Source organism: Felis catus, chromosome A2 (genome assembly GCF_018350175.1).
Source record: "Felis catus isolate Fca126 chromosome A2, F.catus_Fca126_mat1.0, whole genome shotgun sequence".
Classification (NCBI taxonomy): Eukaryota; Metazoa; Chordata; class Mammalia; order Carnivora; family Felidae; genus Felis; species Felis catus.
The window spans coordinates 95,225,253-95,297,341 of NC_058369.1; the positions used below are offsets into that span (position 1 = coordinate 95,225,253).

Sequence of the window (72,089 nt, forward strand, 5' to 3'; positions counted from 1 at the left end):
TGATTTCAAGCTACCAATGAGACTTAATGTGGAGTTAGGAAGAGATGCTAATAATTAGTTTTTATGAGCTAGTATGACCTGGCTATAGCACACAACTGAATCAAAAATACAAATTCCATTTCAAATTCATAAAGTTTGATGCACATACAAGACAGAAGACGAATGATAATAGATAAAATGAGGTGGATCAACTTCACATTCTATTGCAAGACATTAAAAAGAAACAACTTTAAGCAGGAGAGAGAGGAGAAGGAAGTTTAGAAAGAAGCGATATTAGGGGTGCCTGGCTGCCTCAGTCAGTAGAGCATGCAACTCTTTTTTTTTTTTTTTAATGTTTTTATTTTTACTTTTGAGACAGAGAGAGACAGAGCATGAGCAGGGGAGGGGCAGACACAGAATCTGAAGCAGGCTCCAGGCTCTGAGCTGTCAGCACAGAGCCCGACACAGGGCTTGAACTCATGGAGTGTGAGATCATGACCTGAGCTGAAGTCAGACACTTAACCGACTGAGCCACCCAGGTGCCCTGGGAGCATGCAACTCTTGATCTTGGGATTGTGAGTTCAAGCCTCATGTTTGATGTAGAGATTACTTAAAGATAAAATCTTTCAAAAAAGGAAAGAAGTGATATTCTTTTTATTCTCCCCAGCTTTACTGAGATATAATTGACATATAGCATTGTTTAAGGTGTACAATATGATTAAGTCTAAGGTATCCATTGTGGTTTAGACTTGAATTTCCTGATGTTTAGTGTTGATGAGCATCTTCTCATGTACCTGCTGGCCATTTGTATATCTTCTTTAGAAAAATATCTACTCAGGTTCTTTGCCCATTTTTTTAATTGGATTGTTTGAGGTTTTTTGTTTGTTTTTTGTTTGTTTGTTTGGTTTTGCTATTGAGTTGCATGAACTCTTTACACATTTCAGATATTAATCCCTTACCAGATACATGTTTTGCAAATATTTTCTTCCATTCTGTAGGCTGTCTTTTCATTTTGTTAATTGTTTCTTTTGCTGTTGTTTCTTTTTTTTATTGAAGCTTTTTAGTTTGATGTAGTTCCCCTTTTTAAATTTTACTTTTGTTGCTTGTGCTTTTGGTATCACATCCAAAAAAATCATTGTCAAGATGAATGTCAAAATTTTCCCTATGTTTTCTTCTAGGACTTTTATGGTTTCAGGTCTTACATTTAAGTCTTTAATCCATTTTGAGTTAATTTTTGTGAGTGGTGTAAGAGAGTGCTCTGATTTCATTCTTTTGCATGTAGATACCCAGTTTTTCCAATATCATTTATTGAAGAGACTATCTTTTCCCTGTTGAGTATTCTTGGCTTCCATGTCAAATATTTGTTGACTGTATATGTGAGAGTTTATTTTTGGGCTCTCAATTCTGCTCCATTGGTCTATGTGTCTGTTTTTTTGCTAGTACTGTACTGTTTTGATTACTGTAGGTTTGTAATACAGTTTGAAATCAGGAAGTGTGATGCCTCCAGCTTGCTCCTTCTTTCTCAGGATTGCTGTGACTATTTGGGATCTTTTTTGGTTCCAAATGAATTTCAGGATAGTTTTTTCTGTTTCTGTGAATAAATGCCATTGACATTTTGATAGAGCTTGCATTGAATCTATAGATGACTTTGAGTTGTATAGTCGTTTTAACAAAATTCATCCAGTCAATGAACATGGGATGTCTTTCCATTTATTTGTGTCATCTTAAGTTGCTTTCACCAAAATCTTATTATTTTCACTGTATAGATCTTTCACCTCATTGGTCAATTTATTCCTAAGTATATTATTATTTTGATGCTATTGAAAGTGGGATTGTTTTCTTTATTTTTTCTTAGATAGTTCATTGTTAGTGTGTAAAAGCACAACTGATATTTGTGTGTTGATTTAGAATCTTGCAACTTGACTAAATTCATTTAGTAGTTCTAACAGTTTTTGGGTGGACTCTAGGATTATCTATATTTAAGATCATATCATCTGCAAAGAGACAACTTCTTCCATTTTGATTCCTTTTATTTTTCTTGCCTAATTGCTCTGTCTAGTATTTCCACTAATATGTTGAGTAGGAGTGGTGAGAATCTTGTCTTTTTCCTGATCTTAGAGGAAAAGCTTTCACCTTTCACCAATGAGTGTGATGTTAGCTCTTATCATAAAGGGCCTTTATTATGTCGAGGCATGTTCTTTCTGTACCCAATTTGTTTAGAGTGTTCATCATGACAGGGTGTTGTATTTTATTGAATGCTTTCTGCATTTGTTGAGTAGATCATATGATTTTAATCTTTCATTTTATTAGTGTGGTGTATCACATTTATTGATTTGCATATGTTGAATTCTCCTTGTGTCCCAGAAATACATTTTTTCCTTTTTGATTGATTGATTGATTTTTACATTACTTTCCAAGCCAGAGATAAATACTATTTGATCATGTTTATGATCCTTTTAATGTGCTGCTGAATTCAGTTTTCTAGTATTATGGTGAGAACTTTTATATCTATATTCATCAGCTAATTGGCCTGTAGTTTTTATTTTCTTGTATTGTCTTTATCTGGGTTTGGTATCAGAGTAATGCTAGCTTCTTAAAATGAGTTTGGGACTATTCCTTTCTTTTCAGTTTTTGAAAGAATTTAAGAAATATTGGTATTGGGGTATGTAGGTGGCTCAGTTGGTTAAGTGTCCAACTCTTGATTTGGGCTTTGGTCATGATCTCACGGTTTCTGGGTTCAAGCCCCGTATGAGACTCTGTGCTGACAGTGTGGCGCATGCTTTGTATTCTCTCTCTCCTCTGTACCTCCCCAACTTGTGTTCTCTTTCTCAAAATAAGTAAACTTAAAAAAGAAAGGAAGGAAGGAAGGAAGGAAGGAAGGAAGGAAGGAAGGAAGGAAGGAAGGAAGATTGGTATTAGTTCTTTAAATGTTTGGTAGAATTAATCAGTGGAGCCATTTGGTCCTGGGCTTTTATTTGTTGTGAAATTTTTCACTACTGATTCAATCTCTTTACTCATTATTGGTCTGTTCAGATTTTCTGTTTCTTCATGGTAAATTCTTAGTAAGTTGTATGTTTCTTGCAATTCATCCATTTCTTTTAGATTATCCAGTTTGGGGGGATATGATTGTTCATAGTGATCTCTTAAGATGCTTTGTATTTCTGTGGTATCAATTATGAGATCTACTCTTTCATTTTAAACATTATTTATTTGAGTCTTTTGTTCTTAGTCTGGTAAAGACTATGGTTTTTCTGATCTCTGTTTCATTTACTTCCTAACTTTTTAATTTTTTTCCTTCTGCTAACTTTGGACTTGATTTGTTCTTCTTTTCCTAGTTCCTGCAGGTATAAGGTTAGGTTGTTTATTTGAGATCTTTCTTCTTTCTTAATGCAGGACTTTATCACGATAATCATTCTATTTAGAACCACTTTTGCTGTATCCCCTAAGTTTTGGTATGTTATGTTTCCATATGTGTTTGTTTCATGATATTGTTTTATTTCCATTTTGATTTCTTCTTTGACCCATTGTTGAGGAGTGTGTTGTTTAATTTCCACATATTGTGATTTTTCCCACTTTCCTCCTATTACTTATTTCTAATCTCATACCATTTTTGTCAGAAAAGATACTTGGTATGATTTCAGTCGTTTTAATTTACAAAGGCTTTTGTGGCCTAATAACATTAACCTGAAGAGTGTGCCATGTGCACTTGAGAAGAATAACTATTTTGCTACTCTTGGATGGAATGTTCTGTATTTGTCTATGAGGTACATTTGGTCTAAAGTATATTTCAAATACCATATTTTCTTAATATTCTGTCTAAATGATAAGGCCACTTGCTTATTTGAAAGTAGGGCATTGAAGTTCCCCACTATTGTTGCATTGTTGTCTCTTTCTCTCTTCAGATCTGTTAGTATTTACTTAATATATTTAGGTGCTTCAGTGTTAGGCACCTATATATTGTTATCTCCTTGATGAATTTAGCTCTTTCTCATTTTATAGTGATTTTCTTTGTTTCTCATTACAGCTTTTGACTTAAAGTCTTGTCTGATAGTAGTTTGGCAATTCCTGCTCTCTTTTGGTTTCCATTTAAATTAAATATCTTTTTCCAATCTTTCACTTTTAACCTATGTATGTCCTTAAAGCTGAAGTGAGTCTCTTGTAGGTAGTATATAGTTGGATTTTGTTTTTATATCCATTCAGTCACCCTATGTCTTTTAATTGGAGAATTTAATTTATTTACATTCAAATTAATTATTGATAGGTAAGGACTTACTAATGCCATCTTATTAATTGTTTTCTGCCTGTTTTATAGTTCCCTGTTTCATTTTTCCTTTTTTGCTATCTTCAGCTGTCTTCATTGTGAATTAATTGATGATTTTCCATAGTGATAAGCTTTGATTCCCTTTTCTTTATCTTTGTGTATCTACTGTTTGAGGTTACCATGAGGCTTACATAAAACATCTTTTAGATATAATTGAGTTTTTAAAGCTGCTATCAGCATTTTAAACTGATAGCAAGTTAACTTTGATCAAATATAAAAACTCTACCCTCTTACTCCCACCTCTGCAAGAGAAAAATGATATTCTTTAGCAATATGTTAGTATCAATCTAGAAAAGTAGAGTGAGATGATAGATGAAAGTGGAGGATGCTAGAGTAGATAAAACCTGTGCCCCTACCAGGGATAGGAAACTAATCAAAGCAACGTTTTCTCCAAGAGTGAGTAAGTGCACTGGTCCAGGGATACCTGGAACTCTGGGGGTGGGCAGAAGAACTCTGGGGTTGTCACTGTTCTTGGCATGTGGGCAGAAGAACTGGAGACAATAGCTATGAAGCACATTAGAGCAGAGTGCTACTGACAACCCAGAGTCTTTCCCAAAGGCTCATAAAGTGATGCCCTTCCCTTTGTTCTTGATCTTCCCTGAGCCCACAAGAAGGATAGGGAAGAACTGGGTGGGGGTGAAAATATGAAGATCTTGAAGGTTAGGATGAGAAGGCTAAAGAGGGCACAACTGTATAGATCTAGAAGTGTTTCCTAGATTACAGACATCATTCATATACATATTCTCTCTCTCTCTCTCTCTCTCTCTCTCTCTCTCTCTCTCTCTCTCTCTCTCTCACACACACACACACACACACACACACACACACACACACACACACACAAATGAGGGACAAAAGAACAGAGCAAAAGAGACCCAGGTACCATAGATGAGTTCCATCTGGAGCAGGAGGCCTGCAGAGATGGAGACTGCAGAGGCTAAAATCAGCCACTTCTTGTCCCAAATTCTCTTCATGGCAGTTGCCCATGCCCCTGGGAGGTTAGAATTAGCCCTAGGAATGAGGAGAGTGAAAGAACCTTGAGAGGGTGAAAACTCCTCAATAGACTGTGCTTTAAACTTATAACTAAAATTTCTCAGTAGAGTAAGGAAATCTAAGATTCAGTTTTCTGCTCTCAATTGGCAATGAGGGCTTTGAATTTAAAATCCAAAAGTTAAATTGAGTGAGATGGGGTGACCTATCTCAATTTTCTCTAGGATGTGGGATTTTCACTGCCAAAACCTGGTAAATCTTGGGCAAACCAGGATGATTGGTCCTCCTAGTTGTAGATAGAAGAAAAGTGACATTTTTCCATGCCCAATTTTGTGACTGAAATTCATACCCACTTAATTTAAAAAGGCCAATCTTGAACTTTCCAACATGGAGGGATTCCCACATAACACCCTGGAATGGACACTGATGTAGCTATACAGATCCCTCTTTAAGAAAGGCCTTACTGGAGCACCTGGGTGGCTCAGTGGGTTACGTATCCAACTTCAGCTCAGGTCATGATCTCACGGTTTGTGGATTCGAACACCGCATTGGGCTCTGTGCTGACAGCTCAGAGCCTGGAGCCTGCTTCAGATTCTGTCTCCCTCTCTCTCTATGCCCCTCCCTGTTCACTTGCTCTCTCTCTCTCTCTCAAAAATAAATAAACATTAACAAAAATTTTTTAAAAGAAATAAAGGCTTATTGCCCCAGCATCTAGGAGTGCTGTTGGTGGACAGCATAGCTGTATTGCTCTGTAGGGTTTGCCTTAGCTCTGAAGTCACAACCTCTCCCAAGGTCAGATAGTTTTTTGTGGCTGCCCCCATCCAGCAGCTGATCATGCATAAGTATAAAGGCTAGCCATCTTCTCCCAGCTCAAGACAAAACTGAATGGCCATTATAGCACTATAGCATCCCCATGAGGTAGGCTAAGGCTATTGTTAGGCCTGCATTGCAGCCTCTGCTTAATCCTGTTTCATTACCCTCCTTTCCACAAGTGTTAATGCCAAGGGCACTCCCTAATAAACATCCAGCATACTAAGCTCTATTTCAGAGTCTGCTTTCTGGAGAACCAAACTTCAACCCAAATCAATGCCCTCCTTTCAATTTGCTGTCAGTCTGTTGCCTGAAACCACTTCACAAGGACATATAAGTTATGGGAGACTCACTAGCTAAGCCTGAGGAAAACCAGTTTGCCCTAAGGGGCTAAGTAACTGTCTTCTTTTATTCTGCCAAGTTTTCAGGACAAGAAGGTGCAACTCCCAGTAAGAACACTATAAATTTATTGAATGAATGACCAGGGCAGGGTCAGCTTCATGGATAGATGGTCTGTACACAGGCCCCCATCTTTCACAGAAGGACATCACATTTGGCTTAATGCTCTGCTGTCAAGGTCTTAAAAATTTTAATTTTTGAACAAGAGTTCCCACAGTTTCATTTTGCACTGGGTCCTGCAAATCATGGAGCTAGTTCTAGACCTGGGTCTCCCCAAGAACTAGCTTATCCTCATCTCCCCAGGACTCTACCTCCCTATAAGGGAGTGGCAGGAAAGCAGAAAGGATCTGCCAATGCCAGCCCTTGCTCTTTACAAATCTTCCTTCTATTTCTTTCTTTCAAAAAAGGACTTGCTCTGGTTTCTGCTGGAGAGCTTCCTATCTCTGCTTGGCATAATGCTTTAATAATACTACCCTTAAACTTTAATCTAGAAAGTAGTCAGGAATTTTTAAAAAATCAGAAAGGAAAATCAAACCTCTGTAATTGAAAGAGATAAGGTTAGGGGCAGAAGAAATAACAAGAAGATACCTAGCTGAAGTGGTGGCATTTAATCAGGCATTAGGCAGTAAGTGGGTAAGGCACTTGCAGAATGATAAGAACCAGCCTGGACCCTCTAATGGAACTTTTGTCAAGGCTTTCAATGTTACAGTGCCCTTTAAAAACCATTTACTCCTCTGCCCTTATGTTTTTGTCCAGGCCTTCAGGTGAAAATGAAAAAATGGAAAGATGCTAGCTCTATTGACTTTTTTTTTTCCAAAGAAAAAACAGACCACAGGCTTCATATGAAATCCTTTTCCAGAGTGAATGGCCCTCAGAAACAGGACTGCCTCCATAATTTTCAGGGGATAGTGCAAAATGAAAATGTGGCATCCCTTGTTCAAATTATTTAAAATTTCAAGATAACAGAAGAGCACAAAACCAGATTGAGGACACTTCTGAGCCCAGGGGCCCTGTGTGACTACACAGGTCACATGCCCATGAAGCTGGACCTGGTTAGGAGTCTCTGAAGATTTGTACTCTTCTCATTATCTAACTTAATAATGCTTCTTCTTCCATTTTCAAAGCACCAGGGATATGATAATTGTGTGTGTGTGTGTGTGTGTACGTGCACACATGCTCATGTGTTAATTTAAGCTACACTCTAGGGACAGTTAGTTGTCCTAATTCAGAAATTAACCTTCTAGGGTATTTGTATAACACTATATCAGAAAATCTACACTCCAGATGTCACTACTTTAAGTATTTAGTCATTATTATTTCTCACCAAATCTTTGGCTAACTGGCATAATTAATGTTATAAATGTGCTTTCATTGGTGAAATTAATAGAAATAGATGAAATCACTGAAAATAAAGATAGGCTGTGGTTCAGATGTTCGGGAGACACTATCTAGACTTTCAAAACCAGAATATAATAATCTAGTATCTATTGTGGCCTATATTCTTGTGACAACGGCCTGAGTCTTGATACCCTAATGTGTTGCATTCAACCATTGGTTTTAAGGATTCTTTTTCTTAATTAATTAATTAATTTTTAAATTCCATACAGTTTGATATTAGTTTCAAGTGTACAATAGTAATTCTATACATTACTCTGTGTTCATCAGGATAAGTGTACTATTAATCCTCTTCACCCATTTCACCAAACCCCCTACCCACCATCCCTTTGGTTTGTTTCTCTATAGTTAAGACTCTGTTTTTTTGGTTTGTTTCTTTTCTTCTTTGTTTTGTTTCTTAGATTTTACATATGAGTGAAATAATATGGTATTTCTTGCTCTGGCTGACTTATTTCACTTAGCTTTATATCTTCTAGATCCATCCATGTTGTTGTAAATGGCAAGATTTCTGTCTTTTTTATGGCTAATATTGCATTATATGTGTGTATATGTGTGTGTGTGTGTGTGTGTGTGTGTACATACACATATATATGTGTGTATGCATATATACCACATCTTCTTTATTCATCCATCTTTTGTTAAATATGTGTATTGCTTCCATATTTCGGCTATTGTAAATAATGCTGCAATAAACATAAGGGTGCATATATCTTTTCAAATTAGTATTTTTTTTGTATTCTTTGGGTAAATAGTAGTAGAATTACTAAATCACATGGTAATTCTGTTTTTAATTTTTTGAGGAGTCCCTGTGCTGTTTTACACAGTGGCTGCGCCAGTTTGCATTCCCACCAAAAGTGCATGAGTGTTCCCTTTCCCCACATCATGGCCAACACTTATTGTTTCTTGCATTTCTTATTGTAGCCATTCTGACAGGTGTGAGGTAATATCTCATTGTGGTTTTGATTTGCATTTCCTTGATGATGAGAAATGTTGAGCATCATTTCATGTGTCTGTTTTCCACCTGAATATCTTCTTTGGAAAAATGTCTGTTCATGTCTTCTGCCTATTTTTAATTGGATTATTTGGGGGGGGGGGGTGTTGAGTTGTAGAAGTTCTTTATATATTTTGTGTACTAACCCCTTATTGGATATATCATTTACAAATATCTTCTTCTATTCAGTAGGTTGTCTTTTTTGTTGATTGTCTTTTTTGTTTTGTTTTGTTTTGTTTTTGCGATACAGAAGCTTTTTATTTTGATGCAGTCCCAATACTTTATTTTTGTTTTGGTTTCCCTTGCCTCAGAAGACATATCTAGAAGAATGTTGCTATGGCCAATATCAGAGAAATTACTGATGATGCTCTCTTCTAGGATTTCTATGGCTTCAGGTCTCACATGTAGGCTTTTAATCTGTTTTGAGTTTATGTACAATGTAAAAAAGGGGTCCAGTTGGTCCAGTTTCATTCTTTTGCAGATAGCTGTCCAGTTTTCCCAGCGCCATTTGTTAAAAAGATCATCTGTTCCCTGTTGTATATTTTTTCCTGCTTTGTCATATATCAGTTGACGATATAATCATGGGTTTATTTCTGGGCTTTCTATTCTGTTCCATTGATTTTATGTATTTTATGTATGATTTTCTGTTTTTGTGCCACTACCATACTGTTTTGATTGCTGCAGCTTTGTTTTATATCTTGAAATCTGGGATTGTGATACCTCCACCTTTGTTCTTCCTTTTCAATATTGCTTTGACTATTCAGGGTCTTTTGTGGTTCCATACAAATTTTAGAATTATTTATTCTTGTTCTGTGAAAAATGCTATTGATGTTTTGATAGAGATTGCATTAAATCTGTAGACTGCTTTATGTAGTATGGCCATTTTAACAATATCTATTCTCCCAATCCATAAGCACAAAATATCTTTCCATTTGTATATGTTGTCTTCAATTTCTTTCATCAATGTTTTAAAGTTTTCAGAGTATACGTCCCTCATTTCCTTGGTTAAATTTATTCCTAGGTATTTTATCATTTTTGGTGCAATTATAAGTGAGATTGTTTCCTTAATTTCTCTTTCTGCTACTTCATTATTAGAGTACAGAAATGCAACATACTTCTGTGTGTTAATTTTGTATCATGCAAGTCTACTGAATTCGTTTATGGGTTCTATTAGTTTTTTGGTGGGGTCTTCAGGGTTTTCTATAATTGTATCATGTCATCTGAAAAAATTGAAAGCTTTACTTCTTCCTTACCAACTTGGATGCCTTTTGTTTATTCTTCTTGTCTCATTGCCATAGCTAGCTAGGACTTCGCAGTACTATGTTGAATTAAAGTGGTGAATGTAAACATCCTTGTCTTGTTCCTGACCTTAGGGGAAAATCTTTCAGTTCTTCACCATTGGAGTGTGATGTTAGTTATAGGTTTTTCATATATGGCCTTTAGTATGTTGAAGTGTGTTCCCTCTAAGTCTACTTTGTTGAGGTTTTTTTTTTTTTTAATCATGAATGAATGTCATATTTGGTCAAATGCTTTTTCTGCATCTATTGAAATAATCATGTTTTTTTATCCTTTCTCTTATTGATATGACGTATCATGCTGGTGGACTTGTGAATACTGAACCACACTTGCACCCTGGGAATAAACCCCACTTGATTATGGTGCATTATTTTTTACTGTATTGTTGGATTTGGTTTGCTAATATTTTATTGAGGATTTTTGCATCTGTGTTCATCAGAGATACTGGCCTGTCCTCTTTTTTTGTCATGTCTTTATCTGGTCTTGGTATCAGGTAATTCTGGCCTCATATAATAAGTTTGGAAGCTTTCCTTCTTCTTCTATTTTTTGGAATAGTTTGAGAAGAATAGATATTAACTCTTCTTTGAATACGCAGTAGAATTCACCTGGGAAGCTGTCTGGTCCTGGACTTGTCTTTGTTACAGATTTTACTTCTTCCTGATTCAGTTTTGGGAGGTTATAAGTTCTGAGGATTCTTGTTGTTGATATAAAGGTAAGAATTCTTTATCTAGAATATTGGTGCATATGACTCAAATGAGCATTTTATGGAGGTGTAGTTGGATTACCTGAAAGGACAAAGAACTAGGACTTCATCAGACTTGAAGAGCAACTTAGATCCAGAACAAGTCAGGAATATCTTCTCCCAGTACTTCTATTCAACATTGTACTGGAGAGCCTAGCCAGGACAATTAAGCAAGAAAATGGAGTAAAGGGTATCCAGATTGAAAAGAAAAAAGTAAAACTATTTTTAATTGCAAATACAGATGATCTTTCATATAGAAAATCCTAAAGAAACCATTAAAATAACAAAACTATTGGAAATGATAAAAAAAAAAGTGCAGCAAGTTTGCAGAATACAAGATGAATATAAAAAATTATATTTTTATTTACTTACAATGAAAAATCCAAAAATAAGATTAAGGAAACAAACAATTCCATTTACAATAATATCGAAAAGAATAAAATATTTTGGAATAAATTTAACAAAGGAAGTGCAGAGCATACAGTGTTCAAATATTGTTGAAAGAAATGAAAGAACACCAACATAAATAGAAAGACAACCTATGTTCATGGATCAGAAGACTTAATGTTGTTAAGATAACAACATTCCCCAAACTGATCTGCAAATTTAATGTAATCCCTATTAAAATCCCAACTAATATCTGATCCTGAAACTGATATTAAAATGCAAGGGTCCCATAATATTCCAAAGACTTAAAAATTAAGAACAGGGATACCCGGGTGGCTCAGTCAATTGGGCATCCAACTCTTGATTTTGGCTCACGTCATCATCCCAGGGTCATGAGATTGAACCTAAAATCAGCCTCCATGCTGAGTGTGGAGCCTGATTAAGATTCTCTTTCTCTCTCTCTCCCTCTGCCCCTCTCCCCTGCTCATGCACTCTCTCTAAGATAAAAAAAAAAAATTAAGAACAAAGTTGGAGGACAAAATCCCACTTCCTGATTTGGGAAAGAGGGAAGAGTATTGTCAGGGAGGATAGAATCCAAATATTCCTTCCACACTTTGGGTCATAGATTTTAAGTGAATCCAGTCAATGCAACTGTGTTTACCCAAATACATCCAGGAAGTGAAGGGTGTTTGTAAGGGAGTATCAAGGGTAGTTGAAATAAAAAACAAACAAAAAAATAGAACAACAAATATAATCAGTAAATAGGCCACAGGTAAATATTTGACTTTCTTTTATCTACTAAATCTTTTCCCATGCCCCCCCCCTTTTTTTGGTCCATGTTAGGAAAAAAAAATAGAATTATCCATATCACTTATTAATCCCAGCTGGATGTAAAGGCATCTCCAACAATAATGCTTCTCTCTCCTACCTTTCATTCTTTACCTTGTTCCATTCTCAGGTAGGATTTCTACAAATATAGTGCCCTCCAGTCACACAGAGTATCTTGCCCAATGCTGCTATTAGATGTGGTTCTTTCTAACACAGTACCCTTTCATTGCCATGTGAGATATGAGTCCTATCCAACCCTTATTGACCCCTCCAAGAAACTGTCTCAATCACTGTGCTTATGTGTCAAAGTCACACTCTTTGGTGGCCATACTCTGTGGACATCTGGTAAAAGGGTAAATACTGTGCTTGACCCCTTCACCTCCTGATTTCTCCTCAGCATTACTGGGACATTCCTCCTCCATTCTCCCAAGATAAAATGAGTCTTCCACAGTATCCAGTTTTGTCCTCCATCTCTCCAAATTCCCTTTCAAGCTTCTATTAATTTCACTTTCCAACTTCTTAGTCACATCTTTGAGTCCTCTGCCAAATGCAGGTGACTTCAAGTAAAAGCCAGTAGTGTGGAGAGACAGGCAGTGTCATGAATATATACATTCAATGATGTACGGTGGAAAACAGCAAATACATAACTTCAGATTTCTGTGTTTAGCAAATTGGTTAACATGCAGGGAACATTAACTATAGAACCCAAGTGTGAATCAAGCCATATTGACTAAAGAACCTAACTCATAAATTATATACATATGTGTGTGTGTGTGTGTGTGTGTGTGTGTGTGTGTGTACCTTTGATTATATAGAAAGATGTTTCAACACAGGGATTATTAAAAGAAAAATTGCCCCTCAACTACATGAAATAAAATCCCCATGCAGTGACAAAGCATTGTAAACAAATTTGAAGCCTCTGAAATATAGAAAATAAAAGAAAACCAAGAATTCCATTAAATATGTAGCTGCATTCATACTCAACCACACCCATGCTTCAGTTAGACTTTGGAAAAATCTCTGGCTTATTTCTTTTGATTTTGACTACTGTGTCTTTCTTTAAAAATATCAGTTCATTCACCAAACATTGAATTTGTAATAGGTCATTCTACATTTTAATTTCAGTCACATGAAACACCAACTGAAGAATCTGAGCCAGTCATTTTATTCACGAGTCTAAGCTCTACGTAAGAATAAAATACTCTTATTATTAAACAAACAAACAAACAAGTAAGGTGTATATGTTCATCAGTAAATTTTTAAAAATATTATTTACATTGTAGCATGTTCACAACAGCTGTCCTTACACATAGGCATTTGATGCTTGGCTAATTCAGTGACTTTTACATTACAGGTGCTCAATTAATAGATGCAGAATTGATTTTACCTCCTCTACCCCATTCCTCAATGCCTAAAATTTCTTTAATAAGTCACAGTGCTTATCTAGAGGCAAGACTGAAAATCTGAGTACCCCTTGAAATGTAAAACATTGACTTAAATTCATACCGAGATGTAAATGCCTTTTATTAAGCTAGATATTGTTAGGGGGGGGAGAGAGACTACTAGTTTTAGAGCTTGGAGTGGTCCAATATAGGATGGGAATACATGATACTTCTCATATTGATGATCTTTCAAAGGTTGACTCTGTTTTGTAGGTACATACTTGAATTGTGAATTGTTCTCAAAAAGTGGTTATCAACTTTTATACATCCAAAAACACCAAAAGGAAATTTTTAAGTAAAATAATTTGGAAATTTATGCTTTACACTACACATGTGAAACACAAAGAATTTATATCAATAGGAAAAAACAAACTCCCTAACTGAACAATAAATATGACAGGGTCGGGAAAAGGTAAGCTATTTAATATTAATATTACCAATATGTAAGGATTCAAGGATAATAAATTCCAGTCAAAATGTAAAATTAGTATGTCCCAAGGGTAGTCAAGCAAGTTGTATGAAATGCCTTAGGAATATTCTTTTATAACCCAAGATTCCCACCTCTAGAGCTCCTAAGGAAGTATTCAAAATGTGTATAAAAATTTACATTCCAGGAGGATTATTTCAAGATTATTTTTGAGTCATAAATTGAAAAGCTGAAATTTCCCAAAATAGAAAAGCAATAACTGTTCCAAAAGTAGAAAAGCAATAATTATGAAATGAAATTTTCTGTAGCCATTGAACATCATTTCATAGAAGAACATTAACATGTGAAAATATCTGCTTATATTGCTAATTTTAAAAAGCATGTTATAAATTTTACAATATTATAATAAAAAATAGCAAGAAATAATCCAGAAGAAAATATTTTTACCATAAAAAACAAAAATGACTACCCTCAACCTTGGAGGTCTTTTGGGCAGTTTACTCCAAGAGTTAGTTGTTCCAAACCCAATACTATTTCAACAGCTTATTGTTTTTTTGGTCCTACAATGAAAGGCTTACCTTTTATTTGCCAAGGACACTAAGTGGGGCCAGATGGCTTGCCCCATGAAGGAATGGTTCTCAACCTGGCTGCCCATCAGAGTTGCTGGGAGTGCTTTAAAATAACACATCCTCAGACCTCACCTCCAAGAGACCTTTTTTCTGTAGGTTTAGAATAGGCAGAGCTTAGATATCTGGGGTGTGTGTATACGTATGTGTGGGTGGGTGAGTATGCAATTTTTCTAAAATTTATTGTCATTTGTGGTTTTTCTAATATTCTAATATGCCACATGACTGAGGTCTTAATTTTTTTAATAGTCCTATTGTGTCTGAGTTGACTTACTCTCTACTTTAGTTAGCTCAACTAGATTGTAACTTCTGCTACAATAGACAAGACTTTTTTATGCAAAGAACATTTTGTTATCTTCAATTAGGAATAGGTTTATCAGTTACTTTTTCCTGTAGGTATTTGTCACCAGAAAATAGGGCTATAGAAAAATTGGTTATTCTAAAACATGGGTATTGTTTTTGGAAGATTTTTGTGTTATGCTTTATAAATAACAAACCATAGGACACATTTCCTCATTTAAGTACCTTCCCATACAGTGTATTTGGAAGAATAAATACAGAATTAGCATTGCTCCTTGAGAGGCATTCATTTTACATATATACTTTACAGAGAGTTTAAGGTGATTTGGCCAAAATGAGCATATGTTTATAACTGCCTTTGAAACTCCTAAGCCGAAACTATTTTGATGATACTACATAAGTGAAACTGTAGGATCTTGACTGTACCCTGAAGAGGATTCAAAACTTTTCTGTAGAAAAGCTCAGTCTTGCTAAGGAGTCTTTACTTAAGAAGGGAGTTGTGATGGTCTTCTACCTAGGCATATCCTCCTAACATTAATAGGTTTCTTAGCTTCAACAAAAGGATGTTAATCCCATCATTGGAATTGATGGCTAAGACACAGACTTCATGGGCAATCAACTATATAAACCAGATGCACTCCAAGAAGTTGTCATAAAGTATAGCCTCAAGTTTACTGCAATGCATTTTTTTTCAAAAGTTCAGTTGGAGAAACAATATTTGGATGAAATGGCTTAAATGTCATGTCTAGACATTCAAAAATAGATCCTTGGGTCAAGATAGACATGGACCTTTTCAGAATTTTTTACACTAAATCATGCCTTATGGGAACATCAGTAGTTTATTTTGAGAATCTCTATAAGAAACAACCTTAGAAATGCATTTCTGTACTTATTATATGGACATTGATTATTAAATCACCAAGAGATTTTTTCTGAATTACTTTTAATTGTTTTAATAGGTAATTTACTTATAAAGACAATACATGCTTACTGACTTAAATTCAAACAATGTAATATAAATTATAAAAAATAAACTTAACCAACCCCAAAAAACCTATCAGCACTACTGCTATAATTACCACTTATAGCATATAAGTGAATATATATACATATATACATATATGTGTGTGTACATATATATTTCATATAGTGTGTCATATCAACACATATATAGATATATAGGTAGGTAGATATACACACATAAATGGGATCTTATTATACATCATCTTTTCAACCTGATTTTTTTTCATTTAAAATATCTTAATATCAGTGTACATCAACCTTCTCAGTGACTATATATTGTTTCATTTTAGGAATGTCCCAAATTTTCTTGAGGAAATATCCTATTACTAACATTACTAGTTGGTTCTAATTTTTCACATTAGTATAAGTAGCACCATGTTAAAACCCTTCCATGTATTTATGTCTGTGCATTCATGTGATTGCATCCTTAGAATGGATTTCTAAAAATGATGTTTCTGTTATCACACTTCCTGATTAGGGGAACGGGGAAGAGTATTGACAGGGAAGAAGGAATGTCCTGTGAAGACGATTTTCCCATGAAGAGGATGAAATCCTCTTCAGAATACAGTTAACATCTTACTGTTTTACTTATGTAGCATCATCAAAATAGTTTTAGCTTAGAAGATTCTAAGAGAGCTATGAAGAATATATGCAATTGATACACTTGGCTAAATGACTTTCACTGTACCCTTTCCTAACAACAGTTCTAAGAGTGACTATTCCCTCTGCCCGCTCCCACCATTTTGTCAAGTTTTTGTCACTTTTTTTCATAATCATAAGTAAATAAATTTTCAAGTGTGCTGGTATTCCTATTTCTTCCTTCATTAATTACCCTTCCATGTCCTTAGTCCGTTTTATCTTTATCTTAATGATTTATAAAAACCCTTTATATACTAGAGCTTGTAACACTTTGCCACACAAGTTGCGAGGATTTTTGTTGTTGTTGTTGTGTTATTGTTGATGGTTGTCCGTTTTTGTATTTAATAGTTTGTCATTTGCTGATTGGGAAAGAAAATGGGAGACACAATATGCCACTCACTCTGTAAATTGCAGTTTCTCCCTTATCCCTTAAGACCCAACTTGAATCCCACATCTCTTCCTAAAGATTTACCTCCTTCCCCATCCTACCATGATCTCTTCCTCCTGCTAATTTCCAACTCATTATTCTGTACAATTTATTTGGCAATTTATCTCATAGTGGCTTGTGACATACCTAAGTATTGTCAGTCACATTCAAGTATTATTTGCCCAAGTCAGCAACCAACTCTGTAACAGGAGGTAAGAAATCACTCCGTGCCCTCAAAGCAGGTGCTCAATAAATAATAAAGGCTTATTTAAAGCAGTGAATGGAGGTAAAGTAGGTGACAGAGGTCATCTAGAATTTCCAGGCTTGAGCAAGAGCTTGTCGGAAGCATTCAGCCAGAAAGGTTACAAAGATCCTTTGTACTTCTTGCCTCAATATTCTGACTCAAGGTAAAACTCATTCCAATCATGTCAACCCCAGAGACATATCTATTGTCTTCATTAAAAAGGCTTTTACCCAAAACAGTCCCACCTTATGTCTGCTCTACTTGTAATAATTCTTAAGTTCCCCTTTCACTCCCAAAAGTTTTGGATGACAAATTATATGCTTACCCTATATATTGCTGGCTCTTGTTTTTTATTTATTTCTTAAGCTAAAAGTCTACCGCAAAATTTTAAAGACTTGGTAGATGAAAATCAAATTTTCCAAGTAGAGTATTCCCCTATTCTTTGTTTAATTAATTAAATTTTTATGAGAGCCTAATATTGAATGATTAAAGGAAACATTCAATATGCACCAAAAACACTGCTATTTATATGAGGTTTTTAAGAGACCATAAAGTGTTTTTTTTAATTGTATTTATGTTTTCTTCAACTAAATTGAGAACTTTTTGGAGTACCATTATTCTTACTTTTGCAACCCTCATCATAGCACTTAAAATAGTACTCTGTACTCAGTAGTATACAATAAATTCTGCTGCAAAACCACTGGGGACCTGAAGGTTTTAATTTGCTTTTAGATTAAGGGTATCCTTCCTTTTGACTCCCACCATGTCATCACAGACATGTGGGGGATAATATTCATTAGAGTGCTGAATGGGAAGTGGTATCATGAAAACCCAGTTGAATTACAAGATTCACTTTTATGTCTTTGGCTCAATTGTCCATGGATACAGTTCATGTGAATTAGATGTGTCTGAAAATTCAATTTTCCCAAATGGAAACATCTGGATCCTTTTTTACTCTTTAATCCTTTGTCCTGGTCTCTCTGCCAGACAGTCCATATCCCTTGTTGGTTTGGCAGGAAATATATAAGGGCATAGTTAGAAGTGGGGATAGCTGGTGCAAATGTTTCCTTTGTTTTTTCAGTCTTTGTGGTCACTTTCCTCCTCTAGATATTAGAATTACAGATTTTTATCAAAGTGAAGACTTAGAAGAAAAGTTAATGTAACTTCATCTTTTATGGCAGAAGGAATTTGGGTTGAGACAAAATAAAAGGGACTGCTCAGATACATATATAATGATGGCAGAGATGAACTAGAACTCTTTTTTTCCCTAATTCCCAATCTGGAACACTTTATGCCAAGTTGTAGATACTATCTTAATATTAGCTATTGCCTCATTTCAATATGTGCTACTGTACTGGGATGATTTTAGCTACATAAAGTAATTTTTTATTTAAAATAAATTTTAATGTGATGACCCGAAAAACAAATAACCCAGTGAAGAAATGGGCAGAAAACATGAATAGACACTTCTCTAAAGAAGACATCCGGATGGCCAACAGGCACATGAAAAGATGTTCAGCGTCGCTCCTTATCAGGGAAATACAAATCAAAACCACACTCAGGTATCACCTCACGCCAGTCAGAGTGGCCAAAATGAACAAATCAGGAGACTATAGATGCTGGAGAGGATGTGGAGAAACGGGAACCCTCTTGCACTGTTGGTGGGAATGCAAATTGGTGCAGCCGCTCTGGGAAGCAGTGTGGAGGTTCCTCAGAAAATTAAAAATAGACCTACCCTATGACCCAGCAATAGCACTGCTAGGAATTTATCCAAGGGATACAGGAATACTGATGCATAGGGGCACTTGTACCCCAATGTTCATAGCAGCACTCTCAACAATAGCCAAATTATGGAAAGAGCCTAAATGTCCATCAACTGATGAATGGATAAAGAAATTGTGGTTTATATACACAATGGAATACTACGTGGCAATGAGAAAAAATGAAATATGGCCTTTTGTAGCAACGTGGATGGAACTGGAGAGTGTGATGCTAAGTGAAATAAGCCATACAGAGAAAGACAGATACCATATGGTTTCACTCTTATGTGGATCCTGAGAAACTTAACAGGAACCCATGGGGGAGGGGAAGGAAAAAAAAAAAAAGAGGTTAGAGTGGGAGAGAGCCAAAGCATAAGAGACTGTTAAAAACTGAGAACAAACTGAGGGTTGATGGGGGGTGGGAGGGAGGAGGGGGTGGGTGATGGGTATTGAAGAGGGCACCTTTTGGGATGAGCACTGGGTGTTGTATGGAAACCAATTTGACAATAAATTTCATATATAAAAAAAAATGTGATGAGACACAAGAAAGATATAAAACAGAATTCCCTGATGTCTTCGGGAAATGCTGGGGGATAACATTAACTTATTTTTTGGATGGAAGATTTTAGTCAAACTCAGACAGACATGTTTGTATCTGTTCATAAACTGGGAAAGAATCAGAAAAAAAATAGGATCTAACAGGGGAGATCATGGCCCTGATCATCAACAATCATGTACATCTTATCCCTGCCCCAGAATTCTTTTCATAGAAAAAGAAAAGTTCTGGGAACAAAGAATAAGGGAGAAGTAGACATATATTTGACCTGTGATTTTAGTTTTTACTTAGGAAAAGCAGAGGATGAGGTCTTATTATAATTATATCTGTAGGGAATAGAGACAGCCCATTTAGGTAAGCTGAATATCTAGTTTTCTAAACTGAACAGAATTGTTTTGATTCTTTGGGCAAGCTGCGACCTCATGCAGTGGAGAGACTACAAAATACTACTGACCAAGACAGACAGTTTTATATAGGCTATCACATGTCTGAGAATACTAAAAATATATTTAAAACTCTATTTAATCCTATTTTTGACATAAATTCTTCTCCCAAAAATGTTTCAAGTGACATTTCACAAATGATAAAATTATGTTAAAATACATTTGGTTCATATGTATTTTTTAAATGTTTACTGAATTAGCCACTCTTAGGTATAAGTTGATCTTCCTCTCATCTCTACTTGCCTTAAGGCTCAGATATAACACTGGGATTGTGACATAAGATCATATAACACAAAGAAAAGGGGCATAAAAAAAGCCTCTTCCATCCAGTCAAAGAGTGAAGGCAGAGAGAATAATTTGGATTGGGGGTTAGGGGAGGTAGTAGGAGAAAGTCAAGAGACACAAAAAGAGGTAGGACGCATAAGTCCTGGTGTCCCTTCTCCGGTGTTTGACCTGGAGGCTGGAGGATAAGGGATATTAGATAATATGGGAGGGTGTAGGGGAGGGAGGCTGAAAGCAGACTTGCACCTGCTCTGCTCCCCACTTGGTCCCCTGGAAGGAATCCATCAAGCAGGGATTTTAGGCCAACGTGGGGCATGCATAATAGTATAGAGAGTAAAACAAACTGGTCAGAGGAAAGAGCCACCTCCCTTTGTCTTAGGTGGATAACCCAAAAGGTTCCACATACTCCCATAGAGGAAGGACAGCAAATGGATGAGTTGAGATCTGGAAAGCCTGCCATGAGGCCCATCATGGTAAGAGCTGAAGGGAGCCTGCAGAGAGCTTTCAGAGTCAGCTACCCAGGCCCAGGAACTAGATGGAGTGCATGGGGGATGCTCAGCAAGGTCTTGAAGAACCTAGGTGGGACCAAGGTAGCATAGATGGGCCACTTGGTCCTACCCAAGCTGGGAAGTCTGAAGAAAGGAACATGTCTGTGTTCATATTTCATAGTGGATACTTGAAGGACACTCAACAATATTTATATCTGAGAATAGAGTGAGTTTAGTTTTGTAACCACTCAACACATAATTATTCAGTATTTGGTAGCATAAAGTTTATGGTCTTAGAAAAAAGTAAAGATAGGCTAAAAGTCCTAACTGTTGCAGGGTTACAAGGCCACCATCTACTGGTAATTTGCTCAAATTTCAGGCCCATGATTCTTGAAATTAACTGACAATTTAAGAAGGAAGGATCAAGTATAATTCATACACTGTGACAAAGAGCATCACAATTTCTCAATATTACTTGACATTCCTGTTGATGTTCAGCTGTGAACTGAGAGTTTCTAGAGAAGTATACAGATATCTAAAACAAAAATTTTTATTTCCGAATTGTTTTCAAGGTTACATATGTTTCTTCATCTTGGAGACATTTAGGTCAATGGTCAAGGAAACAGCAAATATAGGGGTTGGATTATAAATATATTTTGAGAGGAAAAATTGTATGGACTGATAACTATCCCAGAATTTTAATGAAAGCAGATAACTGAAGAAATGTAGTCCAATCCAGTGCTGTCCAATAGAAATATAACACGAGCCACATATGTAATTTAAAATTTTTTACTGGCCACACTTAAAAGTAAAAAGAAACAGGTTAAATTAATCTCAGTAATATATTTTATTAAATCCAATATACCCAAATATGTATCATTTCATCACATAATAATCAGTATAAAAATTACTAATGAAGTTATTTTACATTTTTTCTTATACTAAGTCCTCTAAATCCAGTCTGTATTTTACACTTGCAGTACATCTCAATATGGATACTACATTTTCAGTGGTTCAAATGAAGTGTAGTCCTACCAAAATAATAAATTTGTGTTTAATAGAAAAATGTATTACACTGCTTCCACTTTTAAATTTAAAATGTTTTAAATTTTTACATAACTAAACTTTCAATTCCAGTTTCAGTCACATTTGCCACGTTTCAAATGCTCAGTAGCCACAAGTGCTAGTGGCTATCCTGTTAGAACATGTCCAACTGACATTTAGCACAGGTACATAGTTGATGTATATTGAATGAATGATTACATAACCTTCCTGAATTCCATAGATTACTGGCTGCTGTAATTTTCATACTTTCATGAAAAAAAATTTCGTATTTTTTCACTGAACAATTATTTGAAACCATCCAATTATTTGGACATGGAAGAGGGAAAGAGAGGAACTAAGAGTGTGGGAGGAAGCCATAAAGAGAATTAGGGTTCCATTGACAGAATGGGAGATAGTGAGAAGGAAGACTTGGTTCAAAAGGGAGGATAATGAATACCAGAGTTCTGAAAAGGTCCCTTCCATGAGCAATAAAACTCTCAGTGATAATCACTAGCGCCTGCAGAATTTGCCATAAGAACTGCTTGTATCTCTTGGCCCATACTGTCAATATTCTGTCCTATCTGTTCTGGAATCACAGTCAAGCCCCAGTTGTGCTGTGCTGTGGTTCTGCTTGCCTCAGCCATTATTATCCACCTATATTCTCATAGCTACTCTGAACTGTAAATTTCAACTTCTGACCACTCTATTCTTGCTAATGCCCTCCTCCTACCTTTGGGCTTGAGTTTCTGCCTTTGACCTCATTCCAGCCTATGCTCCTGAATATTGTAATGCCCAGCTCAGTCCATCTGCTTGGACTCCACATCATGCTTTGTCACCAGTTTACCTGGATACTCAGCATCTGTGGTAAGCAACTTCTAAGAATGGCCTCTAGTGATTCCTACCTCCCAATATCAATACCCTATGTAATCCCTACCTTAAGTGTCAGCTAGACTTAGCGACTCACTTATTTTTTTTAACGTTTGTTTATTTTTGAGAGAGAGACAGAGACAGAGCACAAGTGTGTTAGGGGCAGAGAGAGAGGGAGACATGGAATCTGAAGCAGGCTCCAGGCTCTGAGATGTCAGCACAAAGCCCAACATAGGGCTAAAACTCACAAACCACGAGACCATGACCTGAGCAGAAGTTGGGTGCTTAACTGACTGAGCAACCTAGATGCCCTGAGACTCACTTCTAACCAATAGAAGACAGCTAAAGTGATGGGATATAAGTATTGATGTTAAGTAACAAAAATTCTTTGACTTCCATCTTGGGCCCTCTTTCTTACTGTTTCACTTATTCTGAAGAAAGATAGCTGCAATGTGGCAAGCTGCCCTAGAGAGAGGCCCACATGGCAAAGAACTGGGGGGGTCCAACAATCTGTGATGGTCAGAATTCTGTCAACAACTACCTGAGTGAACTTAAAAGCAGAGCATTCTCTAGTCTGGCCTTCACATGAGACTTGAGCTCCAGTCAACACTTTGCAGCCTTGTGAGACGCCTTGAGGCTTGTAACTAAGCTGCGTCCTCACCCACAGAAATGGTTTTAAATTGCTCAGTTTGGGAGTAATTTGTAAAGCAGTAATAGAGAAATGAAAACAACTTGAAACCCTAATTTAGCTCATAGAAAATTCATGTTAACTATCCTATCTCTGATATTAAGTGATTATAAGATATTCAAACTAGAATGTCTTTAAAATATTTGATAATAATAGGCCTGGGGAAGGGAGAATGGTAATCCTTTAATAAGAAGCATTTATCAAATGAATGAGGGGAATAATTTCTTCTGAGTCTCACTTAGCAGAGAGTAGGACCTCAGGAGAAATATTTGGGGAAATACACAAATGTACTCATAACCTTACCTCTCTCCCTAAACTCAGACTCAAATCAGAATTCCCAGGAACAAGGTCCAATCATGTATATTTTTCTAAGTTCCAAGAGAGTGGAACTTAAAAACACATTAGTCTCACACAGAATTCCATATGGGCTAAGTTTGTTAGAGGTTTAATACAACCAAGTTTTCTAGAAAGCTTCCAATTATAGCACAGCCATCTCACTAATAGGCCAGTGTCATGGCAGAGAACTGAACCACAGAAAGCTGATAGCATAATACATCTTCTTTTGCCAATGTTCAGTGATTTACAAACACAATGTTCTCTCAATATCTCACTTGGTACCCTACTGCAGCAATAAGAAACTTGAAGTTTCATTATGACAGGCTTGAGGATTTGTAACTATTCTAGATGCCTAGTAGAAATTATAGAAATTATGTATTTAACCAGGATCGAGCTACAAGCTAGCTAAATGTCAAAATCTTTGGTCAGAAATTATATTATTATTGGAATCTGCTAAATAGTTATTAGCATATGGTTGTTATTAGCATATGCTAATTAGCAGAAAGATGGATGATCAATAACACAACTACCTGCATCAGAGCCAGTATTGATTTTGTGGTTGTTCTTAGACCTAGTACAAAGTGACAGCCAAACTAAAGTGAATCACTTGAGTGTCTAAGCAGACACTGAATTTTGTTGCTAGCAGTGAGTAAAATAGAAACATGGAGAGCATTAGACCAAGAAAACCCTGTGCTCTACCAGCTGTACAATTAGGGAACTTGTAAACCTCAGCTTTTTCATCTGTCATATGGGGATAATGCTTAATACTAGGAAATGAAATGAGAAAATGTGCTAGCCTAATGCTTAGCAAATAGCACAAAGCTTAGCACGTAGAAGTTCAACAATCATTATTATAGCTTTTCTTTACTGCTTTTTAGCAACTCAGCTATGATAAACATACAATATAATAATATCATTGCAAATCTTGAACATAGATCATTGGTTATATCTTAGATCAATATTGAAACAAATTATAAAGTTCTTAGGTATGCATCTTTTTCCAAATATAGGGTCCATAGGGAAAAAACATATAAAGGGTCTCTGATGATTTTTAAAACTTGGGAATAACTGACTTAACCTAAATATGTCCTCCTATACTTTAATTCTTCTCAGTATCTTTTCTGGTAGAAATGACCAAAAGCAGTTTATTACCTTTTACATCCATCATTCATATCCATGTTTGTATATATGTGCATATATATGTATATGTATATATGTGCATATATGTATATGTTTATATATGTTCATAGGTGTTATGTATGTGTGTGTGTGTGTGTGTGTGTGTGTGTGTGTGTGTATGGGACCATTATAAATGGGACCATTATAAATATTCTTCTCTGCAGCTTGATTTTTACTTATAATAATAAATTGCAAACATATTTCCAAGTTAGTACCTATAGTTGTAACTCAATCTTTTTAATATCCTAACATTTATTTAACTAGTCTCCTATTGAGGCTATTTAGCTATTTCAAATTTTTCACTATTATAAATAACACTTACCTGTCAATCTCTGTTTATATCTATGCATTTGAGTATTTCTGTAGGATTGTATAAATCACGGATGCATTTGGCGGGTAGTAACAACAGCAACAAAAAAACCCTACCAAGAGTGATTTTTATAATAAGTTTTCTTGTATATTAAGATATTGAAAGGTAAACAATTGAACCCTTCCACTCCACCATCCTTAGCTCTTAACTTTAGGTTCTCCATGTACCACATCTGTACAGCAGCATTCCAGCAAGTAGGAAGTAGCAGGGACCAAATACTTTCTCCTAGAAGGGGAGGTACCTCAGCAGACTTTCTCTAATGAGTCTTTCCTCAGAACTGTGTTACATGCAATGCCCATCCCTATACCAATCATAGGTAAAGGGGAATGGAGTCACTGTGACTGACTGAAACCAGCCATAATTGATTTCCTGGGTCTGGGGACTAATGCCCAACATCTCTGAGCTCATCAGTAGATTTAACCTCTTGGAAAATCAGAAGTTTCAAGAAAAACCTCTTAGGAAAGAAAAGGGAATTAGAAAGTGCTATTGTGTAGGCCATGACCAGTATCTTCCACAAAGATATATTCTAAAGGAAAATTGCTGATCAAAAGTGTATATGGTACTGCACTTAAAATTTTGATACAAATTGCCAAATTACCTTCCAAAAGTATTATGTCAAATAAATACTCCATTAACATGTATGATATGACTGATTTGCCCATGCTCAACAACCCAGGTCTTCTATATTTTTCTAAATCTTTGCTAATGTGATAGGCAGAAAGCAAACAAAGTGGATGGATGGATGGATGGATGGATGGATGGATAGATAGATAGATAGATAGATAGATAGATAGATAGATAGAATCCCAATAGTTTATTTTGTGCATATTATTAGTAAAGTTGAGCATTTCTTAATGCATTTATTGACCATTTGAATTTCTTTTTCTGTGAGCTGCCTGTGTAATACTCTACCCATTATTCTAGTGGGTTGTTTTTCTTTTTTGCTTTAATCTTTTTAATATATTATAGGTATTAGCCCTTTTATAAATATACTTCTCAGTTTATCTCTTTCACCTTTATTTATGGTTTCTTTTTCCATTCATATACTTTTAATCTGTGTAAAGTCAAATTTATTCATTCTTCCTTTTATATCCTAAATCTTAACAACATGCTAAGGAAGATCATCCTTGCTTCCAGATTGTAAAAATATTCTCTCCTTTCTTCTTGCAGGATTTGTGTGTATAAATGCTTTAACTACTTGGAATTTATTTTTCATTATACTGTTAGCTATCTAACCTATAATTTCCCAAGTTGTTATCCAATTTTAATGGTGATATTTGTTTTTTACATTTCTCATTAATCTTAATTGCCCTATAATTTAATTTATAATGTATTAAATGCCCATGCACATGTACGGTTTCTGGGCCTTTTATTCCACTCATTGATCAATTTCTCTGTTTTCTGGGTCAGTATCACAGTTTTAATTACTGTAAATTTAGAGTATGTGTCAATAATTTGTAATGCAATCATCTAATTATTCTTTTTTTCTCTATAGTTTCTGGGCACTTTTTTACATTTATTTCTCATGGTATACAATTGTTCAGATTTTCAAAATCAAAAGAAAGAACTGACTGCTTTAGTTATTGAAATTTCATTAAATGTTTATTTCAACTTGGGAAGCATATTCACAAATCTACATGTTCCTATTTAGGAACATAATAGCATTAGAAAGTGTGGTGAGGATATTCGTGGAAAAGAATTGAATTCTGCCTAGGCAGAGTCAACCCTTTTCTCATTAAAGTACCAAAAAAACCCCAAAGTATTAGCTGAAACATTGGCACTGTGCCATATTTGGACCTCCCATAAGCTAATATGGACCAGGTAAGAATCTTCTTTTTTCAGCTAGATCACTGTGAATGGCCTGCTAGCAAAGAAGAATCTGTTCTGTGTGTGCCACATGTCACCAGTCCCCTTCATCCTTTTATCCCACCATCTTTCTCTGTCCTCACCACCAACCTAACAAACTCCATATGCCAAAATTTGGCACTGCAGTGGGATGGGATGCCACACCCATCAGCATTAAAGAAAGAAGATCCAGAGATATACATAGAAAGAGAAAACATATCTGTCCCATCATTAAAAGAAATATTTAAAGCAAAGTCAGCTAAGGTGGTATGGAGAGAGTCCAGTGAAAGAAAGAGAAATGGCCATACTTGATGAGGAAAAAAAAACAATGGGGGCCACTCTGTGTTCTAAACAAAAATTGTAGACAAAGATCGAGTTTCGAGTTCTTCCAAAGGTCTATGTCTGGAAAAATGACCTAATCATTTGATTCCCACTAAAAGTGACCTAATATTTGATTCTTACTAACTATAGTAATAATTCCCCTGCATTTTAGTGTGTATGTGTCTGTGTGTGTACTTTTGTTTTTATATAAATGGAGTCACATTGTATATACTCTTCTGTGATTTGCTTTTTTACTTTTATCATTATGCTTTTGATATTTATTTATGTTGTAGAGAATAGAGTTAACGTTGTTCATTTTCCCTGCTATAAAGTATTCTTTTATAAAAAGAAGACATCACAATTTATTTATTCTTTCTACTGTTGATAGGCATTTGAATTTATTTTCTTTTTGGGTTTTTTTCTTGCTATTACTAAAAAGACTGCCTTGAACATTCCTGCATACCTGTCCTGATAAACATACTCAAGAGTTTCTCTGGGACACATGTACGTGAGAGCGGAATTACTAGAAGCAGAATATGTGCATGTTGAATTTGTCCAGGTAGTGTTAGATGTTTTCCAGAGTAGTTGTGCTAAGTCACATGGCCACCAGTAATGCATTTATGTTCCTATCACTCCACATCCTTCCCAAAACATAATATTATTTGAGTATTTTCATGTTTGTCATCAGATGGTATGAAATGATGTCTCTAATTAAGCATGTCTCTATTACCAAAAATGTTGAATACATCCTCACAATTATTGGCCTTTTGTGCTTCCTCTTTTTAAAAACTACCTCTTTGTGTCTTTTGCCTTTTTTTCATTTTCTGCTGTCTTCACTGAAATTTTTCTGATTTGTAGAAATTCTTTATATATTTGAATACTAATTCTTTTGGTTATAAGTGTTACCCAAAAAACTTCTCTCAATTTGTAGCTTGTCTTTTCAATATTTTCTTAGTGTTTTTGAGAAAAAGAAGTGTTTTATTTTCTGCTGGTAAAATTTATAAATCTTTGACTCCAAAAAAATGGCTTACAATTTTGAGTCTTACTCAAGAAATTCTTCCTTATTCTAAGGTCATAAAATTTTCCCCCTGTATTTAAGTTTTTGCCTTTTTACATTTAAGAACTTGATTCATTTAGAATTATTTTTTGGGGCAGAGAATGAGGTAGAAATCCATCTTAACTTTTGTCCACATGAATAACATTGGCCTGGGACTAGAGTTGCCAGATTTTAGCAAGTAAAAAAATATGTAAGATAACCAGTTTAGTTTAAATTTCAGATAAAAATGAATAATGTTTTAGTATAAGTATGTCGCATGCAATATTTTAGACATGCATACTAAAAAAATTATTTGTTGTTTATCTGAAAATTAAATGTAGCTGAGCCTTCTCTATTCCATCTGGCAGTCCTACTTGGTACCATTTATTGAATAATCTGTTCTTTATCTCTTGACCTGTAATGGCATTTCTGTCTTTTTTCAGATTTACATATATGTGTAGATCCTTCTGTATTCACTATTCTGTTCCAGTGTCTATATATTTCTTAATTACAGTAGCTTTGTAATAAGATTTTCTGTGTCTGCTGAAGTCCTCTCATCTGATTCTTCTTATTCAGAATTATTAACTAGTGCTTCCAGACCTATATTGGATAATTTTAGGAAAATTGGAAGTTTTTGCCTTGTTCTTTACTTTATTGGGACTGCTTATTAGTCACATGGCAGGTAGTCTTCTTGGTTGAGATATATAAATATATATCAGGCTAAGTAAATGTCCATCTAGTTCTATTTAATTTTTAAAATCAAGAATGAACATTAAAATTATTGAATTAACTTTCAGCATCTTTGGAGATTATTGTAAGAGTTTTCCCTTTCATCAATAGACATTATAATAATGAACTATAATTAGTTGAATTTTTATATATATATTTTTAATGTTTATTTCTGAGACAGAGACAGAGCATGAGAGGGGGAGGGGCAGAGAGAGAGGGAGACACAGAATCTGAAACAGGCTTCAGGCTCTGAGCTGTCAGCACAAAGCCCGACATGGGGCTCGAACTCACGGACAGCGAGATCATGACCTGAGCTGAAGTCGGACGCTTAACCGACTGAGCCACCCAGGCGCCCTGAATTTTTATATTTAAATTGATCATAGTATTTTATTCTTAAATATGTTCCTGGATTTTGCTTGATAATTTATTTAGGATTTTCAAAATGCTATTTGTAACAGACTGGTCTACATTTTTTCTTTTGAGATGTGTGTGTGTGCGTATGTGTGTGCTCAAGTGATGGTGAGAGGGAAGAGGGGAGGGTGGGAGCAAAAGGAGACATTAGCATGTATAACTTAAAAAAAATTGTGGGGTGTTTGGGTGGCTCAGTTGGTTAAGCATCTAACTTTTGATTTCGGCTCAGGTCATGATCTCACTGTTCGTGAATTTGAGCCCCACATCGGACTCTATGCTGACAGTGCAGAGCCTGCTTGGGATTCTCTCTCTGTCCCTCTCTGTCTGCCCCTTCCCCACTCACACTGTCTCTTTCTCTCTCAAAATAAATAAACTTTAAAAAAATTGTAAGTAAAGAATTTGTAATTAAAGAATAGAGCCCATCCTTGTCTCTCTCTCTTTCTCTCTCTCTCTCTCTCTCTCTCTCTCTCTCTCTCTCTCTCACTCTCTCTCTCTCTCTCTCTTGCTCTCTCTCGCAGAGAGAGAGAGAGCAAGAGAGAGAGAGAGAGAGAACCATGCCTCTTTCCAGAATTCCCTAAGAAAGTTCTTCACAGCAGTTAGGACACATTTGACTTTATTCCAAATTCTCATTTTGCAAACAAAGAAGCTGAGTCCCAAAAAAGATTAAATGCTTGTCTGAGTTCACATACCTGGTCTCTCCTTGCTACCAGTATCTAAAAATTGAAAGAGAATAGGTCCTTGAGGGAAAGCTAGTGGGACTTTATTTAAGTTGGAGAAAGGAGACTGACTGGCCACTTCATTATAGTCTTCAAAATGATGAAGGGAATTCAAATAAGCCATGACAGGCTGTCCTTTTCAATGGTCTTTCTGGACAGGAGAAGTAAAATGGCTTTAATTAATTCAAGAGGGATTTGGGTCAGTAGTAAGAACTTCCTGAATGAACGAATTCCAAGACAATGGAAAGTGCTGCCAAAGGAAGCTGAGGAAGAGCTTTTTGTGAAGCTCATAAGGAAAGTGCAGGCTGTTGGTTTTCTGCAATGATTTCAGTACTAGGTTGAACCGGATGAAGTTGTTGCTTTTCAAAATGTCTTTATATATAAAAACAGCAAATTCATCGACCTAATACATGTAAGCAAGCAGGCAGGCTTAGCGCTAGAGGACATTTTGTCTTCATTTTAGCCTTTAATTTTACCTTATCTCTATAGAATGTGTAGGATAGGAAAAAAAAAACTTTTTTAAGAAGGTCAGGATTTAAAGGTTATGAAGATCCTTACCTAAATTAAACTCTTAGCATTTAAAATCCAGGATTACCAGTATTCTTACTTGTACAACCAGTCATTCAAGAACTGACAAATTATGTTTAAAATAAAATGTCGTTAGAATCCACTCCACGTTTTGGATGCTGAGTGTCCTTTTGGTGCCAAGGTATCCCATCTGAATGAGATTTTCAGTAGTCAAAGACCTCAGGCCAGTGTCAGTTGTGATGATTCTGCTGGTGAAATGTGGTATAAATGCTAGTCAAATAGGTTATGTCTCTCCCTCATTTTTGGGTCACACACCATCAGTTATGCAGGAACTCTTCCCATGGCCAGTAGTAGGTTTGGTCATTGTGTATAAATGACTGCTAAGATTTGATATTACTGTATAAATTTTTCCAGCCCAGGGAAGTGGGTTGTTCAACTCTGTTGTTATTCCTCTTACATAGCTATCCTGTGATCCAAAAAAAGCTAGGTTCCTGAGAATGATGGAAACTGTTAAAAGAATCATACTGGACTTGCTGAAGGAATGGGGTTTCTCTGAAAAAAAATTGTGCAGTATGCAATTAACTATTTGCCTAGAATGTGTACAAGTGAAAAGTACCAAGAATAAATTCCTTGATTTTATTTTCTTATCTTGATGGATATAACACATTTAAAAAGGGGCTAAAAGCCTATACAGCCCTGACATACAAACCAGAAACTCCACCTTTGCTATTTGCAATGGCCCTGAAGTCCTCAACAGTGGTACCACACTTCCCATAGGAATTCCCAGATACTCCCATCCATTATGTTCTTAGGCTTTTGGTGTCTTCACTACTCATTGTTAAAACCCTGTAACTTAGCATTTAATCCTGTTAGGTGATATGTTTGTGTGTGTGCTTCTCAAATTCTTCCTCATGACAAACTCTTTCATGAGCTCAGGGACCTATACTTCTACACCTTTCTGAGTGAGGTGACCTTCAGCATAGAGAGTTTCATTTTCCATGCACCTCATTGCTTCATCTGTAAATGATTTGGAATTCCTACTCAACAGCATTCACACCACCTATAGTCCCTTGCACAAGTTAGATGCTTAAACACTATTTGGTTGCTTGCTTTATTTTTTGTATCCAGGATGGTTTCTAGCACTCTCCTGGGCACTCATCATTCTTCTACCTCTACACACACATGCCAAACATGTTTTCAGATCTGTGTTCTCCATTCAGCCACTCAAGCTAGAAAACCTCAGTTTCAACCTTGACTCCCGTTTCTTCCCCACCACCCATATCTGACGGTCACCAAAGCCTGCCAATATTACTTCTTAGCTTTACATTTCTTAAGTATATATCCACTCTAGGCAACCTTTGGTGTCATTACCTCAGTTAGAGCATGATTTAAATGATATTGCAGCTTCCTTCAAAATGGCTACAATTCTCTGTGTAAAATACAAATTGTATAAGGTTACATTCCTGCTTAAAACCATGCCTTCTCATGGCATGCAAGCTTCTAAAGTGTCCTACCAGGCCCTCCAAGATCTGTCTTTGGCCCACTCTACTAACTCATTTCACACCTCTCTCCCACTTATGGTACACCACCCCCATACACACATTCCCCTCCTTGCCTTTGCACAGGTGCCCCCTCTACCGGGACACTTTACCACCTCACTCATACCTTCTCTCCTTGCCTGGCTAACTGACTGGTTCTCTGAGACTGAACTCAGGCAAGCTCTTTCTGAACCTCTGTCTGCTTTACCTCAGTCTAGGTGAGATGTACCTCCTCAGTGGTCCAATAATGCCCTGTGCATCTATCATTGTGTCATCCCTGACATCTGACATCTTTTGCCCTCATTTCTACCCCATTATCTAGTGTTGTCAGTTCAACCTCCAAAACACATTTCTGATCCATCCATGTCTTTCTCTCCCCTCTGCTCATAAGTAATTTGAGCATCCTTCATCTCGCACCTGACTGCTCTGTGTTGGCCTCTCCGCTGGTCCTTCCAACTGCACTGGCCCCACATCTACTGAGTAGGAACCAGAAGTATCTTTCCAGTCATATTTATATACCATGTAGATCCTCTGTAGAGTCTTCATTGACTTTCCTCCACTGACAATAGTGTGGCCTCCCAGGCCCTGCAGGCTCTGGCTCTGCCTCTCTCCAGCCTCAGCTCCCATTATTTTCACCCTCACTCACTAAGTTCCAGCCTTAGGATTCTCAAACCAGACAAGCTCATTCCTGCCCCAGGACCTTTGTGTCAAGCTAGTCCCTTTGCCCAGATCATTTACCCTTTGACTCTTTGTTTGTCCAACTCCTACTCATCCCTAAGGCCTCAGCCAAAATACCATTTCCTAAGAGACACTTTCCATGTCCCCAATCTCACTTAGATCCTCCTAATCTCACTCATAGTACCAGCTGTGTACATTCATAAAAGTGATCACAGTTCTTAACTATATGTTTATTTGTTTAATGCCTCTCTTACCACACTCTGAGCTCTGTGAGAAGCAGAATCAGGCATGGGGTTTGTTTTGTTTTGTTTTGTTTTGTTTTGTTTTGTTTTGATTCTAACCTCTGTATACCTGGCACCTACCATAGGCAATAAAGAATGAATGAATGAATGAATTGCATTTACCATATTATTAAAAAATTATCTGTTAGTACCTGTCACATTGAATGTGACAGCATTCAATGTCACATACAGAGTTCAATAAACTTTACAAAATAAATGCCCAACAGATGTACTGATTAAGAACTGAGCTATTGTGACTCCATATTTCTGAAATAAGCCTTAAATAATAGTTTCATTCATACTTTTAAGAGAGATGAAGACACAGGTTTCTGAAAAAGTCATCATAATATATTTTGTAAATTTCAAATTTCTAATTACATAAAGGACTTGCTGAAACATCTAGTCTATTCATCTGCTTCTAAAAGGACTTTATTGAGACACCTGCCTGGCTCAGTCCATAGAGCATACGACTCTTGATCTCAGGGTTGTAAGTTCGAGTCCCACACTGGATGTAGAGATTACTTAAAAATAAAATCTTTGGGGCGCTTGGGTGGCTCAGTCAGTTGAGCGTCCGACTTCAGCTCAGGTCATGATCTCACAGTCTGTGAGTTTGACCCCGCATCAGGCTCTGTGCTGATGGCTCAGAGCCTGGAGCCTGCTTCCGATTCTGTGTCTCCCGCTCTCTCTGCCCCTTCCCTGCTCATGCTTTGTCTCTCTCTGTCTCAAAAATAAATAATAAAAAACATTAAGAAAAAAAATTTTTTTTTAAAATAATAAAATCTTAAAGGGACTTTACTAATATTATTTTAAGTGGACACCCATCTTTGGTATCCTGAAAGTCTATTATATTAAAGAAATTTTTCTCCATGTGCCTCTTCTGATCAACTACTTGTGTAAAAATTTGTTTTTTAAATTTTTTTTTTAATGTTTTATTTATTTTTGAGACAGAGAGAGACAGAGCATGAATGGGGGAGGGGCAGAGAGAGAGGGAGACACAGAATCGGAAGCAGGCTCCAGGCTCTGAGCCACCAGCCCAGAGCCTGATGCGGGGCTCAAACTCACGGACCGCGAGATCGTGACCTGAGCTGAAGTCGGACGCTTAACCGACTGAGCCACCCAGGCGCCCCAACTTGTGTAAAAATTTTAAAAATTGTTGATTGTACATTTTTTTAATGTTATTACTCTATTTCATTATTATTTTAAACACTTTTTTGAAGCTCCAAAATGGTATACTTTTTTAAAAATAAACTCTATCTCCAGTGTGGGGCTCAAACTCAGAATCCCAAGATCAAGAGTTGTGTGCTCTACCAACTGAGCCAGCAGGTGCCCCTCCAAAATGGTGTACTTAAATCCAGATACTATTCCAGGGGCTGACCGAGGATTAAAATGTTAAAATTGGGTAGGGGCGGTGGGGGGGGAGGGGGGAAGGAATTGCCCCTAGAACTTATTACTGCAAAAGGGGAGAAAAATGATACATATTATATTAAGAAGAGATTCTTAAAGCAATACACACAATTAAAGGCTGAATATGCAAACAAAATTAAAAAATCGCCATGATGTTTAACTTCATTGAATTATGTGTCTTTGAGCAGCTGGAGTTAGAGTCCCCTCTGGATACAGTCATCTGGACCTGGAGTTGCAGTCTGCTTCCCAAAGAAGCATCCAATTTGTTACTCTTCCTTCTACCCTCACATGTAGCTTATTAGTTCCACAATTATTCTCCTTGCCCTCAATTTGGGGCAATGTCTAAATAGTTGCTTAAACTCTTAAATATTTCATTGCATTTGAAAATCCAGTTCCACTTAAAAACCTTTGTTTTGTTTATCTATGGTATGCACATCTTTAAATTTTTTTTCAATTGAAATTGTCAGTTTCAAAGGCTCAAGAGTAAAGAATTTTATGCTTTTTTATCTTCCTTTAGACCTTGCTATTCAACTGAAAATAGAAACATTTTGAAATGCAATAATATTTAAGATTTCAAAATAACTGCCTCCAGAGCAGGAGAGCTTCCATTTCTAATTTTTCCTAAATCTTCACCTTGATAAAAGAAATTAGTCTTGGCTAAGAAGGGTGATATGGTCACATGCTGTATATAGATATTCTAAAACACTAAAGTTGTGGCACTCAATATTATCAACTACTTGTTTTTTTAAGTAAAAATAATTTATTAATTAAAAAATCCATTTATTAATAACCTGTGCACATAAGGCTAAAATTAATTTTCCAGTGAGATGACCAGATGATTGGTTTTATTATAAATTGTCTTTTTGTCTTTTTGTTTTAGAATGCAAGTGTATCTATAATCATTTAATCAGGAATGATGAAAATTGGTTTTGTTATTTTGAAGAGTTTCTATCTTTATTATATAAATTAGGAAGAAAAATAATAGGATCCTCAAGAGATAAATGGATAAAGGACATAAACAATTCACAAATAATCTAGAATGGACCCAAAATTGTTATGTGCAAAATTGCTCTCCAGAGTGTTGGTTATAAAGTGAAAAACAGGAATGGTCTAAATACAAAATTAAAATGTGGGAAATGGCTGACATAGAAAATATTATACAGCCATTTAAAATCATGTTTAGGGAAATTATTAATAATCTGGGAAGGATTTTGGGGTGCCTGGGTGGCTCAGTAGGTTAATCGTCCGACTTCAGCTCAGGTCACGATCTCACAGTCCATGAGTTCGGGCTCTGGGCTGATGGCTCAGAGCCTGGAGCCTGCTTCCGATTCTGTGTCTCCCTCTCTCTCTGCCCCTCACCTGTTCATGCTCTGTCTCTCTCTGTCTCAAAAATAAATAAACGTTAAAAAAATTTTTTTAAATAAAAAGTAATCTGGGAAGGATTCTGTTATGTGAAAAAAATGCAGTTATATGTCATTACATACAATACAATCACAACTTTCTCAAAAACATAAAAACAATGGATTATTATCCTGCCTTAAAAAAGAAAGAAAATTCTGATCTATTCCACAACATGGATGAATTTTAAAGATTATGCTAAATCAAATGAGCCAGTCACAAAATACTGTATAAGTCTACTTACATAAGTTATCTAGAGTAGTCAAATTCATAGATATCGAAAATAAAGTGGAGGTTTCCAGGGGCTCAGGGAATGGGAAAGAACAGGGAGTTAATGTTTAATGAATGCAGAATTTCAGTTTGGGAAGGTGAAAAAAAAGCTCTAGAGGTGGATGATGGTGATAGTTGTAGAATAATATGAGTGTACCAATGCCATAGAACTGTACACTGAAAAATGGTTTAAATGGTAAATTATATGTTTTATATATAGTACCACAAAAAAGATGACCTATATAGACCTTTAACTAGTTTCTCCTACTGTTAATGTCCTACAAAACCATAGTACAATGATTAAAGCCAAAGAAAGAACATCAGTATAATACTATTAACCACACTGCAGACTTTATTTAAATCATATCAGTAGTGCTATTAATACTCTTTTTTTCTGTTTCAGGATTTAGATCGGTAAGCCTTTTTATAACAAACAAAAAAAAAATGTAAATACTTTATAGAAGAACTTTCCATTTGGTTTCTTTAAATGATAGCCCCTATTATTATATTTTAACTATCTTCAAATTTTACCCCCCAAAAAAGTTTAGGAATTTATCTGTTGTATAAAACATGTTTTGTGCAATAGAATTACGGTTGATAGCTGAATAAAGGCAGCTGGCTTGGAGGACCATATCAGTTAAAATTAGGTTCCAACTAGAATTAAAATTAAAAAACAAAACTGGATTAAACTAGGATTAAAATTAACAAAACTAGGTTAAACAATATAGTTGTTTATTTCTCGGTTATATAGAAGTCCATAGGTATGCGGTCCAGAGGTGATATGGGAACTTCATGCTCTCAGGATGTCCATGTTGTTCCTGTTCTGCATGCATGGCTTCCATTCCCAAGATAATGATACATGATAGCTCCTGGAACTCCAGCCATTACACCCACATCCAGGCAGTAAAGAGGAAAGATGACAAACATTTCCCCTCTCCCATTAAGGACAATATCCAAAAGTTGTACATCCACTTTTATTCCACTGGCCAGAACTAAATTATGTGGGTACATATAACCATAAGGGAGGTTGGAGGTTATAATATGTATTCTGGGATGGTATGCCCCCACCAAAAAAACTGGGAGTTCAATTACCAAGGAAGGTTGATTATGTAGAAAAATATTTTAGAGGATAGGCAGTATGTAACATGAGGCATCCTTCATTCTGGGCATAGGCATAAACTGAAATCTGGGGAAAGAAAACAGAAAGCAAGAAATACTTTTCTACCTTGATCATTGGCAAACGTGTTTTTTTCATTACGGAGGAGAAGTTAAGGTAAAATATGCTACTGCTCCTAATCTGATGGGTAGGGATGTCCTTGGACCCCATAGGAACTGCTGAATGGGAGTCAGTGAGATCCCTCTCTTCAGCTTCTTCAGCTTGCACACCCAACTCAGGACCTTTATTTCAGAAATCTTACTTCCCCTCAACTGGACCCCACCATTTGGGCCTTCCCCACCTCAATAGTCTCTCTTTACAAAAAGGCTAGAGCAGGTCTGGTTTCAAGAAATCAGATTTTCTAAAACAATTTGAGCTCCTCAACAAAACAGAATACAAAAGGACCATTAAATGTGTTATAACTATTAAAAGACGTAGGCGGATGTGTTCATTCTCTTTATCTGTATGAAGAATTACTCTTCCTGACATTGAGTCATGTTCACTTTTCCCAAGAGGGAATAAAATGTTCCCCATAAAAGCACAACCTTTTCTTTCCCAGTGCTCTGGACCCATGCCAACATAACAGAAACAGCCAAATAAAGGGCTGTGATAAGCTCCTCAGGTGCCAGGGGAATGTTATCAGAGGAAATCATCTTCCTCCCTGTGACAAGACATGGATCCTCAGCATACTCACAAAAATATTGGGGCCCCCAAGGAATAGAAATTCATCAAATACTCAGTGGGGAATTGTGCACAAAACAGCAATGGAAACCAGTGGGAACACAATTTTATTAACTCCAAAAAGTTGTACCAATTGGAATAGTCCCCAGATTGATATGCCTGGAGACAAAGGACTTTTAGTGACAAATTTGATAAAATGTGTGAGAAATACTGTCTTTATTTGCTTAAGATTACAATGTTAAATTTGGAGGAATGTTTTAGTCTGTAAAATACAGTCTTTATATCATCTGTTGCCACAACAAGGAATATTAGGGACACAAGTTGAATGCATTTGATGTGCAAAGAATTTCGAAATGCAACCTCTTTGATTTTATCTATAACCAAATAAGTCTTTGCTACATGCTGGATGGTAGGAAAGGAAAACAAATGTCTAATCTGGTTGAAGAGGCACAGTGTTTCTCCAGGAAGAAAGTTCAGTCTCAGATTTTTTTGTCTTTTCAGTCCTTTACTTTCATTCAAGATGGCATCCAAGGATGGAGCAAAAGGTTGTGGTTTGAGTTACCAGGTGGGGATACCAGATGGTTGGGTATAGTGTATTTCAGCATGTCTCATCTCTGAGGCAGCAACTTTTGTCCATCAGCCTAGCGCCTGCCCTGCTGGTTTGTGTGGCTAAAGTTTGTGGCTACTGTGATTCCAGGTCTGTACTTAATAAATGCTCCCAGGAGCACATTTGCACTGTTGGTAGGGTAGTAAATCGGCACAGCCACTATGGAAAACAGTATGGAGATCACTCAAAAAATTAAAAATAGAACTACCATAAATCCATTAATCCTTATTCTGGATATATTTCCAAAGTAAATGAAAACAGGGTAAAAAATATATCTGCACTCCTGTGTTCACTGCAGCATTATACACAATAGCCAAGGTATGAAAACAACCCACATGTCCATCAGTAGATAAATGGATAAACATACACACAATGGAATATTATTCAGCCATGAAAAAGAAGGAAATCCTGTCTTTGCGACAATATAGATGGATCTTGAGGGCATTATGCTAAATGAAATAAGTCAGAGAAAGACAGACCCTATATGATCTCACTTATATGTGAAATCTAAAAAAGTTTAACGCATAGAAGCAGAGTAGGAAAGTGGTTGCCAGGGCCTAGGAGTAAGAGAAATGGGGAGATGTTGGTCAAAGGGTACATAATTCAGGTACAAGATGAAGTTGTGGGGATCTAATGTAGAGCAGGTTGATAATACCATGGTTAATAATACCAGAATATAAACTTGAAAGTTGCTGAGAGAGTAGATGTTAAATGTTCTTACCACACACACACACACACACACACACAAAGGTAATTATGTGGGATTATGGAGGTGTTAGCTAACACTGTGGTGGTAATAATTTTGTAATATATACCATTTGTATATATATTTATTTGTATATATATTACAGGTTATACACCTTAAATTTACACAATATTATATATCAATTATATCTCAATAAAACTGTAAAAATATAAAAGAACTGTTTCCAGCTTTCCAATAGAAATTTTCACACTGTGACCTAGAAATGAATAGAGCAACATTCTAGCTTGAGTTTCCTGGATCAGTTTCCTATAAAGCAAGAATTTTAGCCTGAGAACCACTCTGCACAAGGGAATATAAATATTTTCACAATAATTCATCCATCTCTTGACTCTATAAATATCTTCTGTGTGAAGGATTTATTCACGAAAAAAAATGGCTGTTGAATGTTGCTATTCCAATTGAGTGAGTGGTTCATTCATTGGAGATCTAAGTGATGATAATAAATAGAAATATAGAATACTAACACTGGAAGGAACTCATCTCTGTTTTATAGTCTTGAGAAAACAGCCTAGGTTAAGCTAAGTGACTTACTTAAAGTCACCTAGTTAGTAATTGGCAGAGCTGGAATCTGAATCTGGGACCTCTGAGTCTTATTACACCACAGAAGTTTAAAAGTACTTTTTTACTTACCTAATTACTAATTCACTACAAACTAAAATGGAGTCTGCATGTTTCTTATCAATAATTAAAATGTTAATATGCATATACTGTTACCTTTTTTGGAAGCTCAGTTGGGTTATGAATAGTCTTCATTAAAAGTCTTTAACTTTCTGGGGCACCTGCGTGACTCCCTTGGTTAAGCATCTGACTCTTGATTTTGGCTCAGGTCATGATCTCACACTTGATTAGATCAAGCTGCCTGACAGCATGGAGCCTGCTTGGGATTCTCTCTCTCTCCCTCTCTGTGCCCCTTCCCCACATGCACACACACACACACTCTCTCTCAAATCAACTTTAAATTAAAAAAATTTTTTGTTAATGTTTATTTATCTTAGAGACAAAGCGTGAGTGGGGGAGGGGCAGAGAGAGAGAGAGAGAGAGAGAGAGAGAGAGAGACACAGAATCTGAAGCAGGCTCCAGGCTCCAAGCTGTCAGCACAGAGCCCAACGTGGGGCTCAAACCCACCATCCCTGAGATCATGACCTGAGCCGAAGTTGGAGGCTTAACTGAATGAGCCACCCAGGCACCCCAATAGAAATAAACTTTAAAAAAAAATAAAAAGTCTTGGGGCACCTGGGTGGCTCAGTTGGTTAGGTGTCCAACTTCGGCTCAGGTCATGATATCATGGTTCGTGAGTTCAAGCCCCGCATTGGGCTCTGTGCTGACTGCTTGGAGCCTGGAGCCTGCTTCAGATTCTGTGTCACCCCTCTCTCTCTCTGCTCCTCCCCCACTCATGTTCTGTCTCTTTCTCTCAAAGATGAATAAACATTTGAAAAAATTAATAAATGTAAAGTATTTAACTTTCATACAAATATCTATTTTACAACCAAAACAGTTCTGAATCAATGTGAGTGACAGAACACTGAGATTTTCTCCTGGGTCTCAGTATTATGTCTTTGGAATGCTTTGTTTCAAGCAAGCATTTTTAATGGCATCAAGTAAACTATTTCTAAGAGTTCTTTTACTCTTAAAAATTAGAAGAAGAAATACCCAAAGAAAGTATTTGGGTCAATTGGTAATTGACTAATTCCAAATCACAATTACACTGTATTTTATGTATCCATATAGATCCAACAGAACTACCTGACTCCAGCATGAAAATCCTCTTGAGAAACTCTCCTGCAGAGCTTGTCTCCCAGCCACGTCTACACATATGCCTCTGTGGATAGTACATTAATACTACTCACAATAGAAGGTATTGTTCTTTATAGTTAGTCAAATTAATTATTTGAGCACCCCAGGATGTACAACATGAAAGAACAGCTTTATAGATATTCAGGGCACTATATAATATGCCACGGTGAATTATTGACTCTAATGAGAACATCTTTAAAAGGCTGAACTCCCAGGGGTGCAGGATGAAGAATTGGGAGGAGGGGCTCGTACGTTAAATCAATAATTAGGAAGAAAGGAGGAAGACAGACAGATTGGGGCAGAGATTTCTGAAAATTGAACACTTGTCATCTGTGCATCTCCCTTGCTGATAATTCATTAAATGAAGATTAACTTCAGTAACTTATTGACCAACATGCCAATAAATCCTGAGCTATAACATCTGTGATGCAGGAAATGGACAAGCCTAGATACCTTGCCAGGGGGATGGACTAAGTGTGATGTGACTTAGAGAAATTCATGAGCATACTTAAACATTGTGCTAGTTATATGTGTTTCACATTTATATACTGTGCTACGTATCATATTAGTTTGATAGGGGATATAAAAGAAGCAGGTAACATTCCTAAAGGTGTTAATAGTTTATCTAGACATGAACGATGCATATATATGGTTCACTCAAGAGGATTTACCCATATTTCTTGAAACACCACTATGATCATTTGCAACAAGGAATTGTATCCTTTACATCATCTTTGACTTTATCTCATGTTCACATTTTTTTTTCAACGTTTATTTTATTTTTTCGGGGGGGACAGAGAGAGACAGAGCATGAACGGGGGAGGGGCAGAGAGAGAGGGAGACACAGAACCGGAAACAGGCTCCAGGCTCTGAGCCATCAGCCCAGAGCCTGACACGGGGCTCGAACTCACGGACCGCGATATCGTGACCTGGCTGAAGTCAGACGCTTAACCGACTGCGCCACCCAGGCGCCCCTCATGTTCACATTTTATCTAAGTAAATTTTCTTTAGAAACAGACTGTTTTCACTGTTGCCATACATGCTACCAAAAGAACAGAGATGGTATAAGTTTTTGTGCATCATGACAAATTTTTTTAAAAAGTGTAATTATAGACTGCAGTGAAATTTTCGGAAGCACTTCTAGTCTTCTAGAATCACTTATGTATATTGTGTTAAAGGCTTTTCTGACGATAAATCAGATGTGGAAGAGTGATACTTTTGGACCACTTCTTAAAGAGGTTCAATTGGTTAAGGTCCTGGAACATGAGGAAAACCCCAATATTCAGCTCCTAAGAGAAATATGTATATTCTACACTACTCAGAAAAGTTTCAAAGATAACTATCATTTTGAGGTCTTAGGGAAATAAGGGAGGTAGTGTTAGCGAATCCTCCATTCTTCAATTTCTACGGTAGTGCCAAGAGGGTTGGGGATGAGTCTACAGGTGTTTGGGGCTTGCTGGGTTCCTTCCACTACAGTCTCCCTTCCATCTGCCCTATGAAGGGGCTCAACTCAGTCTACCCACAGCTTCCTCCAAGAGTAGAGAGCACATAAAGAATTCATTCCCACCAACACATCCTCAGATGAGGTCATCACAGTGTCAAGGTCTGTCTTTCCCCTGGACCTTCTATCTATTACCAAGGCTTCCAGAACCTGAATCCTGTTCCCTTCAACCTACTCCTTAGAACCTTCACAACTGGGTCTTCTAGCTGAGGCCATGGGTCCCTGTTGCCTGAACTCTTAGGGTCTCACTGCCAACGCCTTCCTGGACTGACCATCTACCTGTTCTGTAGCCTGAGGTGTTACTGCACGTGAATTTCAAACACACACACACACACACACACACACACACACACGCACGCACACACACATGCACTCACACAAACACACACTCAGGGTTTCCTCATTCTGAGATTTTATGAAAGAACAATGGTAACTGCGGCAACCCTTGTTGTCTCCCTGTGGAGTTTTTGAAAGATTGATGTTTTGTATTGTTTTTTCATCCTAGAAAACATTGGCCTCAAAAGGCAAAAAGTCTCCGGCAAGAGAAATGTTCTTAGAAGGCCCTGAAAATATAGTCTCCTTTCATGACAGTTAGCAAAATATCTTCTGTCACTTCTGGGACTCTCATTCCCCCTCTGTGCTGCATTCATAGCGTTCAAGTATATTAAGCATTCACATCATTTATATGTGGCCCAGCCTCTGTTCTAATCCTATGTATTAGTACAGCTAACTGCAGCTCACTCAGTGCTGCTGTTTGCACAGCTGGACATGTCGGATAGAATGAGTTCATCCCTTCAAAGATGAGCTTAAAGCCGCCGTCTAGTAGTGTCTTTCTTTTTTACACCTACGACCATTCCTCATTGTTCTCACAAGCACAGTGAGTTTTAATGAAGTCATGTCTTTTAGTGTAACGCTGCAGGTGCACAAATGCTGATAAACCTCCTTAACTCACTGTCAGATCAGCATGTTTATCTTCAAGCTGCAGAATGTATTTAATTATAAGATATGAAAAGGTCCTTCAGATTTGTTCTCTGGGCTCAGAACTAATGACTCATCTATGAAGCGCAGTGTCTCCCCAAAGGTTATAATGGCTAGTTGCTGATCTTCTGAAGAACTCATTCATGGTAGCATCTAGACTGCAAGGTATAGAAATTTCTTTTAAAAATAAAGAAATGGCTTCTGAAGGCTCAGGAAACTTTACCAAATACAGAGTTAACATAATCAAACCTACACACACACATGCATATATGTATGTGCGTATATATACATGTATATGAATGTGTGTTGTGTGTGTGTGTGTGTGTGTGTGTGTGTGTGTGTGTGTGTGTGTGTGTGGAGAGAGAGATGCCAATATGGTATGCTGTAACAAGCTTCCAGAACTGTGCTGTAAGGAATTCACTCTTAAAATTTTAAGAGGTATATACCCCTAGAAAGTTTATAAGTTAAATTTATAAATTAAATTTAATCACATTGCTCTTTTCTTAAGACTAGATTTCTGAGGGAATGGTAGTTTGACCTGGACATTGGGAAGGAGATGTGTGAGGAGGGAATAGGTGCTGAGAAGAGGGTGGAGGGGCACCTGTGTGGCTCAATCAGTTAAGCGTCTGACTCTCGATTTTGGCTGAGGTCATGATCTCATGGTTCATGAGATCAAGCCCCGTGTTGGGCTCTGTACCGACAACGCAGTGCCTGCTTGGGATATTCATTCATTCATTCATTCATTCATTCATTCATTCTCTCTCTCTCTCAAAATAAACATTTAAAAAAAAGAAGGGGGGATAACAGGGTTAGGGAGTGCTCACTTCTCTCCAGTAAGATGTGGCTGTAGCTGTCCCTTCAGAAGGAGAACACCATGGATTCAGAGGGCCATGGGGATCCCAAGGGAAGGAGAAGAAACAAACAAAGGATGTAAGTGGGAAGTCTAGCATGGGCAAGGATAGGGAGGGCAGAAGGAAGATAGGATTCAGTCACAAAGACAAATAGGCTTAGTGGAAAGCACATTCATTAATTTAGAGTTAGATAAATCATTTGACCTATAAGCATGTTTTCATCTGCCTATCTCACTTCATAGCTATTAGTGTAAGATCATGCCTTATGAACAACTTGCTGGAAAGTGTTTTAAAACTATAAAGCAAAAACCAAAACAAACTATAGCATAATGTAAATTATCATAATTATTACTTCCTTTAATCAGTTGAATATTTATTTATTTAACACTGACCATTTGCCATGTGCTATACACAGTAAAAAATCCCTTCACTCAAGTTTCTCAGGGCTCAATGAGGAGACAGGTGAAGAAATAAATAACCATACAAAATACACATACCACAGGGGCGCCTGGGTGGTGCAGTCGGTTGAGAGTCCGACTTCAGCCAGGTCACGATCTCGCGGTCCGTGAGTTCGAGCCCCGCGTCGGGCTCTGGGCTGATGGCTCAGAGCCTGGAGCCTGTTTCCGATTCTGTGTCTCCCTCTCTCTCTGCCCCTCCCCCGTTCATGCTCTGTCTCTCTCTGTCCCAAAAATAAATAAACGTTGAACAAAATACACATACCATAAAGTTCTACAAGGGTAAGGAAGAAGAGGGAACATGTCTACCTGGAGAAATTAAGGCTTTGCAGAGGAGGAGATGGTTGAGCTGGGTCCTGCTTGATGAGGTCACAATAGGAGACAATGGAAAGTCAGAAGGAACAGCAAGGGCAGAAGCAGCCAGCCCCATGTGGCAAGTCTATGCTGCTCAGTGCTGCTTGGCGTAAAGAATAAAAAGCACAAGAATGCCAAATCTCATAACTAACTCCCCTGGCCTGATTCCATGCTCACCAAGCCACCTTCTGATGATAATTTGGCTTCCCGCTTAGATTTGCCTGCAGGGAAAGCACATGCTGGTCAAGAGGCTGAAGTATCCAGTCCGCTAGGTGATTATATTTCTCATTGTAAATTAATAAATCAGCATTCTGGCTGATGCATTTTTTAAAGTTCAGAAATGAAACTATCACTTATAAGGCAGTTGTAAAGGAAATTAGGTGAAAATTCACCAGGAAATCAGCCTTCAGGCTGCTGATGTGGACAATGACAGAACAGCTGTGCAAACACCACAGGTAACTTCCAGGAATGGGCTCCCGACAAAGCCATATTACACAGTGCATTTTCTTCATACGTCAAGTGCTCCCTTTAACATTTTCCTCCATTGTCATAATCCCCTGAAATAGCCAAAAGAAGCATCAAATGTCAGTCTTTCCAGACTCCTAGAAACCAAGGTCTGGAGAATAAAATGAACCTACTGTACCAGATCCTTTACCCTTCCTTCCATGGGCTGAATTGTGTGCCCTCCAAAACTTTATGTTGAAGTTCTAACTCCTAGTGCCTCAAAATGTGTCTGTATTTGGAAACAGAGCCTTTAAAGAAGTAATTAAAACTCAGTGAAGTCATTAGGGTAGCCCCTAGTCCAGTATATCTGATCTCCTTATAAGAAAAGGAGATTAGAACACAGACATGCAGAGACCATGTGAAGACAGATGGAGAAGATGGCCGCCTGCAAGACCTTAGAAGAAACAACCTTCCCCACACCCTGTTCTCGGACTTGCAGCCTCTGGGACTATGAAAGAATAAATTTCTACTGTTTAAGCCACTCAGTCTGTGGTACTTTGTTATAGTAGCCCAAGAAATATACTTCTTTTCATATTCTTCCCCAAGCATTCCAAACAGAAATCACCTATCTGGGCCCTTCAACCTAGACAACCCAGAAGATTGTCTACACCAGCAGGAGGAATGCATTTTAGTCCTTCATGCTCGTTTTTACTCCATTTACTCAAGTGGGTGACTTTGGAGCCCGTGCCATCAGAAGTACGGTCCAGTCCTGCTAAAGTAACCAAAGACATGGCTTCTGAAGCATGAGAGTCTGAAAGTGTTAGGCCTTTATGCAACTGTACCTAGTCCTGGACACAGATGAGGAGAAGACCTCATATCCTGAAAGTACAAAAATTTAAGATTTTCCTCATTTTACCATGATATTTTTCTTAATTTCTATTTTAAAAAGCCAATGTCCTTCTGGACAAGTGAGCCAGAGAGTCAGACCACTGTCCAGCTAGTTTCTGAAGATCAGAACTAGATCTATCAGAACATCCCTAGAACAATCTTAACTTATAGGAGAAACTCCAAAATCTCTCGTATTATTTAATGATTCATTTATGAATGTATGGAGTCTCTCAGTTCCAGACTTATGGTTTCAAGGTCTACACACATGTAAGGTTCAATTCTTTTTGCAGGCTATGTCTGTGAAAAACAGTTTGAGGGACTGGGTTCAAATATGTTTCATTCTTTCCTTGTCCACTTGTTTTCTTTTTGTTTTCTTTTGGCACTTTTTTTGAGAAGAAAGACTAACATCTTTTTCTTTATAAAAATCATCAGCAGATAGATATTGATGTGATTCATTAATACTGATGGTTCATTAATATATTGCTTTTAAATCTCCACTAAAATATACATTTGGAAGATAAAATCTTCTTATTTCCCAACACTCAAAACCTGCTGCAGTTCAACCAGAATTTCCATTAAAAATGCTCCTGTTACATGACCAGTGGTAAGTCATGTGAATAGTATGTGCCCTTGAAATGATGTGATGAAAATGGCACTTCACTTCTCTGATCTTCCTCCCAAAAAACACATAACTCAGTCTAATCACAAGAAAAGCATAAGACAAATCGCATATCCCCAACTGAGGGGCATTTGATAAAATACTGGACCAGGACTCCTCAAAATTGTCAAGGCTTTCGAAATAAGGAAAGTTTGGGAAACTATCACAGCTCAGAGGAGCTTTAGGAGACAAGATGACTGATGTAATATGGATGAGATCTTGGAACAGAAAAAAGACATTAAAAACAAAGGAGATTTGAATAAAGCATAATAACTTTTCAACACTGGTTTGTTAATAGTAACAAATGTATTGTAGTAATGTAAGATGTTACTAATAGGAGAACTGGGTGAGGGGCATATGGGAACTCTGTGTACTATCTTCGCAATTTATCTGTAAATGTAATATTGTTCTAAAATAAAAAGTTAACATTAAAAAATGTTCCTGTTTAACTACTCTCCCCAAAGGCCATTCCTGTCTGTAACTGGGCTCTAATACATAGCCAATGTTCTCTAATATGTGGCTCCCCTCCCTCTGATTCCCTCTCCCAGTGCAACTTTTGTATGCATTTCATATAAGCACTTTATCTTTCAGTAACAAGAGCTTCTGTTAACTTTCAACAGTCATTTGAAGGCTGTTGCTCCCTCTTCTCTTTAAAACTAATACTTTAGTGGAGGCTTCATATCATCATCCCATCCTCTGGACAGAACCAGCACATGACTCTTGTCTTCATGTTTTCTCTATTGGGATGTCTACAACCTCAGTTCCTGGGGCAGCTTTCTCACAGAATAAGCCCCAAGTTTTCATTAAATAAAGCCCTCTGGGACCAAAGCTCAGCTGCTAGGAGTGGTAGAGAGATGCCAAGAGGCCCCACACTAAATCAGTGTGAGGGAAATCGATACCAGGGAGAGCTAGGGTACATGTTTTCAGCCCTTAGCATTTAAACATCTTGCAACACTAAAGGCATCCAGATACACGCCACCTGGGACCCAATGTCCCTAAAGAGAGTGTACCTTTACTGTTGAATCATTTGGGATTTGGCTCATTATTCTGTTTTTTTTGTTTGGTTGGTTTTTAATCTAAAAGCAGTGTTTGCAAAAAAAAAAAGTCTGTTGGACTTTATATTTAATTCACACTCAAGTAGGGTTGTATTCAGAGCCAAGCAGACCTTGATCTTCATTTATTATTCAAGAATACAATTAGTCTGGAGTTGGTTTTCAGACCTAAACACAAAGAAAGGCCCACATAAATCTGAGCAGGGATAATGCCACTCTCCCTGTAACTGATGTGATGATGGAGCGAGTAGCAGGCAGCAAATCAATATACCACCATCCTCCTCAACACAAGGCTTAAAGGAAGTCTTTGCCCCTGCTCAGAAAGCAGGGCAAGATGGACCTGCCTAGCAAATATTTACCTGAGGGAATCCCTTTTGCTTTGCAAATCATTGATTTAGAAAATATATGGGTGCTAAGAGGAAGAAAGCCTATGATCTAATAATGTATGCTCAGCACAAAAGCACGATAATGCTAGGGAAAAACTGAGCTGTTAGTCCTTCAGGAAAAAAGAAAATTTAACCCTCTGATGGGACAGGTGGAATCCTGGAAACCCTCTAATAAGGAGACAAGAGTCTGAAAACAATTGTTTTAAGTCACTTATGCATACATATTCCATTGACCTTTATGGAAATAGAATGTTTCAATTTGTATCTAATAATCAGCACTACCAATCAAATTAAAATGTAAATACATAACTGCATTATAGATTAGATCAGTATGCAATAATTTTATTCCTTGAGTAATACCTACTGTCTGTTGAGTGCTAACTGTGTGTCTAGCACTATAATAAGGACTTCCCATTAGCTCAGTCACACCTCACAAGAACCCCAGGAAGGCATCACTATTATTATCCCTATTTTATGGCTGAAGATACCTAAGCTAAGAGAAGGTAAATAATCCTTCCAAGGTGTTACCAGTTGGTTAGAAGGAACACTGGAATTTGAATTGCTGTCTCTCTGGGACTGAAGCGCAATGCAAAGCCATCATGCTGGTGGTTCTGTCACTCTTCCCCATGCTCTCATGTACTTCAGTACAGAAGCCCTCCTGCCACCTCCAAATAGCTATTAGGAGCCCTGCAACTCTTAGCTACTCTGGCAGATCTTTCCTACTAGAAGAGTAAGGAATACTCATGTGACCCATAATTCATTGCCATTACCACCTCCAAATAATTGTTGAGAATTCTGCAACAATAATTTAGGATAAAAAAAAAATTCTTCCTCGGCAGAAAGCTTCAGAACTGTTAGATCAGAACCATTAGATCAAACTTCTTCCTGCATTAGAATCACCAGGAGGGCTTGTTTTTTTTAAAAAAAATTTTTTTTTAACATTTATTTATTTTTGAGACAGAGAGCATGAACAGGGGAGGGTCAAAGAAAGAGGGAGACACAGAATGTGAAGCAGGGTCCAGGCTCTGAGCTGTCAGCACAGAGCCCGACGCAGGGCTCGAACCCACGGACCGTGAGATATGACCTGAGCCGAAGTCAGATGCTTAACCGACTGAGCCACCCAGGCGCCCCAAGGAGGGCTTGTTAAAACCACAGGTTGCTGGACCCCACCCCTAGAGATTCTATTTCTATACTTTGAAGCTGGGCCTAAGAATTTGCATTTCTAACATGTTCTTAGGTGATGCTGATGCTGCTGGGGCAGACCCATGCTTGGAGGACCACTGTATTAAACTATCTGATTAGCATAAACATTATTTAGCTTTTCAGATAGATCCAGTACAAACAAGTCTGAATATATTCCCAAACACAAAAAATAACAGACAATTTCCAGAGTCAGGGCCAGTTTCATGGGTATTTAACCAGTATGGTTGCACAGGACTCTGTGCTTAGAAGGGTCCTGCACTTGGTTTTTAATGTTCTGCAGTCACTCTCTTGAAAATCTTATAATAATTTGATCTTTGAATTTGTGTTTCGTAAATGAAGTTCAATAAGACAATGGGGTGCTTGGAGGTATTGAAGCCTTGGCATGGTCCCACCTCTGGCCACCACTCTACCTCCCTGTAAGGGGTTCTCACTCCCCACTGTTTGTTCCCTGACCCCTGGTGCTCCAGCCAACCTAAGGTGGCCCTCCCCAAACCTGCCCCATAACAGATCAAGCAACTACTGGTCATGTTGAGAGCAGAGGTTAGACCTGTATTCTTCCGCCCTCTAGGGGTCTGGGCATTGGTATGAGAAAGGTCAGTGTTCAGTGCAAGTCCAGAGGTTTCTCTGGATGGGGCAAGGTGGTGGTCATCCCCAATCCAGGCTGACAATACCTTAGCATCTTCTGTAGGTGACTCAGAACTTAGGATTCCACCATCCAGAAATGGAGACTTTGGTGGGGAAGACTGCCTATAATTCTTCTGGATTCAAAATTTTCAAGTTGTTTCAGTTATTATAGCCTGATTCTAAAGGAGAAACAATTTAAGATGAATAACCCGTCTTAAATGAAAGGTTCTACAAACTTTTGCAGATAAGCTTTGAATGGGGAATTCCAAGGGCTTTTTTTTTTAGCTATTGAAAAGTGATCACAAAGAAAAAAAGATATTTGAAATACTTGAATGGAAGTCATAGTGAGAACTTTATATTATCTCTGTCTTCCTTCCCACCATAACTAATTCATTTGCAGGTGTGTTTAATGATTTATGTCCATCTACATCATTTGAAGGGTACCCTAGACCACATTTCTCAATTAAAGTACATATAAATTACTGGAGATTTTGTCAAAACATAAATTCTGATTCAGTGGGCCTGGAATAGAGCCAAAGAATCTGCATTTCTAACAAGTTTCCAGGTGATGGTGATGCTGCTGATTGATTCTAGATCCTTGTCTCAAAATATGGTCTATGGACCAGTGGCATCAGTAGTACCTAGGTGTATAATGGAAATTCAGAATATTTGGACACACCTATGACCTACAAAAAAATAATCTGTATTCCAATAAGTTCTCTGGGGGAAATTCATAAGCACATTAAAGTGTGAGAACCTCAACCTTCCAAATCATATCCTCCTCCTGTTTCTTCTGCTTTCCAAGGCCACACAGATAGGAATCAGTCATTGGGACAACTGGTGACTATCCCAAGTTTATAATATGGTAGGTCTTAGGAAGGACACATTGAACTTTATTTTATTCTCTATTCTGACTCTCCCAACTATGTCCCAGGATAGCAGAATTTTTGGCTGAGGTCCAAGGCTCATTTTTAGTTTTGTTTCCATAAAATATTTGTAGGACTAACATTTTCATTACATGAAGATTGCAAAATCTGGAGAAGGGGGCATCCACAGGGAGTAATAGATTATACTTTTGAGTGGGACCAAAATTTTTCTGACCCATCAGGCCATTTCTGTGAGTAGCTACAAATTATTCATAGCCTTAGATAATAAAGTGCAGCAAAGGAAGAGTGCCTGGTTGGCTCACTTAGTTGAGCATCGGCCCAGGTCATGATCCCACGCTTCGTGGGTTCAAGCCCCACGTTGGGCTCTGTGCTGTTGGCTTGGAGCCTGGAGGCTGCTTCAGATTCTGTCTATTTCTCTCTCTCTCTCTCTCTCTCCCCCCACCCCTCTACCTCTCCCCTGCTTTCAATCTGTCTCTCTGTCTCCCCCCAAAATAAATAAACAAACATTAAAAATTTTTTCTAAAGAAAATGCAGCAAAGGAGCTCTAAAATTACTGTAACTCACTATTAAACTTTCATGCTACTTGCTCTGAGAAGGGCTAGAATAGATGGTTAGGAGTACGCAAAGTCTCTAGAAACAGTCTGAATTCAAACTCTAATTTATGCCCTCTGTGACCTTGGGCAAATTACTTAACCTTACTGTGCCTCAGTTTCCTCATTTAAAACAGGATTAAATAAAGTAATAAAGCCCTTGGAACCATGTCTTGTTGTAGTAAGCTTTGCAAAGATGTCTAAATACAAACTTGAAAAGATGGCTAAATTTTAAAATTTCTTTTGCAGGGCCTCCACATTTCTGTAATTTAGGTTAATTGAATCCGATGCGTTCTGACTAGGTACACATTTTCCATTTCATTAGAGAGAAGAGGAACATCCCCATAGTTACTACAGCAATTAACACATCAAGCATTGAGAAGCATGATGAAAGTGGGACCGGCAGCCATGGCCCCCAAAGATCCTAAAGGTGAAGGCTTGAATCTATCTCTCTATTTCATGGTCATCCACTAGCTAGAGGAAGAAAATTCAGAATATGCCTCCAGACTCCCACATACACAGAAAATCTCACCAGTGTAAAACCAATTTGTTTTACTTTAATACTCAGAGATTGTTGTTTTCTGAATGGTTAAGCATCAAAAGCTGCCAAGATACTGTGCAAAATGAAATTTAAAATAGCATGTTTAGCAATTAAATCTCAGTAAATTGGCTAGTATCAGTGCAATAAAGTGCAATATACAAACACTGCTTTTCCACTTAAATAAAAACCTAAGGGGAAAACCCATATAACAGAGACTCTCAGATTTCAACACCCCTTCTCCACCCAAGATATTGAAGATAGGATCAAATATATTGCAAGATGTCTGCTGCACTTACAAGCTTTTCAAATGCCTTCCCTACGAAGCCAGTTTCCCTTGTGCTCCATCAATTATTTCTTTGTTTTGCCTGAACGGTGCTTGTAAACTCCTCAAGGTGTGCTCCTGGGCAGTTATGCACATTTGAGATTTTTCCCTTCTGATCCCTACTTGGCTGTCTCTGGACCAGAACTGATTTGCAGGCAAGGGAAAACTGCTGAAAATTTCATGACATTTAGATTTAAAAAGCATATGGTAGTGGCTCAATAGGTTTGCTTACCTTGGATTAAAACCTATTAACGTTCCAGCATTTTTCCTCTCTGTGAGATTCATTTCTGACTTGCGTGTAGTGACTTGCAGAGTGCTTCATTACAGCTCAGGGGCACAACTGATGCCACACAAGCCATTAAAAATGAGTTTGTGAGAGTACAAAAAAGAAACCTTTGTAGACGAGGGCCAATTTGTTTCGAAGACGATGCACTGTGAGAGCATTCACAAAGCGGCAAGCATTATCTCAGATTCAAGCTATGCCGTTTTCTCTCCTATTTTTAAATACCAAATAGAGAACTGGGAGAGTCCTTTCTTTGTGACAACAGCTTTGGTTCCTGCCCTTATTTTCTGCCATTATAGCTCCAGTTAAGCTGTATGAACAGTCCTGTGTTTTGGTTTGTTTTTTTTTTTTTTTTTTTTTTTTTTTTTGCTTTGGATAAAAATACATGAATCTCTGTTTGGCGTCCTAAGGGGAGTCACATTATTCTGTATGCCTCAGTTTCTTTACATTCAAAATGCCTTCCTTATCAAACTCAGGATTAGTGGGAGGAGTCAGGAAAACTAATGAATATAAATTTTAATAAGTAAAATTCAGCAGGCAGAGAGAGCACACAGAATTATTTTTGTTATTAAAGCAGGCACATTTACTATTTGCCATTTCAAGATGCCCCAGTTTTTTTTAATTGATTGTAATTTGGTTTTGATTAATCCTGTTATTTTTCCCATATTCAGCCTGGCTGCAGGCTTCCAGGTAGACAGCTTTGGATCAGGGTTTCTCAATCTCAGTAATCTTTTTTAATTTTTTTAATGGTTATTTATTTTTCAGAGAGAGAGAGCAAGCAGGGGAGGCACAAAGAAGAGAGAGAAAGGGAGAGAGAGAGAATCCAAAGAAGGCTCTGTGCTGTCCACGCAGAGCCCAGTGCAAGGCTCTATCTTTTGAACTGTGAGATTGTGACCAAAGCCAATAGCAAGAGTTGGACATTTAACCGACTGTGCCACCCAGGCGCCCCTCAGCCTCAGTAATCTTGACATATTGGGCTAGATAATTCTTTTGGCAGGGGTGGGGAGGACTGTCTTGTAGAATGTTTCATGGAATACTTGACCTCTCCCCATTAGATGCCAGTATCCCACATACCCAATTGTAACAATCAAAATTGTCACCAGATAATGCCAAGTGTCCTGTGGTAGACAAAGTCACACAGTAGAGAACCACTGCTTTTTGGAGTTAATCAGGCTGGTATTGTCACTGGTTGCATGTGTAGTAAATGGAGAATAACGTGAACAGTTTAGCAAAATCTATAGAAACCAGTGGGCACACTCCAAGAGCATTTCACAGTTTGTACAGTGCAGATATTAACCAAACCTGAATGCTAATAGTAGTCACTAAAACCCAGAATGAGGCTGAGGCTTTCAAGAGAAATTTTAGAGTGGGATTTGGAGGAGACGGGAAGGTACTTCAGAAGGATCCCCTGAACTGCAAGTATACATCTATCTAATAATGGGAAATGCCTTCCCATTCCAGGGGCCAGAAAAAGAGGGAAAAAAGTACCTGGGACAGAGCTGGTCAAAGGGAACATGCAGACAGAGAGCAGAAAGTGTTTTCATGTTGCACAGAGAGTTACTGAAAAGGAAAGAGTCCTGGGCAAAATGATATGTGGAAAATAAAAAAGCAAGAAGAGTGGAGAAAAGGATGAGAGAAGGAAGGGCAGGAGAGAAACAAAACTGACAGTGGACATAGAGGAAAGAAAAGGGGGGAAAGCCAAAAAGATATAAAGATATAGTTGATTTCTGAGCTTTCCTGGACCCACCTGAATCTCTGCTCTAGTCTCCCCACTGCCAGTGTGGCCTTGATCAACTTGTACCTACCTTCTTGCAGGCTACTCTGCCCGTTGGGTCAGGCAGTAAGGGGCTGACTGGTCAAAAAAGAGATAGGACCTACTGCTCTGCTCAGGCTTCAGTCCACATTCTGCCCTTTCCCCATTCAAATCTAGTTAAGTCAATGGCTGGTTCCCAATGCTAGCCATGTCCTAGCACAATATCAGGTGCATCCTAAGCACAGAATGGATGTGATGATGATATACAATCCTTAGTCTGACCTTCAAGGCCCTCCAGGTTTTGCCTTCACCCTGCCTTTCCAATGTAGACCATCCTCAATTCTGATATTTCCCAACTGTGTTTTCTAGCAGCTTGGTGTATAGGACATTAATTTCTCTTGTGATTGCTCAACCAGGATTGTCTCTCCTACATGAAAGTGTGACACAATTTGTAACTCCTGTAGCATTTAAACACATGTGATGGTTCATTATGGAATTTGTGTACATTTTGCCCTTCCTACTAGAGGGTTAGTTCCTGCAGGGAGCACATAGAATATATTAAGTCTAACTAAATACTGGATGAAGGAAAAGAAGGGAAGAAGTTGAGTCTAAGGAACCAAAGTGCTAATAGAGGGGAAATAGAAGAAGGAATAAGGAAAAAGGGAACAGAAGAAGAGGAAATTTAAAGTGTATTTCAGAGTATTTTAAAAAATTATATCAGTGTCACTGACCTCTGTTGTTAAAAACTCCAAAAAAAGTGAAGATAAAAATGAAGGTGTTGATAGTGTTAAATAATATTTATTTTAAAGAAAGCAGAGATATTCTTAAAATAAGAACTTAAAAACTTGATGTATATTCCTAGAAAAACACTGGCAAAAATCACTTCAATAGCAGTTTCAGAGACATAACAATTTATTTACCTGGAAATCACTTATTTAGTGACCTCAGCTATCTCCCCAGTTAGTCAAGGACAAAGCAAAAAGCAAAAGAGATAGGCCATTAAAAGAGACACCCTAAGTTCAATAGATTAAAACTCAGGTAAATAAATCCAGGATTAGAACGTATTTACCCTCTTTTCACACAGATTTCTATTAAGAATGTGTAGAAAATATTTTCCACCTGATAGGTAAATATGTCAGCTATAGAAAGTATAAAAAGGAGTCTCTGAAGAATGTGTGGAAATCAGGAAATGATGACTAACACCAAATACCTACGATCATTGCCTCAGCCTACCTTCAGAGGCTTATCTCCAGAAAAGCTGCTTCCTACAGAAAATGAGACCATGGAAAGCAAGCTCTCTTAAATCCAGAGAAGCTAGCCATAGCTAGACAGATCATCTGAACTGCTCCAATTTAACAAGTATCATATACCTTTCTGCCAGTCTCCATGTGTCTGAATGCTCTTCAAGGCCTCCTGCATGTAGATTTTACCCCTGCTGTTGGGTAGTCTTCCTCAGACCCTTAGAGGAAAGTCCATGCCTCTACAGCTATGTTCAGCTGCCTGACTTCATGTGACCATACAATCAGACACAGATACAGGGGCCTGGATGTAGGCTTGAGACTGTAGTTCTTGGCTGGCACACCTTGGTGGTGGTTACAGCATGATAGAGGAAGAGAAGCTAGAAAAAAACAAAAACAAAAGCAGCATACCTGGAAACCTAAAATGGCAGAGGAGTTAAGAGATATTTAGACTCATCTAAGTACTTGAAACCCAAAGATCCCCAAAGATCCTTACTGAGATACTTTATTTAAACAACAACAACAACACTCTCAAAAACCAAAGAGAGAATTTTTTTTAATATTCATTTATTTTTGAGAAAGAGAGAGAGAGAGAGCAAGCAAGGGAGGGGCAGAGAGAGGGGGACAGAGGATCTGAAGCAGGCTCTACACTGACAGCAGAGAATCCTATGTGGGGCTCGAACCCACAAACCATGAGATCATGAGCCGAACTCAGATGCTGAGCCACTCAGGTGCCCCAGAAAGTAGCAAGACAAAAAAGACTCATCACATATAAGGGAATCCCAGTAAGGTCATCAGCAAATTTCTCAGCATAAATCTTGCAGGCCAGGAGAGGGTGGGATGATATACTTAAAGTATCTAAAGAAAAAAGCTGCCAACCAAAAATACTTTACATGGCAAAGTTGTCCTCCAAAAATGAAGGTAAAGACTTTCTAATACTCTGATACTGTAATGGTAGTGGATAAACTACTTTGAGTGCTAAAATACAGGTTAAAAGAGAAAAGTGATGAAATAACTATAGCTACAACATTTTGTTAATAAATATATAATATAAAAAGATGTACATTATGACATCAACAACATAAAGTAGGGTAGTGACAAGTAAACCTGTAGAACTTTTTTATGCAATTGAAGCTAAGCTGTCAGCTTAAAATAGAGTGTCATAACTATAAGATATATAATGAAAACACTGTGGTAATTAAAAAGTAAGTAAACATAATAGAAATGATTAAAAAAAGAATCAAAGCAGACTACAACAAAAAATCATTAATTGACAAGAAAGACAACAAGAATGGAAGAAAGGAACTACAAAACAATCAGAAGGCAGTTAGCAAGATGACGATAGTAAATCCTTATCTACCAATAATTATTTTAAATTATTATCTACCAATAATTATTATCTACGAATAATTAATTATGCTCAGGGGCGCCTGGGTGGCTCAGTCAGTTGGGCGTCTGACTTCAGCTCAGGTCATGATTTCATGGCGAGTTTGAGCCCTGCATCAGGCTCTGTGCTGACAGCTCAGAGCCTAGAGCCTGCTTCAGATTCTGTCTCTCTCTGCCTCTATCCCACTCACACTCTGTCTCCCTCTCAAATATAAATAAACATTGAAAAAAATTTTTAAATAAATAAATGCTCACATTCTCCAATTAAAAGATATAGAGCGGCTGAATGGATTTAAACAAACAAACAAAAAAACTCAAGACCCAACTATATGCTGCCTACAAGAGACTCAAACTTTAACAACACTCCTAGACTGAAAGTGAATGGATGGAAAAAATATTCAGTGAAATGGAAACCAAAAGAAAGCAGGGGTAGTTTTACTTATATCAGACAAAACAGACTTCAAGTGAAAAGCTGTAACAGAAGACAAAGAAGGTCATTATGTAATAATACAGGGACCAATTCATTAAGAAGATACAACAATTTAAAAAATAAATACACCTAGTATAGAAGAATATAAATGTATTAAACAATTATTTACAGATCTGTAGACAACAATAGCAATGCAATAATAGTAGGGAACTTCAGTACTCCACTCTCAACATGGATAAATAGATCACCGAGACAGAAAACCAGTAAGGGAATAATGGACCTGTACTATACTTTAGACTAAATGGACCTAACAAATATACACAGAACATTGTCCAACAGAAGAAGAATATACATTTTGCTCAAACACGCATGGATCATTCTCCAAGAGAAATCATATGTTAGGTCATAAAACAGGACTCAACCAATTTAAGAAGATTGAAATCATATCAAGTATCTTTTTTTTTTTAAGTATCTTTTCTGACCACAATGGTATGAAACTGGAAGTAAATAACAAGAAGAAAATTAGAAAATTCATAAATATGTAGAAATTAAACATCAATCACTGAACAACTATTGGATCTAAGAAGAAGTCAAAAGGAAATTTAAAAAAAATGTCTTGAGACAAACAAAACTGAAAGCACAACATTCCAAAACTTATGGGCTGCCCCAAAGCAGTTCTAAGAGTGAAATTTATAGTGATATACACCTGCATTAAGAAAAAAACTATCTCAAATAAACAACCTAAACTTATACCTCCAGGAACTAGATAAAGAACATACTAAGCCCAACATTAGTAGAAGAAAGGAAATAAAGATTAAAGCAGAAATAAGTGAGATAGAAGCTAGTAAAGCACTAGAAAAATCAATGAAAATAAGAGTTGTTTTTTTTTAAAAGAAACAACATTGACAAACCTTTAGCTACACTAAGAAAAAAAGAGTTGACTCAAATTAATAAAATTATAAACAAAAGAGGATACAAGAGAATATATTACAACTAATACCACTGAAATACAAAGGATCAAAAGAGACTACTATTGACAATTATACACCAAAAAAATTAGATAACTTAGAAGATATGGATAAATTCCTAGAAACATACAACTTATCAAGACTGAATCAAGAAGTAATAGAGAATTTGAACAGATCAATATCAAGCAAAGAGATTGAATCATTAATGAAAATTTCCCCCAAAAATAAAAGCCCAGGACCAGATGACTTCACTGGCAAATTCTACAGTACACTGAAAGAAGAATTATTACCAACCCTTCTTAGACTCTTCCAAAACAATGAATAAGAAGAGGCACTTCCAAACTCATTTTATAAGACTAGCATTACCCTCAAACTCCAGCCAGACGAGGACACTACAAAAAAAAAAAAATACAGACCAGATACATAAACTCAGATATATAGATACAGATATATATGCTCACCATTAAATTAGAAAAATATGGTCTATAATTATTAGACCACACAATTATTATGTGGGTAGACAATTGTGTATTAAGTCCCTCTTCGTACCAGTGAGATAGGTAGAAAAACTAAGAAATTATAAGATATGAGATGATGTATGTTAATATTCTTTGGAAAAGCACACATAGTCCTCAATTTTCACCATTCCTGGAAACCATCTTCATAAAGAAGATCATGTTTCCCACTAGAAAAATGAAATAATTGGTAGTTGCATTACTGACCAAATATTCAGCAAGGAAACTATAAATATGAATGACAACATGTTTTAACCATCAACTATAAACTCTCAAATTGTTTAAAACACTAGGCTGATGCTTTAATCCCCAGGAAAAAATACGTTGAAAGGTATGGCTTATCCTCAACAAGAAAACTCTCATCAAAATAGATCTGTAGTCAGAATAAATGAATGGATCAATAAATATCTGTTGTGTTAGACATTATGATTGTTGCTGAAAGAAATTTGAAAGATGACTTCTACCTTAAAGAGTTGACAGTTGCCAAAAGTCTGCTAGAACTGATACATGAATTCAGCAAAGTCACAGGATACAAAATCAATGTACAGAAATCAGTTGCATTCTTATACACTAATAATGAAGCAACAGAAAGACAAATAAAGAAACTGATCCCATTCACAACTGCACCAAGAAGCATAAAATACCTAGGAATAAATCTAACCAAAGATGTAAAAGATCTGTATGCTGAAAACTATAGAAAGTTTATGAAGGAAATTGAAGAAGATATAAAGAAATGGAAAAACATTCCATGCTCATGGGTTGGAAGAATAAATATTGTCAAAATGTCAATACTACCCAAAGCTATCTACACATTCAGTGCAATCCCAATCAAAATTGCACCAGCATTCTTCTCGAAGCTAGAACAAGCAATCCTAAAATTCATATGGAAGCACAAAAGGCCCCAAATAGCCAAAGTAATTTTGAAGAAGAAGACCAAAGCAGGAGGTATCACAATCCCAGACTTTAGCCTCTACTACAAAGCTGTCATCATCAAGACAGCATGGTATTGGCACAAAAACAGACACATAGACCAATGGAATAGAATAGAAACCCCAGAACTAGACCCACAAAAGTATGGCCAACTAATCTTTGACAAAGCAGGAAAGAACATCCAATGGAAAAAAGACAGTCACTTTAACAAATGGTGCTGGGAGAACTGGACAGCAACATGCAGAAGGTTGAAACTAGACCACTTTCTCACACCATTCACAAAAATAAACTCAAAATGGATAAAGGACCTGAATGTGAGACAGGAAACCATCAAAACCCTAGAGGAGAAAACAGGAAAAGACCTCTCTGACCTCAGCCGTAGCAATTTCTTACTTGACACATCCCCAAAGGCAAGGGAATTAAAAGCAAAAATGAACTATTGGGACCTCATCAAGAGAAAAAGCTTCTGCACAGCAAAGGAAACAATCAACAAAACTAAAAGGCAACCAACAGAATGGGAAAAGATATTTACAAATGACATATCGGACAAAGGGCTAGTATCCAAAAATCGATAAAGAACTCACCAAACTCCACACCTGAAAAACAAGTAATCCAGTGAAGAAATGGGCAGAAAACATAAATAGACACTTCTCTAAAGAAGACATCCGGATGGCCAACAGGCACATGAAAAGATGCTCAACATCACTCCTTATCAGGGAAATACAAATCAAAACCACACTCAGATATCACCTTATGCCAGTCAGAGTGGCCAAAATGAACAAATCAGGAGACTATAGATGCTGGAGAGGATGTGGAGAAACAGGACCCCTCTTGCACTGTTGGTGGGAATGCAAACTGGTGCAGCCACTCTGGAAAACAGTGTGGAGGTTCCTCAAAAAACTAAACATAGACCTACCTTATGACCCAGCAGTAGCACTGCTAGGAATTTATCCAAGGGATACAGGAGCACTGATGCATAGGGGCACTTGTACCCCAATGTTTATAGAAGCACTCTCAACAATAGCCAAATTATGGAAAGAGCCTAAATGTCCATCAACTGATGAATGGATAAAGAAATTGTAGTTTATATACACAATGGAGTACTGTGTGGCAATGAGAAAGAATGAAATATGGCCCTTTGTAGCAATGTGGACGGAACTGGAGAGTGTTATGCTAAGTGAAATAGCCATACAGAGAAAGACAGATACTATATGTGTTTACTCTTATGTGGATCCTGAGAAACTTAACAGGAACCCATGGGGGAGGGGAAGAAAAAAAAAGAGAGAGAGGTTAGAGTGGGAGAGAGCCAAAGCATAAGAGACTCTTAAAAAATGAAAGCAGGGGCGCCTGGGTGGCGCAGTCGGTTAAGCGTCCGACTTCAGCCAGGTCACGATCTCACGGTCCGGGAGTTCGAGCCCCACGTCAGGCTCTGGGCTGATGGCTCAGAGCCTGGAGCCTGTTTCCGATTCTGTGTCTCCCTCTCTCTCTGCCCCTCCCCCGTTCATGCTCTGTCTCTCTCTGTCCCAAAAAAATAAATAAACGTTGAAAAAAAAAATTAAAAAAAAAAAAATGAAAACAAACTGAGGGCTGATAGGGGGTGGGAGGGAGGGGAGGGTGGGTGATGGGTATTGAAGAGAGCATCTTTTGGGATGAGCACTGGGTGTTGTATGGAAACCAATTTGACAATAAATTTCATATATTTAAAAAAAAAGAGTTGACAGTTTCATCAGGGACATTTACATAAGTAACTGCAACGCAGTGTAGGAAGAAAGGGTTTAGTACCAGAAGTATGACAATAACAGCCAGCATTTATTGAGCACTTACTATTTACATGGCACTGTTTGAATTGTTTTATCTAAGTGAACTCATTCAATACTCAAGTCAGCTTGCAAGGTAGGTACTCCTATTAGTTCCTTTTTACAGATGAGAAAATTGGTAGTGGAGAGTGGTTAGATCACACAACTCAGATGTGGTAGAGGCAAAATTAAACCCACACAGTGTGTCTCAGAACCCACATTCTTAAAATGATCCTGTATTGCTTCTCAGAAGAAGAAAGCTATATTAGCTCAGAAGAAAAAAAACTTAATAGATTACTTTTAGTTGGTAAAAAATCTAAGAAGCCTTTCTGAAAACATTGGAATTTGTGTTGGAACTGGAGGAACATACAGCTCTTGAATTTGCAGAAGCATAATGGACGGCATTCCCAGTGCACAAAGTCTGGGAAATGAGAAATTGTGAAGCACAGGGCAAGCTTTTTACCCACTCCTTTTACTGATCTTTATTCAAAGAATGGAGTATATTTTAAGAATGCCCCTCACTTGTACCTGCCTTAGATCCTCTAAATTGCTGATTGGCATCCCCATCGACCTAGTGCCTAAGAGAATTCAGAACAGAATCAAAGATTTCCTTCACCATCCCCAGCACCTACCATCCTTACCTACAACATATCCCAAATCCTCTCCCTCTCCCCCTTTCTCTTCCCACTATCATTGCTTCAGGGTAAGCCCCATGACTCCCACCTACACCACAAAGTAGCCTCCTGCCTCAAGTCCCCATTTTCAGCCTCAAACCCTTCAATCCAGTCTTCACATCAGTGCTAGAGTATCTTTCTAAAATGCAATCTGATCAAAGTGCTTCCCCACCTATAGGATAAATCCAAATTTGTTATTGAGGCATTAAAATCCACTTGTGATCTAGCTGCTACCTAGCCACATCTTCTGCCATTTGCCCCTGTATTCAGCCACACTGAACTACTTATTCTCTGAATAGGTACATGCTCGCTACAGACAGCTTTCTAACCTAAAAATCCTTCCCCATCCATCCCTACAATCCTCAACTTCTAAATCTACCCTGAAAATTTCTGTTCAGGTGATTCAGCCTGCGTTCTTCCTCTGGAAGTCTTCAATGACCACTCAATGCAGGACAGGCATATTTTCTAGGTTCTTGAGCCTCTATTTCCCACATCATATTGTAATTGTTTTTACATGTTTCATTATTCACCAGACCATAAACTTTACAGGCAGGGGCTTTGAGACTCGTTCTTACCTGTATTTCCCAGTGCTCACCCCGTGTTTGATAAGTAAGTGAATGATTTATTGGATTCTAGAATTCTAGGATCATGGATACATACCCAGCCCCAGCCTATCTTATCCACCCTCTTCTTTAATTGAAGGCTCATCACTGTTTCTATTCTGTCTTCTTAAACCAAATTAAGATAGCAAGATAATTATACATTACTGATAATTTCTAGTATCTTTATGTTATCATTTTTAAAACTGTAAGATGAAGGAGGTGGTTTAAAATGCTAAAAAACTGGTTAATCCAGATTGAAGAAAGAGATCTATACATTTAATTTAAATCCAAGGTGTGCTGAACCTTCAAGAACTGTCAATGACATCTTCATCTCAAAGGGAGTGTCACAGGTAAACATAAGATTGTTTGACATACAGATTATGTTCATAATCTGATGATATAAGTTTGTACATTTTTTATATCTGTCATTCTAGTTACTTACTTTAATCTTTCCATTGATTTTCCTATAGCATCTGCTTTTTGTTTGCTTTTCTTCCTCCTTGACTAACTCAAGTGCAATGGACCCACATCCTCAGCTAAGCAGCTGCAGGTCTCCCTGTCCCTCTTTGCTTTTATACTGGGGTTGCTCTTTCTCCTCTGAGGCAAAACCCGTAGCTTCCTGGAACTTCTCCATCCCCCAGCACTCAGGTCCTACTTCCCCTCTTGCCCCAAAGCTGATTGATGCGGGTCCTGCTTTGGGGTTGTTAGTGATGGCTTAGTGATAATGGGACTACTTCCTAGTAACATTAATAGTAGCAGCAGCAGTAGTAGTAGTTAATGTTTTTGGAACATTTGCTATGTTTCTGACACTCTGCTAAACAATCATCCTATGGATAGTCACTATTGAATTCTCATAGCACTCCTATGAAAACTAGTGAGTGGAAGAACTCAAAGAAGCAGCTCCTTAGTAAAGCTTGTAAAGGGCAAAGGTGAGAAGGTGTACACCTCCCTCCCCCTGATCACAGGTTCTCCAGCCCTTCTTGTCCTCTTGCCACCTGTCTCCCTGCTGGAACATAGATTGAAAGAACTGTTACTATGGTCACTGCCCTCTTTCCTCTGCATCTTTACCTCTTCACTTTGCCAAGAGCTCCTGACTGCTGTTGCCTTTTATGCTCACCCTCTTTTCAGATCTTTGGCTCCTGATCACAGGTGTATCTCTGAAAAATAATGGCATTAAAACAACAACCTTTCATCATTACCTTTTTTCAAAGAAACAACACTTTTAACATCTAACCGGTTAGAGTATCAGGTTAAGGGATATGTTGTTCAAATGGAACAGATTGACTTCTATGAAAAATATAGACTAGACTCACCTCCCAACAAACTCTTACTGCTAAAGCAATGTGGCCTCCACAACCTCAACACTTGGATACAGGCTAAACTTGGAACTAACTTACGAGCTTCCCAGTACCAACTGGCCCTGCTGCCTGTCCTGCGTGAGTGATGCCTTCCTTCATCCCTCACATCTCAGTGAACTCAAGACTCGGAAGAGATTTAAGTAGCTCCTCTTCTCAAGGTAATAATCCTTCACTTGGATCACCTCCACATGCTCTTGATTACATTCATTTTTCAGAGAGTTAACCATTCATTTTATGAACTACTTCTGGGCCTTATACATACTTCTATGTTTTTCACATTATTTTGTGGCCATAATTTGTCACCTCCACTGGACTCTGAGCTCCTTGAGAACAAAGGTGCTATCCACGTCGTCTTTGCTTCCCCAGTGTCTAGCACATAGTAGGTCTTCAATATGACTAATGAACAGACTGACCCCTCACAGTAGAGAAACCAGCTTTTAGTAAGTGGGAGACACAGAGCTCAGTAAAGTGCTTTCCAGAATAATTTTATTAATAATTTCAACATGGCAATCATTTTTGAAACACAATTCTTAAATTGTCTTATTTTCAGTATTCAGTAGGTAAACAGATTCAATGCCTAGATCTCCCCCTTTCCCACTGATGCCCCATAGCAAAACAACAAAACTACAGACCAGGGGATCCTAATAGGGACATTACCCTCCACCAAGGACAGTGAGTACAGATTCTCACCAATCACAACACCAGGGAGAGATTTGCTAAGTCATTAATGATAAGTCCTGTCTTGTTCACTTTGGAAGTCCTCAGTACTTCATATGTAATCAAATAATATGGATAGGTAATGGATCGGTTAATTATGTTAGCAGAAATGTGAATGTCCCATTTTCTGAGAGGGAAATGGTCCTCAGTATTTTTGCTTGGAAGTGGTGAGCAGGAAAGGAAAGAAGATAAGACAGAAATGAGCAAATGGGTATATCTGATGCTCAGTGTTCTCACCTGAAATAAAGAACAACTCCAGCCTGTCCTGGCCCTTCATGCAGGTTTCTCTAAGACATCCAGATTGACCAGAGGCTGTCTACACTCTGTGGCCCAGAGTTGGTACTTTCTCAATCCATAAATCAAGAAACATGAAGGAAATGCAAATTATTAATTGTCTCTTTCTTCCATCTTCTCTTCTCCTTGACTTCTTATCTTCCCTGTTTTTCATAGCGCCTTAACATTTATTCTTCATTCAAGTTCTAGAATTAAGTATTTGTGTCTTAAATACTACTGGATGCATTTCAGAGTTCCAAACATGTGTCTGGCCCTATTCTAAGCACTAGGTACACTATGATAAAGAAAACAAAGGTCATAAGAAAGGTCATCCCTAATTTCTTTCTTTTTTCTTTTTTAAATTTCTAACAGCTGCTTTGCAGTGTCGAACAATTTATTTATTTTTTTATATAATTTATTGTCAAATTGGCTTCCATGAAACACCCAGTGCAAATCCCAACAAGTGCCTTCCTCAGTGCCCATCGCCCACTTTCCCCTCTCCCCTATCCCCATCAACCCTAAGTTTGTTCTCTGTATTTAAGAGTCTCATGGTTTGCCTTCCTCCCTCTCTGTTTGTAAGGTTTTTTTCCCCCTTCCCTTCCCCCATGATCTTCTGTTAAGTTTCTCAAGATCCACATGTAAGTGAAAACATATGGTATCTGTCTTTCTCTGACTGACTTATTTCACTTAGCATAATACCCTCCAGTTTCATCCACGTTGCTTCAAATGGCCAGATTTCATTCTTATTGCCAAGTAGTCTTCCATTGTATATATAAACCACGTCTTCTTTATCCATTCATCAGTTGATGGACATTGAGGCTCTTTCCTTAATTTGGCTATTGTTGAAAGTGCTGCTAAAAACATGGGGGTACATATGCCCCTATGCATCAGCACTCCTGTATCCTTTGGGTAGATTCCTGGCAGTGCTATTTCTGGGTCATAGGGTAGTTCTATTTTTAATTTTTTGAGGAACCTCCACACAGTTTTCCAGAGTGGCTACATCAGGTTGTATTCCCACCAACAATGCACTAGGGTTCCCGTTTCTCCACATCCTTGCCAGCATTTATAGTCTCCTGATTTGTTCATTTTAGCCACTCTGACTGGAGTGAGGTGATATCTCAGTGTGGCTTTGATTTATATTTCCCTGATGATGAGTGATGTTGAGCATTGTTTCATGTGTCTGTTGGCCATCTGGATGTCTTCTTTGAAAAAATGTCTATTCGTGTCTTCTGCCCATTTCTTCACGGGACTATTTGTTTTTCGAGTGTGGAGTTTGGTGAGTTATTTGTACAATTGGATACTAGCCCTTTATCCAATATGTCATTTGCAAATATCTTTTCCCATTCCATTGGTTGCCTTTTAGTTTTGTTGATTATTTCCTTTGCAGTGCAGAAGCTTTTTATCTTGATGAGGTCCCAATAGTTCATTTTTACTTTTAATTCCCTTGCCTTCGGATATGTGTCAAGTAAGAAATTGCTGTGGCTGAGGTCAAAGAGGTTGTTGCCTGCTTTCTCCTCTAGGGTTTTTATAGCTTCCTGTCTCACATTCAGGTCTTTCACCTATTTAATGTAATCCCAATCATAATTGCACTGGCATTCTTCTCAAAGATAGAACAAACAATCCTAAAATTTGTATGGAACCACAAAAGACCCCAAATAGCCAAAATAATACTGAAGAAGAAAACCAAAGCAGGAGGCATCACAATCCCAGACTTTAGCCTCTACTACAAAGTTGTAATCATCAAGACAGTATGGTATTGGCACAAAAGCAAACACATAGACCACTGGAATAGAATAGAGAACCAAGAATTGGACCCAAAAATGTATGGCCACCTAATCTTTTTTTTTAATTTTTTTAAAATATTTATTTTTGAGACAGAGAGAGACAGAGCATGAATGGGGAAGGGTCAGAGAGAGAGACACACACACACAGAATCTGAAACAGGCTCCAGGCTCTGGGCTGTCAGCACAGACCCCGATGTGGGGCTCAAACTCACAGACCGCGAGATCATGACCTGAGCTGAAGTCAGCCACTTAACCGACTGAGCCACCCAGGTGCCCCAACTAATCTTTGACAAAGCAAGGAAGAGTAACCAATGGAAAAAAAGATAGTGTCTTTAACAAATGGTGCTGGGAGAACCGGACAGCAACGTGCAGAAGAGTGAAACTAGACCACTGTCTTACACTATACACAAAAATAAACTCAAAATGGATGAAAAGTCATCCCTAATTTCATGGAGTTTCTATTTGGTGGGGAAGACAGATAATGAGCAAGGAAACAATACGTATACAGAACTTCAGACAAATACTATGAAGACAGTAAAGCACAGTAAGGGAATAAACAGTCACTGAGAAGATAGGATAGGGCCACCTTATAAATATAATAGCCAGGAAGATGTTTTGGGGAAGTCCCAGTGCTAAAAAAGCAATGCTTCTTCCCCATCCAAGCAATCTTGCTCAAAGACATTTATTATAATCAAAGAACCACTCTCAGTTATAATCCCCTTTAGGGAAGTACTTATGTCAACACACAGTGACATATATAGAAGATGTTCTATAAGTGACCATTGCCTAATTAATTTTCTTCTGATGTTCACTTAGGAACCTATTAACTAGAAAAACCATTGGGTTGTTCCAATGAATCTCTGAGAGCTGTACAAGAGAGTTCATCAAAGATTTACCCAAAGTGCTGGACACCCCTGACAATGTGTTTTACTTTCTTTCACCCTAAATGCTCTTCACCCACTGGGATATTATCTGTTGACATCCAACATCTGTTGTTCATTTTCGAACACTAATCCCTGTGGTGTGTCCTTTGGGTGATCAAGCTTACTCTGAAGCTCGCTATAAAATATTCAAGAAGATTGGGACTCTCCTATTTTTCCATTGACATTTTTACCCCTCCTTTGATTTCAGCTTGATTTTATTTTTCTTTTGCTTCCCTTTCCACTATTTTATTTCTTCAGGTAAGCTTTTTTCTTTTGTGTGTGCATGCCACAGCCTTGGCCATGTGCTTTCTAACTTAGAAAAATCACAGAATTTGAGCGATTTTTTCTTTTAAAAAAGCCCATGTACTAGCATCATTTTAATAGAAAATAAAAATTTTAAAAGGTCAAATCTGTTTTCCTGGGCAAGACATGTTTTTCATATTTAGAGTCTATCAAGAGTTGTACTTCTGAAGCCTGTCATAAATTCCTAGGTGTCAGGAACCCCTCCCTCATCAATGCCCTTTGAAGTTAGGAGTTTAAACCAAGGATAATAAAAATAATCATGCTTATATTTCTACTTGTCCAATACACTTCATTCCAAGGCATAAGAACAACTTTCAAACAAACTCTACAACCACTTTTTCTCACTGATAAATATTATTATGAATAAGTAGCCGTAAAGGTATGTTATCCTGCCAGATACACAAGAAAAGCTGTGCTAAAACTGAGATGAAAATGTTTTCATGAACTACTTCTATTATACTTTCCCTCCTACTGCTTCTAAAAACCCCCCACCCCATCTCCCAAATTTTCTCTGAAGTGGCTAATTATGATATGTAAGGCCTCTCTCTTCAAATTATTTCAATAACGATGCACTGAGATTGTTAACTAATGTGTTAAAAAGTCTACAACAGAATGGTTTCATTTGGAAATATGATTTGTTTGACATCCTCATCTTTCCAGATGTTATGAACGTTTCCTTTATTCACCAAGCCAAAAAACTGGAATATATAAATGGCTTTGTAGTTGGCAGGTAATTTTGAAATAGTTTACAAGAATAAATTCACAGAATAATAGTGAAAGTGTTCTTTCTCTGAATATTTCCTTATATCTTCTAAATCTCTGAAAATGCCAGGAGAAACCTTTACTATGAGCACAGTGCTCCAAAGGTAACTCATTCTTCACTTCTGGTACATTTCTTTATCTTACAGGGTGGATAAGAAGTCTCTTCCTAAATCTTCAAAATCTTTAGTCTTATAGCCAACAAATTAATCAAAACCCATATGCTATCTAATGAATCTGCCCGGGACATCCCGATCCCGGGCAGATTCATTAGTCTTCCATTTGCTCAACAGTCTAAATATTGAGCATTTCAGGGATTTCCTGGAAGGGAGGTCTGCTGGACTGAGAAGCAGAGGCCCTTTCACATTCCAGCTCCACTCATTTGGATCCTGGTAACTTTCATCAAAATCTCCTTTTGTTCCCTATTTGTAAAAGAAGGATTCTTAATGCCCTTTCCTGTTCTAAAATTATAATTTGTTCATTTATTGAAAGTCACCACTGGAAAGCAGCAAGCAAAATGACAGAGGATAAATTAGCCACCCTGTATGTCTTCTAGTCCCATTTTCACTTGGGACTCCCACCACACCTCCTCACACAAATTAAGACAATGGGGAAACTCACATCTTACAGATGTTAAGATAAACTGAGGCATATTAAATATTGTTAAGAGTTTATTTGAACTCAAAATTCAATTGGAATCAGGCAGTGCTAAGCCAGAAGTGGTTAGGAGCGTTCTGCCAACAGGAGCCAGAGAAAGACATACAGAGAAAGTGCAAAATCAAATAAAGGAAATTATTTGATTGGCTTTAACTTAAAGCCTAGCTGGCAGGTTGTGATTGGTTGCCCTCTCCATTTTGATTCCATAACTTTGAGTCACTTGTAGGCTTACATTTTGGTTTACTTCCATAGGCCACCATGGCATTAGAACCATTTCAGGGGTGCCTGGGTGGCTCAGTCGGTTAAGCGTCCGACTTCGGCTCAGGTCATGATCTTACAGTTCGTGAGTTCAAGCCCCGCGTCGGGCTCTGTGCTGACAGCTCAGAGCCTGGAGCCTGCTTCACATTCTGTGTCTCCCTCTCTCTCTGCCCCTTCCCTGCTCATGCTGTGTCTCTCTCTGTCTCAAAAATAAATAAACATTAAAAAAAAAGAACCATTTCAATATAATGGCCTCCTTGTTTAATTATCTTAATGTGCAGAAAGCATTTTTATCACCAAAGGAAGGAAAGTCCGAATACACAGCCACTACTAATTCCATTAAAATGGGTTCATGAACCAGAGAGAACATTTTTAATGTTCCTAACAGGGAGATCAGCTTTTCAGATCATTAGAGAATGCTTCCACTTGGAGGAAGATTTAGGTTGCCTTTCTTCCCCTGTAGAGGAACAATTTGATAGGTCAGGGAAATTAATTCAAGTGGTCAGAGCAAGGAGTTTCCATGTGTGTTCATGGTGAAGTCTTGTTCATGAAACACTTCCCACCAGCCCACCCTTTGGGTCTGTTTGAGCACTGCTATATTCTGATTTCCTCCTTAATGTGGAAAACCTATGTTTCTGATTATATTCCCAAACTTGGCATGAACTAGCAGTGAGTAACACATTGCAAAAGAGCTCTGTGCCAGGCGGCCATGCAAGCTGAAGCCCTTCAGATCCAATGTAGCAACCCCATGAAAGGGCTTGGCTCTCTGGCTACTTCTGCACCTACCCTCCAAACTACCTCTCTGCAGAGCAGTACTGAGGGGCAGGCTCACCCAAGGCCTCCCCACTGCCTGCCCCCACTGGCCTTTCTAAGCTGCCCTGTCTCTCACTCTGCAGTGTCTCCCAGCTTTGTTCACACTGCAAATTTCATTCCATTAGCATGTTGAAGCCTCCTCCCAGATTATTAATCAAGATGTGAAGTAAGATAAAACCTAATCCACAGTCCCTCAGCTACAAATGCTCAGAGCCAGCCTCATTAAACATATCTGTCAACGATAGATTACACCAGCCTTAGGCCCCAAATTGATTGGAAGTCAGAGGGAGGTGTGCAAAGCATTTGGTTGCACAATATAGCTAAAAGAAAGAACTCCTTTTAAGGTGTGGCCAATTAACTCCACTTAGAGATAACCATAGGCTATATATTGTTTTATAGGTTCTTTTCTTGAGTTGTTAACAGCAGCCAAAGAGATGGGGAAACAGATGTAGAGGGCTGGGAAACAATAATTCAGGTACTGTGTGTGAAAACCTGAA

At 37.6% G+C, this 72,089-nt stretch overlaps 1 long non-coding RNA gene across 1 annotated transcript; it reads right to left on the reverse strand.

Moving 5' to 3' along the window:
- Nucleotides 1–36,763: 36,763 nt before the first annotated feature.
- On the reverse strand, nucleotides 36,764–45,315 carry LOC109497821. The gene is made up of 2 exons (XR_002154252.3): nucleotides 45,266–45,315; nucleotides 36,764–37,620 (listed from the first exon to the last, which is right to left on the reverse strand). It is a non-coding gene; the product is annotated as an uncharacterized LOC109497821 (long non-coding RNA).
- Between the last annotated feature and the right edge of the window lie 26,774 nt (nucleotides 45,316–72,089).